At 39.4% G+C, this 55,996-nt stretch overlaps 1 protein-coding gene across 2 annotated transcripts; it reads right to left on the bottom strand.

Moving 5' to 3' along the window:
* Positions 1 to 24,155: 24,155 nt before the first annotated feature.
* LOC108695833 (layilin-like) lies at positions 24,156 to 54,935 on the bottom strand. 2 transcript variants are annotated; one of them, XM_041569288.1, is made up of 8 exons: positions 53,295 to 54,935; positions 46,862 to 46,882; positions 44,140 to 44,437; positions 31,932 to 32,089; positions 30,895 to 30,933; positions 30,456 to 30,524; positions 27,831 to 27,927; positions 24,156 to 24,720 (listed from the first exon to the last, which is right to left on the bottom strand). In XM_041569288.1, exons 1-8 carry the CDS (start codon positions 53,368 to 53,370, stop codon positions 24,357 to 24,359), a joined length of 1,122 nt encoding a protein of 373 aa, XP_041425222.1. In that variant the 5' UTR covers positions 53,371 to 54,935; the 3' UTR covers positions 24,156 to 24,356. The 2 variants fall into 2 exon arrangements, with proteins under 2 accessions (XP_041425222.1, XP_018080279.2); XM_018224790.2 differs by lacking the exon at positions 46,862 to 46,882 and having other exon boundaries at positions 24,157 to 24,720; positions 53,295 to 54,930.
* Between the last annotated feature and the right edge of the window lie 1,061 nt (positions 54,936 to 55,996).

Genomic DNA, 55,996 nt, shown 5'->3' with positions numbered 1-55,996 from the left:
ATCAAATGTAGGGGGGAAGGAGGGTACCCCAAAAAAAAATTTTGATCTTTTTCAGCCTATCACCCTGTAAAAAGGAAAAGACGCCAGCGTTTTTTGGGATTTTCAACTTTTTTGAGGAACTCCTATCTACTCTATTGCACTTCGCCTGTGGCGAAGGCAGGTCTGGCTATAGAGGTAACGGTCAGTAAAATCATAAACCTAGTGAATTTGCGTAGTAATGCTCTTTCGCCAGAGCGAAAATTCGCCTGGCGTTGGAGTGCGAAGTTTCTCCAGAATCTCCTTGGCAAAATTTTTGCCAGTGTTAGCCACTTCGCCTTTTAGTAAATTTCCCCCTAAGAGTTACCATACCTCCCATACAGTTTATATGGAGAAGGCAGTGAGGTTGAGGAACGCCCTGCCGAGTTATGATGTGATGGCTGATTCTATCAAAGCATGTAAGAGTGGCTTGGATGACTTCTTGAACAAGCATAATAACAAATACTACTATGATCTCAGGATCTACAGTTATTTTAATTATTTTCTTTTTCATCCCATACTGACTGTAACTATATTATGTATATGAGAATGTAGTATTTCCACAGAATATTTGCATAATCTATACCATATGTCCTTCCATAAACCAAACACAGGAATAGGACCTGTTATCCAGAATGCTAGGGGCCTGAGGTTTTCCAAATAACAGATTTTTCTGAATTTTGGATCTTCATACCCTAAGTCTAATGGTCTAATTTTTAAGCCATATTCATTTTCAGGGTTTAGTTCTCCTTTGACATGCTAGCCCAGTGTACTTTCTTACTGAGTGCAGTCTCAAGCTCATTTTCCCGTCAAGTACCAGTTACAGTATCACTTATTCAAGCTAAGTATACGGGCAGTTAGGTACCAAGAAAGTAGACTGAGTGAATCAAAAAATAAAACTGTTGAATTTAAATCGAAATACTGGAAGTTACACAATTTTAAGTGAAATGCTGTAGAAAACATAAGGAATTAATGATTAATATAGGAGTTTACCGTAACAAGAAACAATGGCATCAATGCGGCTCCTTTCTTCCTTAAAATCCTCCAGGGCACAGAACAGCGGCTGTAAGTTAAAGGAAAGAGCATTAGAGACACAAATGTAAATTCATATACATGCTGCTCAGTCAGTCTGACTTTGAGGTGAATAGTGCCAGAAAAAGGAATTTATATGGCATGTACATGGCAGGCATAATGACACATTTTGTTTTCCACTGGAATCCAGCAGATAAAAGGACCCTCTCCACCTGTGACTGCTCCTAATGACAAGGGCCCAGGGTGACACATGGATCAGAGCTAGGTGGAACTATATCTACTTTATTGCAAGCGCAACTTGAAAATGGAGTAGTATATGAGTGCAGCACGCTGTTAGTTTTTATCCCACCTATGGGTGGCCCCACTACTAACAGATAGTAATAATACACACACAGTTTTTAGTGAACTGAATAACTGTTTATCTGAATTTAATGGGCAACTAGTACAAACAGCACTCATAACTAAGTGGAAATAGGGGCCTCACTATCTAACTAAGCAGGCACAAATTGTCTGGCTCACAGGATGTAAAGTATTTACAGTATTTCCAAACACACACAGTCTGTGTAATCTTCAGCGCTCTCTTAGGATACCATCCCTTTAAATAGTAATACTCAATCCATAATCTCTTGGGAAGATTCATACAGATCCTTCAGGCGAGTCCAGCACTTGGAGTGCGACCAGGGCCGCCATCAGAAATTGCAGTGCCCCACACAACAAAATTTCCTGGGCCTGGCCCCCAATAAAAAAACATTTGTGGCCAGGGCCCCCCATTAAAAAAAACATTTGTGGTCAGGGCCCCCCCATTGAAAAAAAACATTTTGTGGTCAGGGCCCCCCATTAAAAAAACATTTGTGGTCAGGGCCCCCCATTAAAAAATATTGGTGGCTAGGACCCCACATGGTAAAAAAAGGAAAAAAAATTGGTGGCCACGGCCCCCTCCCCATGTTATAGGAAAATTGGTGGCCAGGGCCCTCCTTAAACGTCCATGTAAAAAAACATGACCCCCCCAGAAGTTTAAAAAAATATTGGTGCCCAGGGCCCCATCACTCAACAGGGATCAGAAAGGGTTACATTTAGGGTGGCCCTGCCATGTTACACTTACTTCATTGAGCTGCCAACTACAGAAGGGAGGAGGGGAGCACAGATGGCTGCATCTTCTTCCAGTGTCAGTATTTTCTTTCCTTATTGGTTACAGAATTTCAAGTAAAGCTGCATGGTGATTGGATGAGCTGGAGGGGAAGTTCAAACCTCAGCTATCCAATCCCTGAGCAGCACAACCGGGAACTCTATGACCAATAAGGAAAAGTAATGGACAGAAGATACCTCCCCCTGTGCGCCTACCCGAAGTCGGCAGCTCTCAGAAAACAGGGGGGCCCGGCTAATCAAGTAAGTGCGGCGTGGCTGGCCCCCCCCTACCCTCGGGGCCCCCTACAACTCTCTCCCCTGTCCTCCCCTGATGGAGGCCCTGAGTGCGACTACCAGCCCCTTTGGATATTCAGATGGAAATCCCTTGCTGATGTTGGTTTCTCCAATCTGCATTTCTTTAACAATCTCTGTCACTTCAAGCACAGTATCTGGTGTCCCTGTGCCAGCCTGATCAGAATGTTTGCTTTTGGTGGGCCTTCCAGCTCTCTGGGCCCACAGCAGTATCTCTCTCTTTCTCTCTCTCTCTCTCTCTCTCTCTCTCTCTCTCTCTCTCTCTCTCTCTCTCTCTCCCTCTCCACCGTGTGGTTCTCTCCGCCAGTTCTTTTCCAGGCTTTCTCTTGCCAGGCTCTGCTATTTCCTCTTCCTGCCGGCCCCTCACTGACTGCTGTGTAACTTCCTATAGCCCTGAGATGGCAGGTTGCCAGGCAACACTTTACAGCACACAGACACAGGCTTTGTGTCGGGCCGGATCCATTACAGGGAACTGCTGCAGAGGGGTAAATGCAAGGATTTTGCACTACCTCCCTACACAAATGGAAGTGATCTTTTTATTGTACTAACTGCTAGATGAATACATGATGGGGCACTGGTGCAAGATAGAAAAAAAACTATAATAATAATAGGGACCACCACCTCCACTTTGCATTTCTCTGTTGGATTTTAGAGGTGTTAACAGAATTGGATCTGAAATTTATATATTCTGGCAATAGCCACAGGGGCTGCTGTTAACCTCCACAGACTTTTTATTCTGCCTGTTTAGGCTTCTGTGTACTGAATTCAATTCAGGGCATGGTGTCTGGAAGACTCGTGTTGAGTGACGCCCAGTATAGTTTTAATCCAACGTTGGAACAGAGAGGTCACGTTCAGACTGGAGAAGCTCATTATGAGAATCAGATCAAGAAACAGCAGATACAGTAATAAGTCAGATTAGAACAGCCTAGAAGAAGCCTCCTTTAAATTAGTTCTCCTTTTCTATTGGTTAAAGGGGTGGTTCACCTTGAAGTTAGCTTTCGTTATGCTATAGAATGGACAATTCTAACTTTTCAATGAGTCTTCATTATTCATTTTTTATAGTTTTTTAATTATTTGCCTTTTCCTTCTGACTCTTTCCAGCTTTCAAATGAGGGTCACTGACCCCATCTAAATATCAAATGCTCTGGAAGGCTACACATTGATTGTTATTGTTACTTTTTATTACTCTTCTTTCTATTCAGGCCCTCTCCTATTCATATTCCAGTCTCTTATTCAGATCTTTGGATAATTTGGACCCTAGCAACCAGACTGCTGAAACTGCAGCGTAGAGAGCTGCAGAATAAAAAGCGAAATAACTCAAAAACTTCAAATAATAAAAAATGTAAAACAATTGCAAATTGTCTCAGAATATCACTCTACATCATATTAAACATTAATTTAAAGGTGAACAATCCCTTTTACGGAATAAATGAGGATTTTAATTTTTAAGCAAATTGTATGCATTTGTTTAATTATCCTTAATTTTATAGCAGCAACATGTTTTACTGCTATTTACAGAGATTATATATCATTCACAAAAATCCCTGCCCCAATGAAGCTTACACTTTAAGGTTCTTATCACATTCACTCAACACAATCTAAGGTCACTAGCCAATAAACCTGCTTTTATGTTTTTGGACAGTGGGAGGAAACTGAAGACCCTGGGGAAAACCCACAGAGGCAGAACATACACACTCCTTGTAAATACTATTTTAACTTGCCGAGTTAAGTCAAACCCCAGCTGTATGTGTTTGTGTACATGTATACCTCCAAACTGTCCTGTTTTTCGAGCTTTCATAACCTGGCACATTTTGTAAAATGAACATGGTAATTAGGGGTGCGTGGCCACAAAAATAGGCATGGTCAAAATATTTGCCGTTGGGAAGTATGGTATATGTGTGTGTATGAGTGTATTATGTTTGTATTTCTTGGCTTTGCACAGATTCTGTTTTCTGTGAATTACTACTTGTCTTGACTCTTTAAAGGGGATGATTGCCAAAATGACTGCAGAACCAAAATCAAATTATATTTACTGGAGAGCATTTGAATACAGTGGAAAGAATGTATGCCCATAGTCTCCTCCTCTCAGAATGGGTGGTTTGATTCATATATAAACATAAGCATGTCATGTCATAATAAAAAATGAAAGGAATTGTGCCTTGCCTTCAGGCAAACCACTTAATCTCCCCTTTTCACTGGCTCCTAACGTGTGACCTCTAGGAGAGAAGCCAGTTGTCACTACTTGTGTGTGCCACAGACAAAGTTTTCCCATGCTGTTTTTAGGTGACAAGTGGCAACAGACAGTTAAGGGCAATTTGGCCCCACAGTTGTGTAACAGTCATTGTGTGCCATAGTCTGAGAAGGGCTGGTAAACTAAAGGGGAAAAAATGCTTACCCTAAATTCAAATTTAATGGCTTACATTGCACATAAAGTTTAATTGACTTGTTATATTTCGGTGTTGTTGACTGCTCAGAAAACTAACCTTGCTGGATTATGATATAAGACCATTTCAGCTTTTACAGCCAATCCTATCACTAACCATGTTCACTGGCTGCCACAGAGCATCTGGTACTCAGCCCTTGAAGTAACGCTAATCACTAATGAGAACCTTGGAATTTCTAGTTTTTACTGACAACATAAACAGGTTGCATATATTACACGCAGCATTTTCTCCATCAACATCACTGCCTGTGGTATCTGCCACAGACTTGAATGGGAACTGCCTGTCACAATTGGTGGAGAAAACACCTGGTGCTGTAACTATCACTAGTACTGATGCACATAACACAATAAATCATCTGCTTATAGTTATAATGGATAGTTAACATCCCCTGGGAATGTCTAGCATACATCCTGTCTTTCTTGTCAGGTTGGGTGGGGGTTGATTCTGACACCTATAATTTCAGCCCAACCCCTCAACCTGAGCCTCCATTTCATTATCACATCTAGCAAACTGGAAGAGTAGATACAATCTCCTGACAGATCTTCAGATTAGGTTTTCCAAAATATCTAGGGTGTCCAATTGTATACTCTTTGGTCTTAGGGGTAATGTCACATGGCATTCTGCAGGGGGCAACAACACCAATCTGTTTTTCTTCAAAGACACACGTTCACATTTTTGGGCCAAAATTCACTGACAAGTGTTATTGCTCTGGCATACTTATAATGTGCTTCAAATGCTAGAAAAATTTGACTCATTGAGCATCAGAAATGTATTTTCATGTGCCAAATTACTTTGATTAACTTTTACATACTGAAATCCACAACCTTATCTCCCGAGTACAGTAGTTTATTTGCTCAACAGCGGCAGTGAAAATACTGGTAATGGCCTGTCACCCCTCACCAGGGCAAGGGGTGGCAAACATGCAAGGCAATTTTGGGGGTTTTGACCAATGCTGTTTTCTGCCTGAGCAGAGTGCCAGTCAAAATCCCCCATGGCATAAGCTTTACAGTAGCATTTCGTTTTTAAAGGTTGTAGCCCCCCTTTTAATGGCCGACATTTTGTTAGGGTCCTTGTTATCTCATAACACTGTTACAGATATATGTAAAACATTAATCCGTTCAGCCATAGTTCCACATATATCTAGGGCAGCAAATACGTGTTATTCCCAATCCCAAATGTCATTCTAACTGACCTTCAATATGGACTTCCAAGACTATTGATATGGGCAAATAAGTATTCACCCCAAATTTTACTTTAATTGCCTTCAGATTAAATCACATAAGTAGTGCCTGTATTGAAAACATGCAGTGTCGGACTGGGACACCAGGGGCCCACCCAAAAACATTCAGACCAGGGGCCCACACTCAGTACGATTATTCTTCCTCTCCTCACTCAACCTCTATTCTCCTAGTCTCTTTTATTTATAAATACTTTACCTATTATTCCATCTATTTAGCCCCTTTGTTCTCATAGGAACAGGGAATGGCCATGAAAAAGGCCAAATGTTTAGCAGCACAAGGGCCCACTGACACCTGGGCCCACCGGGACTTTTCCTGGTATCCCAGTGGGTCAGTCCGACACTGAAAACATGATCTGCCTATACCATACCTCCCAACATTTAGGTAACAGAAAGAGGAACATAAAGATTTGGCGCACTGAAATTTCTTTGACCACACCCATTTTGGTGGCCACACCCCCTAATTACCATGTTCATTTTACATAATTTGGCAGGTTATGAAAGTTTAAACACATTTCTGTGGTTTTTATATGTTATTATAGTTTTGCAAATGAAGGTGAATTGCCCTTTAAGCTGTGAGTCTAAGTTCTTATCTTATCAAACTGTCACAAAAGTATGTCAAATATCCATTCCGGGCTGTCTGCCAAGACGCAATTAAGTTAGAAACTTTTTATCTGTTTCTGGTTGTTCAGTGCAGCAGATCAAAGAGAAACCCGGGAATTATCAGTAGAAATCCGTGACAGCGGGTTGAGCTGTCGAAAGCGGGAATGTCCCGCTCAAAACGGGACAGTTGGGAGGTATGCTATACTTAATATAATAATAATAATAATAAAAATAAATATATTTTCTAAAACACAAGCTATTCAAACAGGTATCTGGACGTCGTTGAGCTATAACAGGAAATTGTAGTTCAGAACCATCTATAGGTGTGTAGATTGACCCACCCAGTCTTAAAACGATTAACCGGATTTTAGGTTTAATACAGGACAGAAGATACACATATGAAAAGAGAAAACATGTACCCATAATAAATAACAGATTCTACATAGTGATGGAAACTAAAAAAATATACACAACTAGAAGTTTTTGCTACACATTTTCTATGTGCTGTAAAAAGCAAGGGGAAAGGAGGTATGATCTCCCTGCCCTGTTGAAAAATAGAATGAAGATGTTCTTTCTTTTATTTGCTTGTGTCACATCTGCACAAATGCCAAGTCCTGCATTCAGAATCCTTCCTGTAAAGACATTCTTCTTCCCATATTCCTCAGGGGGGTTGCCGATGCCACCAGCTGCAAAATACAAGTTTTGTTATAGCACTTCTTCTCAAGGAAAACAACTTACATTTGTGTACTTTCCTCCAGTCCTCGGAAAGGCTTTCTTTATGAAAAAGGCTATTATTATCCTTTATTTATATACCACCAACATGTTCTGCAGCACTTTCCAGAGACTGTTTTTTACAGTTTTTTGGTACTTATTACAGTCTAAGGTCAAGATATATTGTGCTAAGAGAACAGATATGATACTCTTGCTAGAAACACTGGAGGGATATATATATATATATATATATATATATATATATATAATAATACTACAATAATAATACAACCTATGTCTTGTTCCTAGTAGATTACACCATGACTTACAGGTTTTTATGAATAGACCCAGCATATATAAAACACAGTCTCCTTTTAACACATTATGCCCGAGGATATTTCCGAGACCCATTAACTATTAGATAGTTCCCTTCCCCTATAGAGCAAAATTAGATTAGGTGTGTTATTACAGTGACACTCAATTGTTTAACCGATGGTATTTTGGCATATAGCGAGCTCTCAAAAAATGGGGAAACACAGAACTTTTAAAACATTATTAAATTAACTATGGATGCAACAGTCCCTTGCAGTCAGGTAGATTGATACATTGTGCCAATTATACTCTAAATTTAGGACATAATTGTAACATTATTATTCTAATCTGTTTTATGTTCAAGTAACTAATTAGATAACATCTGTGGTTACAAAATGTCTTGTTTTTAACTGTAAGTGTAATGAACTAGGAGATATATTGTCTAGTTTTTTATTTTTAAGTGTGGATTTTGGATAATATAAGTATTTAAAGTAATAGTACTATTAGTGATTGCATTACTGATCATGTGACATTTACCAGCTGTTTGATTGCAGACCGCTCTGCAGCACATTTAGCAGTCTATTTTAGGTTGTGGCATTGTGGGTTTGTATGGGATCTCTTGAGAAAGGTCCTCTTGCTGGGACCGAAAAGTTGATAACCACCAAGTCCTATAGTGCTATAATTTTTATTGTATGGATTCACATTTCCCTGAATGCACCTGTGCTATTGTTTTTTGTATGGGAGTGCTACTACACCAGCTATATATATGGTCACCATCAGGCAGTACAGGGGTGACTTGTTACGGGTCTGGTCAAATTTTGGGGTGCCTGGCCTGAGTGTTACATAAGTAATTTGCGTAACTAACATAGAAACATATGGAAATAACATAGAAACTTAAGTGACTTGGGATACTGTCATGGGAATTTTTTTTTTTCTCGAAATTTCAGTTAATAGTGCAGCTCCATCAATGTCAACGCATTGTCAACGCAGAGCAGGTGGATGGACAGTTGGGTGTGTAGGGTTTAAACACCATTGCCCACCACTGATCACCAATGAATTAAAAAATTGTCCCCCAATGAACTGACTGACCTTTATCTTTGCAAAACATACCTAATCTTTGGGGTGTGGTCAAAAATGTTGGTACTATTGGCTTGGTTTGCATTAGGGTGATGGCACACATGAAGATTAGTTGACTGCAATAAATCCTCTCCTGCAAATGCCTTCCCATTGGCAATAATGTAAATCCTCATTGGGAAAATATATGTGTTGCTTTATTTTTCTGAAGTAGCCCAAAGTTGCCCTCTAGGTGACTAATCATCAATGTATACTGTAGCCCTTAGTGGTTTGCATTATGCAAATGGATTTTGTGTGCATTTTCAAAGGAATGTTATCAAAAGACTGAAGATTTCAGCATGATCTGCGTAGTGTCAGACTGGGCTGCTGGGATACCAGGAAGAAACCAGGTGGGCCCTGGCTACCAAGCCTGCTCCTCTGCCCTTGGGTAATTTAAAATATGATTGTATCTCCAGCGCATCACCTGTGTTTTTGAACCAATGTGGGTGTGGTTGGGCAGCATGCCGCCCCCCTAAAATCCTGCCGCCCTAGGCCCGGGCCTAGGTGGCCTTTCCACAAATCCGGGCCTGCTGCCCGGAATGTATAGTGACAAAGGAGGAGAGGGTAAATGGTGTATGTGTGTGTGTGGGGGGGGCTAGGATGGACGCCAGGGGGCAAATTCACTAAGCGCCGAAGCGCCGAACGCTAGCGTTACTTCGCTAGCCTTTGGCATTTTCGTTACTGCGCAAATTCACTAACGAACGCTGGCGTAGTTTCGCTAGTGTTACTTCGCACCCTTACGCCTGGCGAAGTTTCGCTAGTGACGTAACTACGCAAATTCACTAACGCGCGCAGTGTACTGAACGATACCTTTTACGCTAGACTTCCTTCGCCACCTCAGACCAGGCGGAACGCAATAGAGTAGATAGGGATTGCTTCAAAAAAAGTCAACATTTTTTCTAAGTCCCAAAAAACGCTGGCGTGTTTTCTACATTATGGGTGATAGGCTGAAAAAGATCGAAAAATTTTTAGGGCTCCCCTCCTTCCCCCCTACATTTCCTGACTCATGGCAACTTACCTAGGCAGTGGGCACATGTGTAGGGCAAAATAAAATTTTTATTTGATGTTTTGAAGGTTTTCTAGACATTTGTAGTGCTGATACGTATTCCTCCATTGAAATTTGAATTTGGCGCCGTATGCAAATGAACCATCGTTAGCGAAACTTCGCTTCGCTTGTCGAATCAATGCTAGCGCAACTTCGCAAATTTACTCTACCCCTGTGCGCAACTTCGGATTTTAGTGAATTTGCGGAGCGCTGGCGAAACCACGCCTGGCGAAGCGCTGCGATGTTGCGCCTGGCGCAACTTCGAATCTTAGTGAATTTGCCCCATAGTGTCCCAGAGAGAAATGGCAACATCCCATTTCCTTGTAGTGCTCAAGAAACACTCACATTTTTATTAAAAACCTTGATGTTTAGTAGAAGCATATAAATTTGAGAAAGGCACTCATCCATGAGATTAAACTTAAAAATTATGGTATAGAAATAAAGATTGCAACTCTGAAGTCCATCCTGTCCTGGATCACCCAGATAAATCACATGGATGTATAACATTCTGTTACTTCAAACAACTGGTCATATTAGTCATGTTAATAATATGAAAATCAAGAAAAAAAACATGATTTCTTTCCTAGCTTATACAGAGTTACATTATTGTGTTGTAAATGACCCCTCTTGTCATAACACACATGTCAGACAACTCCGTTCTCTGATAGTGGGGTTTAATGCTCAGGAATAATTTCCAGCAACTGTTTGCTTGACTCGGTCAGATGTGGCTGCATATAAACACAGGCCCGAGAATCAGCCAATCCACTGGCTTCTGCTCACTCCTGTGTCTGCTCTGAAAGACACTGCATGGAAGACTGCAGACACAAGGGGGCAAAATCACTAAAGGGCGAATTTTCGCCAGTGACCACTTCACCACACTACTACTACGCTAATTCACTAATATGCAAAGTTGCGTCTCAGCTGCCGAATGCTGGCGGATTTTCACTAGCGTTACTTTGGCTGGGTGAGCATTTCATAGCGAATTTTCACTAGTGTTCATTTCTGCCTAGTGAAACTTTGCTAGCACTCTTAAGGTTAGGTTAATTTGAATAGGACTGGTACCTAAAAGTCTTATGGATGTCTTTATTAGTAGTTTTGATGCAAATGCTTGAAGTGGCCACTTTTTAAACACGTCCTATGAGCCATAATAAAGACAGAAGAGGTCCTCTTATGCTCTAGACATGAGCCGACCCTTAAACAAATGTGACATGCTCCTCAAATTAATTTTAAAAAATTCCTCACACATAAATCTTTAATAGTTTGGACTTTTGAAGGCAATCCCGAAAAATCGGCAGCATTTTTTACAACTTTAATGCATACCTGGCGTATTAAGTAAGATGTAGCTTCATTTTATCAGTCTGCCGGGTCTGATGTGGTGAAGTAAACTCTGGTGAAAGAGGTAACGTTCAGTAAAATTTGCATCTTAGTGAATTTGCAGAGTAACAACCGTTCAACAGAGCGAAAAGTCACCTGGCGATAGGGTGCGAACGAACGCTAGCAACGGTCTTGTTCGCTAGCGAATTGTTCTCTACGCCTGTTAATGAATTGCCGATGTCCCTGCTGATAGGATTTCTGGTGAAATGTCGTTGAAGTCAGCCACTTCGTCCTTTAGTGAATCTGCCCCACAGAGTTGGATTTTTGTCATGCATGAAATGCATGGGTAGGCATTTTCGCAACAACATCTGCTCAGTATGTAAGCACCAAAGCCATTGCAGTGCCGCTCTGTGCAGATTCTCGGCCTGTGTTTATATGCTGCATTTTATGCTACTAGCCTAAAGATCTCTCTGGGTTCTGCCTTTCCATGGTCGCTTTAGTCTCAGAACCTCTGCTGGAAGGTATCAGTGTGACTATTATACCGCCTTAAAATGGCACTTTTGAATTTTGCCTATCATTCTCATTCCTAAGTTTGCTTTATGCTTGCTGTGTTTTGCTGATCAGAAAGGGTGCCAAATGAATGACCCGCTGATTCTCTGGCCATTTACTTGCTTGAGCCCCTTTGTCAAATACTGTCAAATATGCTTCTGCCTCTGCTAGTTTAGTGAGTATTAAGCTAGGAACAGGAGGAATGTTGTATATTGTGCAGCAAAGCTTTATTCAGTGCACTCCATTTGCTACAGGAGCACACTGCTCTAATACATATCCTGAGAAATCCTTTAAACTTCAGCTTTGATACTCCTCTCCACAGAAACCATTCTCTCGCTACTTTACATCTCTGTCCATCTGGGATTTCCTCAATCCTCATGTGCCATTCCCCCTTATATGTGTCCTTTTATTAACATTTCTGCTGCACTAGGGCAAGATCTCTTTGCTTATACTGTATGTACCACTGAAGCAACATTTGATCTCAGAAAGGGAGCTGGGAAGAGATTGTTTCTCATGCTAGTGCTCATGCTCATGTTATTGGCATCACAGCCAGTATGAGAACTGTGCCCTACCATAGGAAACAAGCTCACCCCAGTTCTGTGTATTGTTCAAGTGACACATTTCTTATGTATCAACAATGTGTGGAAGATCATAGCTTGTTTCTTCTTAGTGTTGAAAGACTACATTAAATAGGAAGAGAGTGGGGGGGGACATACAAATAGGTAAAACCCATATTTGAATATGAATGTTAAAGTAAAATTAGACTTGTCAAACCTTTCTCTGCAAAATCCTCAGGTAGGGTCCATTCCAGATTGTGTCTCCTCCCTCTATGATTCAAATGGTTAGAGGAGGACAAGGTGCTCCAGAATTAGTTGTAAAGTAACTCACCAAACAGTGAAAGTGGTCCGGGTGCACCAGCCCCAGACCCCCAGCTTCAGGGAGCGGTACAGCAGAAGATAAAGAAGCAGGGCTGACCGGCACTCAAATGGATCCACAAGACCAGAGATATTAGTTAAAAAATACATTTATTGGTAGAAAAATTAAAATTATAGCATCTCCATCCACCCTACGCGTTTCACACCCTTCAGGGTGCTTAGTCATGGGCTCCTTCCTCCCTCTATGATGTCAGTCAACACCGGCGTGTTTCGCCTATCTACATCTTCAATAGCACTCTTAATATTACTTTTCAATGAGGCCTATGAATACTAAGCAGGAACAAGCTTTGATCTTACACATGATGGAAATACGTTTGAAGATTGTTAAATGTCTGTAAAAAGATTGGGTGAACTTTATAGATACTTATTTTATAAATGTATATAAGATATATTGCACAAAAGGTTTTGTTCTTTGTAATTGTATTGATAGCACAGGCACTGTTTTTTTTCCATGTATGAATACGATTTGTATGTACATGGTTAAATACATTTTGGATTTGTGAGTGGGTTTGCACTATGATTACTGGCATACACTAAAACAAATAAAAAAACAAACAAATACAAAAAGTATTGTAGAAGTGACACCTATATTGGCTAACAATAAAAATACATTGCAAGCTTTCAGAGCACCAAGGCCAAATACAAATGAAAGCTAGAAAGGCACAGCATATATTCGGTTAGATCAGTGAAAGGTATTCATGGGCAATATATTAGGAAGTTACAGATAGATAGAGATCAATTGTAGAGATAATACAATGAATTAGGGTGGGTTGTAAATAGTCCAGGAGTCTGGATTCAGTCAGGTCACATAGTGTGACATGAAACCCTACCCTAAATTAAGGCCCTGTCTTACTGTGTTAAATAATTCCATACATTTACATTCAGAAATCTTCCTTTCCTGTTCAGTTTTTAAGTTCACCTTTCACTGATCTAACAGAATATATGCTGTGTCTTTTTAGCTTTCATTTGTATTTTGCCTGACGAAGGGGCCTTGGTGCTCTGAAAGCTTGCAATGTATTTTTATTGTTAAATATTCGAAGTCGAAGGATTTTATTTCGATGGTCGAATATCGAGGGTTAATTAACCCTCGATATTCGACCCTTAGTAATGTGCACCATAGCATTCAGAGGCTCCAGGAGAGTGTTTGCAAATACACGTGATGTCACTTCCAGCAGCACACACAACACCATGACGTCACTTCCGGCTACCAGCGAGAAATTTTGCTTTGCATTCTCACAGTTTTCCAAAGTTTTCCAACTCAATGTTAACTTACTTTTCTTAGAGTAGAATCTTTTCTCCTTTTTTTTTTTTTTAGAAATATGTGTGTAAAATTTCACAATTGTAATAAATTATAATTTGTTTGAAGGCACAAATGACTCTCCACGAATCAAAACAGACCTTTGGTTATGTGTCAGAACCTAAGATTGAAAAAAACTTTTTATTTTTTCCTTTTTTTATGTTTTGTTCTAACTTTCTTTATGCTAACGCACTTAAATTGCATTGTATTGTATTGTATTATATTATAATGCTCTTAGAATTGTATTCTTCATTAGAATGTGCCTATATGTCCTTTAGATTGTTTTTCCTCAATTCCACCTCTATCTAAATTGGATATGGGTCGCTTCTGCTTTAAAAGCATGTCCAACTCGAACACACTCTCCTGGTCCCTTGGGGCTTGTCAATCAGGACTTGCAAGGTGAAACTTATTTGCTTGACTGACAGGTTATACTGATGCTCCCATGTGATCACACAGGGTCAGAGTTCACAGCATGTTTATTACAGTGCTGCTCCTTCCCCATTGGACTACAAAACTTCTCTCCTGTACTGCTCTGTGTTGCCCTTTTCGTATTTTTAAATCTAAGGAAAGGCAAGCAGATAGACAGGCAAAGGACAGGCATAAATCAGATACGGGGGAGTGAGTTAAAAACTTCATTAACAAAAAAGTACAGGAGAGATTTTCTATCTGTTCATAACTAGCTCAAATCAAATCAGCTAGTGCAGATAGGTTGAAAAAGTCAGATGACTGGGAAGTCAAAATTAGTGATATACACCCGACCCTAACCCCTATTTATATACCTGCGCTCGCCCCGTCATGTTGTGATATCACACAAGGGGGCAGGGCACGTCCGCATGAGTATATAAAAAGGTGCACATGGAAGCAGAAGTGGGGCACTAGGTCCCCTGATGCCCAATTTCATTGTGCGGAAGTCAACTCAAACCTGCCCGACGTGCAGGTCCTGCGGCCTTCGGGCAGGGCCGCACATCACTAGTCAAACTGTCAGCAAGAATAAAGCAGTAATACGCACCCCCTGCAGAAAGTAATATCTCCATATGAGGAAGTGTTATGAAGTGTTTTTCTACAACAATATATGTGGTGGGTGTCAGTAATTTTGGTGATTAATGTATTATTGCTATTAAAGAAAACATTATAAATCCAAAAGGTGTTACTATGGCTTTAACTCCTCCACCTTTCTTAATCCAGCAAACCAGTTGGGATGTGCCAATTTACCCTCCTCTTTCATTTTGTATTTCTTATGTTTGTGATTGAGTTTCTGTGGTTTCTTGGGGTATTGCCATTTGGTATCTCTTCTTTTTTCCTGTTCCCTATTCTTTTCCTTGCAACCTATTCCAGTCCTCATCTATTTTTTATATACTTTTCTATCTCCCCACCAACCCAAAAAATCCCTATTTGAATTTCCACCATTATTATTTCCAACTGTGGCTATTGCATTCTGTTCTTAGATGGTCCCCTTTCTACTCTCTTGACAACCTCTTTTCACATTCTTTCTTTCTCACAGAATGTCTCTCTGGCCTTTGGGTCTATATACCTTGGAATTTATTTTCTTATTTTTAGTAATGCTATTTTTTTCATTCTATAATTTTTCTTTCTAGCTCTTTTGTATTCCATATGTTCTTTAGAAGGACTGAAATCCACACCATTTTATACCCTCATTAATTACCTCTAAATCTTGTGCTCCCATTAGTACTATTAACTAGGGACAATTTAGAGGGGTTGAACATTATCAACTATTGTCTCAAACCAAATGTAACTATGGAACCTGTCTGTATGTTTTTGGACTGTAGGAGAAAACCCATGCAGAAACAGGGTATGCAGACAGGTCCAAATTTGGATTTTACTATGTACCCAGGTTTGACAAGTAACTCCTACACTATAATTAGTATTACTAAAGGTGCACTGTCTGCGGATCTTTATGTTAAACCTACAGACAAAAATACACTAGTACATTTTAATTAATTTTACCCGATTCAGTTGATAAAAGTCCTTGCCGAAGCAGTAGGAAAAAGCCAGTGCAGGGCCACTTCCACCTACCCCTAGTTCTCGCCCTGGATAAAGCATATTGTAACTGAGGACACTGCACTACATAAACATATGGATCAAATTGAACTGAAATTTGAAGAGAGGGCATATCCTGCTGCATTACTAGAATGCAAAAGTTGAGAAAGTGTGACTAAAAAACGAAGGAGTAAATCACAGCGAACACACAGCCAAATTCCTTTTGTCTCTAAGTATATCACAGTTAGCACACAGGTTGCAGAAGCGATTAGGAGGCACTGGTCCCCCTTGTGTGATGGCATTCTGTAAATTGAGGCACTTAAAGGTTGCCCTGTAATGTTATACAGAAAGTAAAATCTGATACAGGAAGCATATCACCCATACAAGAGCTGTTGCATTCCAGAAAAACTGGGACATTCCCTTGCCTGGGAAGCAATTTCTGTTCCAATTCCCAGAAAGGGGATGTGATGTATCACCCTAGGAAGGGTACATCAATAAAGATTAAAGGCTATTTTACGTGTGCAAATTCCTAATTCTGTTAAATTAATAATTGTCCCTGTGGACAAATATATGTCGGACATACCTCTCAAAGTATTAGAGATAGAATCCAACAACATACAGTAAATCTGCTATTAATACTAAAAATGGATCAATCTCGTTCCGGTCAGTTCTTTGAAAAGGCCTTTGGGTGCAACTAAAATTTATTGATGGGGACATTATTGTTAGAAAAATATGTTAGATAGATCCACTGGCTGGAAACTTTAGCTCCCCGCGACCTCAACAGAGAATATGACATTAGTACTTTTTTTTCTGGTTAATTAATATATATATATTAATAATATATATTTATTCTTCTGCAGGAGGTGCACTTTAGGGGGAGAATATAGACTTTGCTATAGTTTCTGATCAGTGGTGAGAGGAATTATAACATTAGGATTGTCAGAAGAGTGATATGTTTATGTATTTATTTTGTAACAATGTAACATTGTTAAGATTTTTGGGTTTAGCAACAATGTGAGCCACTAATAGATGGCCCCATCACATTAAACTACACATTGTTGCATGTAGACTGGGTTGGTAGCTTCATAAAAGACCAATTGGTCTTTGCTGCTATCTGTGTAATAGCCAATGCCTTAAAAAAGGCTTTTTAAGAAGATACATCTGGAGTGCTGCCTATTAGAGAAGAAATACTTGTGAATCATCTTGTGGACACTGCTGACAAACCAAAAAGTCCAGATTGGCTTTTAAGGGCCTTTACTTTTAATTTTGCTGCATTCCATGGCAGGGGAGAGCAGGACGAAATGCAGCATAGTGTTACTTATGGCCTTTTATTGACACAGTCGCATCACTAAATGCAGGTGGAACGCAACTTATGGGTTCGGCGCTTGGATATACCTTTGTTAGTACAGAACTATAAGGAAGAACAGGCTGTGTTTCGTCCTGCACTTCACTACAGTGGAACACAGGAAAATGAAAAGCAGGGTAACGCAGAACAAAACACCTTTGTGTAATTCAGACTCCAGCTCTTCTGATGACAAACACATGAATGAAGAATCAGGAGCTAGGTATACGCAAGACAGGCAGGATTCCTGTTGGAGGCTCTTTTGGTTACATTTGGTCAAATTGAGAAAAAAACCCAAACAACTAATTTCGAGTGTCTGTGATTTGAAATACAAATATGACACATAACAACATTTCAACATAGCATTTGCTATGCTATTCAGTAAAATTAGAAAACTGGTCCAGGGTGATAAAACTCTACCAGGGTCCTATGTATGACCAAAATGATTTCACATATTGTCTTGGCCTGGAAATGACGTCTTTAATTTTTTAATATTGGCTACACGATGGAGATTTACTGCTTTAGATTGTGTCTCCTCTCTAGCTTCCCATTGTTCTGTTGTTAGGCTGCTGGGGAGGGGGTGATATCACTCCAACTTGGAGTTTATAAGAGCACAAGTCACATGATGGGGGGCAGCTGGGAAACTGACGATATGTCTAGCCCTATGTCTAAAAAAATCTGTTTGCTCTTTTGAGAAATGGATTTCAGTGCAGAATTCTTCTGGAGCAGCACTATTAACTGATGCATTTTGGAAAAAAAAAATTCCCATGAAAGTATCCCTTTAAGTCTACTAGGTACTGTTTTATTGTTACTGAGAAAAAGGAAATCGTTTTTAAAAATTTGTTTTATTTGAATAAAATGGAATCAATGGGAGATGGCCTTTCCGTAATTCAGAGCTTTCTGGATAATGGGTTTCTGGATAACGGATCCCATTCCTGTGTATCTTGAACATGAACTGTTCACTAAAGGTTTTTGGGTCAAGCAGACATCTGTGTAGTGCAGAGTGCCTTGTTAATGCCAAGATTACTGCTAATGATAAACATGATAATGATTTGCTTGGGATAAGCAGGGTTGGCAAACTCATTGCTAATTGCTAATCCTAAGTACATTACAGCTCTACATGTCCATGTGCCTAATGCAGAAGTGTGTGTTGAAGGAAGAATATATCAATGGCAGCTGTATGGATGGATCTGATCTGGGGTATAAATTCCTTTGCCAGCCCCATGTATACAGTGTGACTCTTCTTGACCCTAGAACTTTTCTATAGTAGGCTCCCTTTTTACTGATACATGTGTAGGGAAGTGTTATTTGCCCTTTCCGTTAATGCATAACTGTGTGACTTTAGATCTGGGACAACCAAAAACATGGCCGCTACTTGTACTGCAGTGGGACAATTTTCAGTCACAGCCTGGCCAATCACTTGTACTGCAGTGAGACAATTTTCAGTCATAGCCTGGCCCATCAGTAAGAAGTATTTGCTTCTGACCTTGTGGCCTCTCTGAAGAAGCTTTGGAGCCAAAATGAAAGTGAGGCAGAGCTTTACCAGGAAGAAGAGAAATAAGAAAAGCATTGACTCTGCACATTAACAATGAGAGACCGCCTGGGATTCCTCCTTCTCTCCTGCGAGTGTTCCTGCTGATCTATTTGAGTTGGGAGCAGTGGTGTAACTCGATGTTACTGGGCCCCACAGCAAATTAATTTTAGGGCCCAAATGTAACCAAAGAGTTTGTCTTTTTTTTACCAGTATATGTTGAAATTGCTCATTATTAACAGTTTCAGATTGGGTTTCCTATGGCCCACCAGGGAACCAAGGATCAAGGGCTAACTCTGAACAATTGGATATAGTGCTGAATATAATAGCTATACTGTATATAGGAAAGGACTGATGGGAACTGTCCTTGGCTGGGGCCTTCTAGGAGATCCTCTGCTACTCTGGCAGGCTAGTCTGGCCCTGTGTTCAAATGTCACTTTATATTAAACTGCCTAAAAGTTGTTGTTCTCTCTGGAGTCAGCACCCCCGCATGACCCTGCTGATAATCACCCCCAGCACCAAATAATTCTTATTGGAGTCTTATTCTTATTGCATAAAGTAGCGTTGCCAGTCATGTTCCTCATTGTGCCTTACAGCTGAGATGTACTTAGTAGCTGAGATGTACTTTCCAGAAGAGCACATTAAATGTAAATGTATCCTTAAATCATGTGAATAACCACAATTTGACACAGTCAGAGACCAATTAACTCAGTGTGGGATCTCCAAGGTGACTGATTGCACCTTAGCTAATTAAGGAGTCCTATTATTAGAGGGGGTGGCCTCATCCAAGCGAATTCATATTTCCAGACATTTTCTGATATTTCTTGTGAACTTGGGAGTATCAGGGTATGGGGTGTCATGTATGGGGAAAGAAAACAAAACAGAAAGCCTGTTACCATCTTGAATACACTGTGAGGGTTTGCATTACTGATACTACACACAATCCATTAGGATGGGGTTGTGACTGGGGCTTGCTGGAATAGAAAGCTATAGGCAGCCTTTGAAACTGGGATTTAGTATGCAGAAAAATAGTAATGAGGCACCTTCCTTCTTCCTCCTACATTAGCAGCACAAAGTTCCAAAAGCCTCCAGGTAATGTAGCAACAACAAGGAAGCTGACCACAACAGACCTAGGGACCACAGACAAGGGCGAATGATAAAGATTACCCTCATCTCCAAGCACCCCCTTTGCTTCACTAGAAATAGTACTGTCCACTAGCAGAAAATTAATTAAGAGGCTGTGTCATGATGATAATGCATTAGGGTAGCAACCTGACTTTCTATGTGCTTTGTGTAACTCAGACCTGGAAAGATGTCTGTACCACCCAAAAATCCTCAGTGTTAATTAAACAAAAAAATTCATAATAAGGATTTAGGATCCGGGGGTTATGCCTTTTTTCCTTTTTAGTTGTTTGTTCCAGAGCTAACTATCAATATAAATAAAGTGGCTCCATATGATCTCTATAAGACAAATTCGTGATTAGTGATTTCTAAGAGCAATCAACATTTCAACCAGAGAATCAGAAAGCAGATGTCTCCTCTGTAAACATCTCTGCAAAAGTGCTCCCTGCTGCATTTTGTATGAATCCTTATGAAAAAGATTATAAGAGGAGCAATACTATACAGGGTACCATGTAGTTGTAGTGCATTTGTTGTGGGATTAGTGACATCTTGTGGTCTACTTATAAATTACAGCAGTGTGTTGTGCAAAAAAATAATGGAGCAAGTGCTCCCTCTGTTGGACAAAGCAAATAATTGGCACCACCTACAAACAAACTGCAGCTCCCTGCGGCATTGCAAATAAACTCACTACAAATAGTTATGTGGCAGAAGCAGGTTTGCTTTAACTCTCCTTTATTGGTAAATGCCGATTCTATGCTGCAGATTCCCTCATGGATGTGAGTATTTTTGAATGTGGTTATTAATAAATGTGATTTTATGGGACGGCGCCATTGTGAACTCAAGTATATATGTTTTCTGAATGCTATGCCTTAATGGCTGTCTACAGTCTTACAATTGAATCTAAGCTTCTTGTGTGCCATATAACTCCTTCCATTACTTTAGGAGTGATATGCTGTCAGCCCCCACAGATTTTAGTCATTGAAATTTAAAAATATAGTCACACATTAAGTACTGACCTGGGTGTATGCGATGGAGGGTTGAACATGATGCTGCCATGGTCCTTTGCCAATGTTGTATTACCTAAGATATTAAATAAAATGTATGTTTCATAGGGATTATCATGTATATATTACTATAATGGTGGTCAGTCAATATAAACTTCCAAATGCCTCCATAGCTGTTCTTGAGATTGTATATAGACAATGACATAACTAGATATTACAGGGGCCCCACACCAAATTATTTTTCAGGTCCCCAAAATTTCTAGAGGTTGACCTGTACTGACCAATATGTATTGAAATTGTATATGAATTATCTCTATACGTATATCTCCTGGGCCCCCTGTAGCCACAGGGTCTGTTTCCTTAGTTACGCCCCTGTATACAGTGTGTGGCATTTGTAGATTTAATATGAGCCAGCAATCTATGGAAGGTCAGTGAAAACAAACAAGCACTACCTAATACTCAAATACCTAATACTGCATCCCATGTTACTTTTGGCATAATGAGATGCCTTGTAAGATTACTGTATTTATACATCTATTAAACAATATATGTAGCCTTGGTGAATTGCTTGGTGCTTTTTCCACCCAGAATAAACTACGCTGAGGGCCAGGGCCGGACTGGGAGGAATAAAGCAGCCCTGGCAAAAGTATCAAAGCAGCCCATTTATTCACGCGAATGCAAAGCATGATATATATTTCCAACCCCAAGGTTAACTAGAACTAGTGGTTTTTGATATTTTAAGAGTCCATTACCATATAATCCCCAGCAATATTATACACCCTTTGTGCTAGAACTGGCCCTTGCAACAAATATCTCACCTTAGTTTCTGTCATAACTTTTTTATCAGATGGATTAGTGGCCCTATACTTACAGTATATTCTAAATTTTCTTTGTTTGCCCCCAGCTAGACCATGCACCCTGTCAGATAAGAGGACTTTAATAAATAAGTGGAAAATAAATGGGAGAGATGGACGATATACGAGAGATAGATGGGAGAGATGGACGAGATACAGGAGAGAAAAGGGTGAAATACAGGTGATAAATGGGAGAGATGGACGATAAAAGGGAGATAAATTGGAGAGATGGGCGATATACGGGAGATAAATGCGAGAGATGGATGTTATACAGGAGATAAATTGGAGAGATGGGTGATATACAGGAAATAAATGGGAGAGATGGACAATAAATGGAGATAAATTGGAGAGATGGGCGATATACAAGAGATAAATAGGAGAGATGGACAGTGTCGGACTGGCCCACAGGGATACCAGGAAAACTCCCGGTGGGCCCAGGTGCAAGAGGGCCATCATGCTGCTAAACATTTGGCCTATTATTTCATGGCCATTCCTTATTTCTATGAGAACAAAGAGACTTAATAGATGGAATAATAGATTACAGTATGTAAAGAAAAGAGACTAGGGGAAGGAAGGAGTGAGGAGAGGAAGAAAATAGTACTGAGAGTGGACCCCTAGTCTGCAGTTTTTTGGTGGGCCTTGGTCTAAGGTTTTTTGGTGGGCCCCTGGTGTTGCAGTCCGACACTAGAGATGGACGATATAAGGGAGATAAATGGAAGAGATGGACGATATACGGGAGATAAATGGGAGAGATGGACGATATAAGAGAGATAAATGGGAGAGATGGACTGTGTTATATATACAGATGAACTTTTCAGTTTCATTGCAATGCTGAACACTGGTTGTTGCACTGATGCAAATTGGACTTGTAAGTGTTTGGCCTGTTGTCAGAGTTGAACATTGGGCCCAAAATGTTTCTTATTCTGCCACATACAGTACGATTAATAAAGATTCCATCCCTGAATGTATTTAACTCTATTAACTCTTAATTTCTCTCTCTCTCTCTATATACAGTATATATATATTAAGAGGAGCATTGGCTGCCCATCTAGTTTATGCTGGTAATATACCAGGCTGCAGTGCCCTCTGTATATGGAGATACAACCTAATTCTTTGGTGGGAAGTTGCGAATGTCTGAGTTCCAATAAAAAGTACCTACAGTGAAACCTCAATTTTAAATACCCTGATTTTAAGCATTTTACATTTTTTATTTGTGCTCCCACCAATTTATAATGCATTTCAATGGGTGCATTTCGCTGATTTTGAGTAATGTTTTCCCTGAAATGTTGTCCTGATGTACTCTAAAACTGCTTTTTTCCCTCTATGAATATTATTATTAGTGAAATAAAGAGGTTTAAAATACTAACAGATGTATAATTTGCCATGGTTCTGCCTGTAAATAGTCAATTCCAATGAGTCTGCCCCTTATACAGTCCTGCACCAATCACTTATTGCTTTAGATTGTGTATGTGACTGACAGAGAGACCTTGCACATGACCCCCCAATAGTGTAAAATTAGTGTTGCAATGTTTAACCGTTAAATATTGTATTTCAAAGTAAAACAGACTCCTGTGCTTATTTCCTTTCAGTACTTGAAGAAAAAGTTACTTTAACACATTTCCCTAATTTTACATTTTCCCGGAATTTTACATTATTTCTTCCCGGTCCCCTGAAAAACATAAAATGGGGGTTCTACTGTATATCACAAATAAACAGAACTATTTCAGCATGTAAGAACTGCATTTGTGTAATTGAACAAAATATCTTGCTTTAATCCAATATATTATAGGGGCACTGAATTCTAACTTGTTTTCTCCATATTCTCTTTAAAGGAGAAGGAAAGGTTAAAACTAAGTAAGCCTTATCAGAAAGGTCCATCTAAATATACCAGTAACCCCCCAAAGTAGTGCTGCTATGAGTCCCCTGTCAAAAGAAACACTGCATTTCTTTCCTTCTATTGTGTACACATGGGCTTCTGTATCAGACTTCCTGCCTTCAGCTTAAACCTCATTGCCCTGGGCAAGAGCATGCTCAGTTTTCTCCTCTTCCCCTCCCCCTCCCTTCTCTACTGTAATCTGAGCCCAGAGCAGGGAGAGACTCAGGCAGGAAGTGATGTCACACCACATTAATACTGCAGCTCCTATCCTAAACAAACCGAGAGTTTCTAGAGCTTTTTACTCAGGTATGGTAAAACATTCTACAGAATAAATATAGCATTCTAGCTTGCACTATTGCAGCTAATCTATTGGCAATAAAATGCCTCCGTAGCTTTCCTTCTCCTTTAACACAAACCCATGGAATCTTAGAAGGGATAGGATAGTAAATATTGCAGTCCAGAATGATTAGCATTTATTCCATTCAGAAATAGCAGAATCAAATTTAAGATAATATTTTGATGAAAAAATAGTTAGCATGTCCACTGAACATCTGCTCATTTTCAATATAGTTTTTTCTTTTAATTTTAATATCCATAGATTTCATTTTCAACCCAGCCAGACTCTGTGCTCCTGCCGAATCTTTCACTAGACAGTTCATACAGTTCATTAGTAACAAATCCACTCTCTGTGCTGGCCAGTGTCACAAAGCCGCTCTCTGAGTGGTTCCTTTCCAAATTATCATAGTCCCCAGAGAGGTTGTCTGGTGGAGAGTTTTCCCCTGATTGTACTCGGAATGAAGAATTGCGGATATCCGGCCTGGTCCCGGTCAAGTCTGCCTCGTTTTGCCTCTTTATGACGCTGTAAACCTCTAGATTTGGACTGTTCCTACGGTTTGGAGACATCCAGAAGCTTGGTTCTTTAACAGCTGTTTCACTGTTTCTCTCTTTCCTGAAGTAAAGTTTAGATAAAGATGAAAGTATATTCATGTAGATCTAACAGTACAGGCTATCTAGACAGTTCCAGGCACCAGGAATAAGTCTAGATAAGTGGTCAGAGCAATGGAACTTTCTTAAAGGAGACCTGACAACCTAAAAAATAATTCCAAATCCTGTTTCATGATGTCAAGTCAAGCAAAATAAACTTCACTTACACTAAATAAATTATTTAAATCTTGTTTCTTTTAGTCTTGGAATTCACAATCACTTGAAACAGGCAGCAGCCATTTTGTGGACACAGTTATTAAGACAAGCTTTAGATCATACAGAAAATTCAAAAAGCGGGGAGGCACTACTCCGGAACACCAAAGTGAATCAATCAGTAGAATCCAGGAGCCTAAGGCATAGAGGAGGGGCAGGCACGTTTCAGGGGCTGCTGCCGCCTAAGGCAGCAGGCTCAATGCCGCCCCTCCTCCTGCTCCGTTCTTCTAACTTCCAGCGTCGGAGCGGGTGGAGGAGGGGCCACATCACTGATGCGCTCGCTGCACTAGAAGAGCCAGTTAAAGTTACCAGAGGCGGCTTTTTGCCACCCTTGGTAACTGGCCGCTCCGTGCCGCCTGAGGCAAGATTCTCACCTTGCCTCATGGTCGGAGCGGCCCTGAGGAGGGGCATGCAACATATGATTGACAGCTGAGAGTTTTAAATAAGTTTCTAACCAGTATGGTTGTTTTAATACAACATGGAATTTGGGTTTCGTGATTAATTTTAAAAGGACTTTTATTATACAGATTTTCAGGTGTGGGTGACGGGTCCCCTTTAATTGTGGGTTATAAGTTAAAATGGATATTACTCCAGAACTTCAAAAGGAAATTGCAGTAATCTTTTAAGATGGCTTCTCATTTATAGATTATCAAAAGGAAAAGCTGCCATCATTTTTGACATGAGCTCATTCAGTTGTAAAAAGAAGCTGCATGAACACACATCTGAACTTGCAAAAATAAATATATTTTTTTTTACACAGACATACCTGATGCCAGAGGAAACCATGTTAGTCTGTCTGCTTATTGGGTCCACCTGTCTTGGGTTCATATTTCATGCAACCTTCCCTACCCTGTTCCACTGTAAAGTGGTGGATTCTGCTTTCCAGAGAATTTGTGCACCATCCATCATTCTGCAATAGAACAAGGTGAAGGTGGGGTTGCATTACACTGTGAGCCTATGTGGGTGGGGAGCTGCCACTGTGAGCACAGACAAGGCTTTCATGGTTTTCTTTCAATCTGTGGAATCAGGTATGTCTGTGTATAATAAAATACATTTATATTTATTTCTGTAATTTCAGATAGTGTTTATGCACCTTTTCTATATAAACCTAGATGAATGAGCTCAAGTCCAAAAAAGGGGGTATATTTTCCCTTAAAGTAACCCAAATGTGCTGTCCAACACCAACTTACCAGATTGCTTCATTTCTTTTTACCAGGTTGCCTACAAGTGTATGGGCGTCATTTCCACCACAAAACAAGGCAAAATCCCTAGTCCTGGGTGGAAAGATCATTTGATGGAAGAGTTCAGGCTATTATTATTTAGGTCATATGATGGCCTTAAGCTGGCCATAGACGCAAAGGTTTGATCGTATGAATCTCAGTTTCATACGATTTTCGGCTGTGTGTGGAGTGGCCCGTCATTATTCGTGAGCTGGTGATCGGTTGTCAGTTGATCAGACAGGTTAGAAATTTCCTGTAGGCTGCTGATAATATCTCTGCGTTTATTGCCGATCTGACGATATCAGTTGGAGACTGTCACCAGCTTTTGTCGAACATAACTTTTGTACGATTGCTGTCAGGGGCAGAACATCGTCTGATCTGTTCTTTTAGGACTTTATTTGATTGGAATGGTTAGTGGCAGGTCGGGAGATGGCATGTCTATGGCCACCTTTAGACATACTAGGCAGGACCCAATTGGCACCCCATGTGGTCAAATTAACCAAATGGACCAATTACCTCATACAGTGTGTACAGGCTAAAATTGCCATGGAATGCCTGATGTTGAACAAAATTAAGCAGAACAGCCATCATATATATATATATATATATTGTAGAAGGATTCAAAATTTATTATTCATGGTGTAACACATTACAATCTGATGTTTTGGTCCCACCTAGGGAACTTTTTCAAGTGGGACCAAAACGTCCGATTGGAATGTGTTTCACCACGAATATGAAAATTCTGAATATCTGAATATATATGTATATATGGGATCCGTTATACAGAAACCCATTATCCAGAAAGCTCCGAATTATAGAAAGGCCATCTCCCATAGGCTCCATTATAATCAATTAATCCGAATTTTTAAAAATGATTTCCTTTTTCTCTGTAATACTAAAACAGTACCTTGTACTTGATCCAAACTAAGACATAATTAATCCTTATTGGAAGTAGAACCAGTCTATTGGGTTTATCTAATATTTACATGAGTTTCTAGTAGACAAAAGTTATAAAGTTCCAAATTACAGAAAGATTCATTATCTGGAAAACCCCAGGTCCCAAGCATTCTTAATAACAGGTCCCACACCTGTATGTATGTATATATATAAATATTTGCACTTGGTTACAAAGTCATAAAGCATTCATCTTTAAACTTTAGTTCTCCTGTTGTAGAAGTTCTTCAGCTCTCAGTATTCTACAATTGGTTTTGCTGTCTATTATGTCTGTCCATAGCTCTATGAACATGAAAGATCAGCAAAGGTCTCCCCTACATTAGATTTGTAACCTTATCTAAAATAAATCTACCTATAACCGTAATAGAAATTGCTGGGATACTCGAGTGCTGGAGGTGGGAAAGAGAGACAGTTCTGTCTTGGACAAATTTAATGTAAAGTAGCACTGGGACATCGAAGCAGATGTATCTGATAGATAAGAAGAAACCTGGGTTACAAAGATCTGTGTGAGATTAGGAGACAAGTGAAATTCTGAGCCTCATCAGCATAGAGGTGATGCAGGAAACCATATGAATTGATTCATTGACCACGGGAGGAAGAATACACAGACAAATAGGATAATGTATTTTACAGGATATTCATAGCTCCTGTGTATTATAAATAGTTGATAACATAATAAGATACTTGCCTCTTTTCTGCAATACAGCAACAAAGAACTCCAATGAATATCACAAATAATGTGAGTAGAGGGATTGCAGCGATAAGGATGTAATGGACAACATTCTCTGAAATGCCATAAAAGAATGAACAATGAATAATTGTATCACTTACCACAAGATATTGCATATAATATTGCACTAAATGTTCTTTTGACAAATGACTCTGAAATCTGACTTTTTATGTATCATGATTGTTGAACATCATTCATTTGCCTTCCTATGATTGCCATAGTGCTGCTTTTGTTCTATTTATCCATTGTCCCTTGTGCTTATCCATATTATACGGCTCAATCAATACTGGAAGGGCACCTATTCACACAGGGGAACCCTGGAGCTGGAGGAGGTAATTCATACTAGAGATTTATAGCAGACACTCACAGATCCATGAATGGGAATTTTAATAAATGGAAAATCACTTTATTACAAAGACATATTGTGTCCAGGTTCCAGCTGTGGGCTATGTTAATAGGCAAAGTAGTCTAATGTCTAAAGGATCAGTCAGCAGCAGAAACCTCACAAACAGATCTTTAAAAGATGCGTATAGCAAATATAGTTGTTCTCTGTGTGTCATTTTGCTGATGCATTTCCATTTCTCAAGATATCAGTGTAAATTGGCATTATGTCTCATTGTTTCAAAGGGTTCATTCTTGCCCAGTCAGACCCAGTGGTGAGGGTCACACAAACTGCCCTGCATACAGCATCTGATTGGAGGGGTAGGGCCCCCTTCCTCTCCCAACACCCCACTAGTACAGCCCCCTCCCCAGCTGCCACCAATACCTCCCAACTTTTCTGAAACAAAAAGATTTGAAAACTCTGACCATGCACATGTTTGTGGCCACACCTCCTAATGACCATACACAAAATTACCATTTACAAAATTTGGCAGGTTATGAAAGCCTGAACACATTTCTGTGTTTTTTATGTGTTATTACAGCTTTGCTAATGAAGGTGAATTGCCCTTTAAGCTGCTAGTCTCAGTTTCCCCAAGAGACCTGCTTCTCTTAAATTGTTACAACTACTTATTTGCTTATCTTAAATTGTTACAAAAGTATCTAAGTGCACCTGGTTGGCAGTTATGGGCTCTCTGCCAAAATACAATCAAGTTAGAAACTATGTATATGTTTCTGGCTGTTCAGTGCAGAGATCAAAGTGAAATTTGGGACATTTCATGACAAAATCGGGACTGTCTCGATCAAAACGGGACAGTTGGGAAGTATGTAACACCCCTCCGCTGCCTACCCCCGCCAACATGTACCTCTTCTCTCTGTTTGTCGTGATCAGGCAGATCGGAAGACGGGGGTCAGGGAGTGAACTTTCTTAGTCCCCTAGAACAGCTCCAGTTGCTCCAGGCTCTGAGAGAAAGGTCAGCAACTGGAGCTGTTTGTATTATTTATTTTAACTACTAGTAGGTGTTTCAAACTGTGCTACTATATAAGAAACAAGATTAAACACTAAACCTGTATGATACGCTTATACAACTTTTATAATTTGTATATCAATTGCTACAATCACCGTAGAAGTGACATGGGGGGTCCCTATCCTAAACTTTTGTGGTCACCACAATAATCACTAATTTCACTCTGCTCTGATGTGAGTTTGGTGATGTCAGTAACATAGTGTTCTGTTGAAAAAAGACACAGATCCATCAAGTTGGACCTGTTATGTCAATATACTGTATAACCTGCCTAACTGTTAGTTGATCCAGAGGAAGGCAAAAAACCCCATCGGAAGCCTCTCCAATTTGCCTCAGAGAGGGAAAAAATTCCTTCCAGACTCCAAGATGGCAATCAGACTAGTCAACTTGTACTATGAGCTATCTCCCATAACCCTGTATTCCCTCCCTTGCTAAAAGCCATCCAACCCCTTCTTAAAGCTATCTAATATATCAGCCAGTACAACTGATTCAGGGAGAGAATTCCACATCTTCACAGCTCTCACTGTAAAAAACCTTTACAAATTGTTAATAACGAAAATCGCAAGTGGGTGATACAAATGTTTTATAACTTTTGGTGAGGCGTGCTACTGTATATCTTTTTCTTGATCTTTACAATTCTATGGATGTGATTACTCTAATAGAGCGCACACTAGACTTGTTTCTGTCCCTGCCCACTTTTGATGATGCCACTTCCGGTTTGCAGCAACTTCACTTCCTGTTTGATGGTGGTTGGTGGGTTGCGGGTTGGTTTGCAGATAAGGCATTTGCGGGTCTGGGTCGGGTAGTGGATCAAAGTGGGTAAATATGCGGGTTGCAGTTCGGGTCGTGGGCTGCGTGTTTGGGTCGGGTCCAGGTCTTAGAAATTGGTTCTGCGCAGGACTCTAGCGCACACACATACAATTGTAAAGGCCAGAAGTCTTCTATTGTACATAATGCAAAGATCTGCTTTAAAATCAAGACTCACACTGTGAGACAATCATGAACAGAGCTAACATATATCGAATAAGAATGATAAAAGAGTGTTTCAGAATGGACAGGTAATGTTCATGTTATTAAGTTGCTCTTTCATTTTTAAATACATATAAAATGTAGAGTTCTAGCTAGCCTGTATCATACAAAATACATTCACTGTATAACTTGATATGAATTGGTAGAGTACCGTCAATCTTCTGGGCTGTTCCATTTATTTTTTTAACTGAGTCCTCTGGATCTTCAGTGTTCATTGTGTCTGTTTCAGAGTTGAGAAAACAGAAAAGCAATAAAAAAAAAACATCATTAATAGCTAAAACCCAGTGAAAGAGCGGTAAAGGTTTAATTTACAAAATCACAAAGCCATTCTCTAAAGAATAATTCTGAATATCTCTACTATGGTCAAATGTAATGCATATTGCATTGTTCTAATAAAGACACTGTATCTTAAATCCATACAAATTAGTGACTCTCTTTCTGACGTCAGTTCTCTTACTGTTTTAGTGTCACTACGCATAGCCTAAAGCTTTATTCAGTTCTTCACCAGACACAGTTTTATTTATTATGTCCCCTTCATTCACACTGTTTCCATAAATAATTACATATTTAATTGCAGTTCCCATACTCACCTATTTTGGGAGTTTTGGTAGTGGAATGATCTGTTTTTTCTAGAATAAAAAAATACATACTTGAACTTTCAAATTATGTAAATTAAAACACTAAAAATTAGGGATGTGCCGAATCCACTATTTGGGATTCGGCCGAATCCAACAATTCTTTGTGAAAGATTTGGCTGAATACCGAACCAAATCCTAATTTGCATAGGCAAATTAGGGGTGGGAAAGGAATAAGTGGGGACATTTTTTTTAGTGCCTTGTTTTGTGACAAAAACTCGTGTGATTTCCCTTCCCACCCTTAAATGACATATGTAAAGTTGAATTTGGAATACGTTCGGTCAGGCAGAACGATTTGGCCGAATCCGAATCCTGCTGGAAAAGGCCGAATCCAGAACCAAATCCTGGATTCGGTGCATCCCTAATAAAAATGTTAAAATGCAACCAGTCTAGTAGGAATTAAAATACACTTGTTCATAGGTAGTGTACATTTGCCACCTAACACTATGTCTACCCAATTGTAGACATGTCTTCAGTGCATCCCAATAGCTTGCCACACACAGGCCAGTTTAGCTGGAGAGCAGAGAGCTGATCTGAACTGCATGTGCAGCTTCTATGTAAGTGAGGACAGACACACCAACTTCTGTATGAACAGTAACTCGGTTGCTTTATAGAACTCAGCATAACATGTCTGCAACAGGAACTTTTCATAGAGAGCATACACAGGAAGAGGAAGAAGAAAATCACACAGGGTTACAGGTCAAACATGACATCACATTGCTAAGCAACAATAGACCCTCCCTACATTAAGTAACATCCACTGGAACATCCAACAGCTGAGTTGTGGTTCAACATACTAATTTAAATTGGCCATGCATTGTACAGTATATGGGCCTAAAACGAACAAAATCTGCCAAACAATACAATTTAGATTCATTGTACACCTTTGTTATCAGCCATTGAATAAATCCACATTTGCGTGGTGCCTTCAGCTGACCAGAACTTTCCATAATGGAACTCAGACAGATTTACTCATGTAATAAAGAACTAACCTAATGAATATTTGCATATGAAGTTGTTGCGCATGTTGCACCGATCATCGTTCCACTGGAACTTGTAGAGTCCACCAACACCAGGGAGAGCAGAAGGCTGGTGGTACATCACTACACATGCCTCGCTGCCACAGGACGGCTCATCTGCATACCAGTTCCTGAGGGTATAGTAGCCAATATCAGTGGCCATTTCAAAAGAAGATCAGCATGCATGTCAAACATGCCAAAAGCTAATGCCTGGCATAAAGGTATTGGCTGGCATTTAGTGTTTCGGTGCAAAATATGGTGAAGGTCTTTATACAAATTATCCCTAAAACACCTATGACTTCAGTAACCACAGCATTTCTACTCTAAGCCCCTTCATATACCATTATCCCCTAAAAGGGATGTTACTGGACATTTTACACTAATGCTTTTCTTTCTTCCTTGACAATTGGCTTAAACAGCTCAGTTACTAATTAAGCTGCTAGATTTTACAATTGTAGTAATAAGTATGGGACCTGTTATCCAGAATGTTTGGGTTTTCCGGATAATGGATCTTTCTGTAATTTGGATCTTCATGCCGTTACGTATACTAGAAAATCATGTAAACGTTAAATAAACCAAATAGGGTTGTTTTGTTTCCAATAAAGATTCATCATATCTTGAGTTTAGATCAAGTACAAGGTACTGTTTTATTTTTACAGAGAAAAAGGAAATCATTTTTAAAAATCAGTCCTATTTGGATAAAAAGGAGTCTATGAGAAATTATGTCAATGATTTATTTGGTATGGTAAATAATTACTGTACAGGTACAGTTTGTGCCCAATCTTCCTTTGCACCTGTCACTTTATAAAAAATACTATATAAATACTATTTATTGTTCTCTTGCTATAGAGTGGGCTGACATCACCATCCTTCAAGGACTAGAACTTGCTCAGGTGAAGCTGAGACTATGGGAGTGATTTATGAAAGGGGATCTAAATCCAACCATAATGGCCTATCTCCCCTAGTTCTGTTGAAAAAAACCCATTTGGTTCAGGTGTGCTTCAAAAGCGGACTATGCTCTTTGCAGCCCCAGGTGGAAGCTGTACCCCCTGCCAGGGCAAACTTTACATGTATCCAATGAAAACAGCAGCACTCCGGTATTATTGAAAAGGGTGAAAAACTTTATTTAAAATGCCTTAGGCAATGTTTCGGGCTACGCAGGCCATTTGTCAATGGCTTGACTTGAAGAAAACACAATTACACATGCCAAAGAAATTCACCAAAATGCATTCTATTGATTAATTCTTCAACGAGAATGCTGATTACAAGATCTATGTCAGGCATTTTGCTGTTATCTTACATGCATGTGATTTATGTATGATATTTATTATGGTTCTGGGTCTTTTACTAGGCTATTAGTTCCAGGGATGCACCAAATCTAGGAATCGGTTCGGGATTCAGACAGGATTCAGCCGAACCAAATAAGAATTTGCATATGCAAATTAGGGGTGGGGAGCTAACTCCGGTGACTTTTTGTCACAAAACAAGGAAGTATTGGGTCCACTTTTATTTAACTTGTTCATTAATGACTTAGGGGAGGGTATTATAAGTAATGTATCAATGTTTGCAGATGACACAAAACTATCCAGCCCAATAAATTCCATCCAGGATGTGGCATCCTTGCAACATGATCTTGACAAACTGGCAATCTGGGCAGCTAAGTGGCAAATGAGATTCAATGTTGATACATGTAAAGTCATGCACCTGGGATGTATATTCAAGATACTTATACCCTTAATGGGACTGCACTAGGCAAATCCATTATGGAAAAGGACCTTGGAGTCCTTGTAGATGATAAACTTGGCTGTAACAAACAATGCCAGTCAGCAGCATCAAGGGCAAATAAGGTTTTGAGCTGTATTAAAGGGGGCATGGATTCACGGGAGGAGGGGGTCATTCTTCCACTGTATAGAGCACTGGTAAGGCCCCATCTAGAAACAGTTTTGATCTCCATCTCTCAAACAGGACATTATTGTATTAGAGAAGGTCCAGAAAAGGGCAACTAAGCTGGTAAAAGGTATGGAGAAGCTATGAGGAAAGACTGGCCAAATTGGGGATGTTCACGCTGGAGAAGAGGCGCTTAAGGGGAGATATGATAACAATGTATAAATATATAAGGGGATCATATAATAATCTCTCTAATGCTTTATTTACCAGTAGGTCTTTCCAGCTGACACGAGGTCACCCATTCCGATTAGAAGTAAAGAGTTTCAGCCTAAATATTCGGAAAGGGTTTTTTACAGTGAGAGCTGTGAAGATGTGGAATTCTCTCCCTGAATCAGTTGTACAGGCTGATACATTAGATAGCATTAAGAAGGGGTTGGATGGTGTTTAGCAAGTGAGGGAATACAGGGTGATGGAAGATAGCTCATAGTACAAGTTGATCCTGGGACTAGTCTGATTACCATTTTGGAGTCAGGAAGGAATTTTTCCCCCTCTGAGGCAATATTGGCATTCATTATGGAGGAGAGGATTGCAGATCAGTGTGGTTTATATATATAACACATATCATTTCTACTGGGGAAAAGCCAAAAAAAATCAAAGCATAAAGAACTTGAGAGAACTTGTAAGTCTGCAGTGGGACTGTGTGATTTGCAATAATTACTTCTCTTGTCATCTGAAAAGTAAGACTGCAAAATAATTCGGGGAAATCTTCCCTAATACCATAATGGGCTTCTCCTGTCTGCCTCCAGATATATTGGTTTTATGGAGAGACTAATGAATATGAGGTATGCTAATGCATATGCTTTCAGACTGCAGGGAATCATTAGACAACTCTCAATATTGACATTTGACTACATTAGATCTGTAATTTAAGAACTAACTTCATTTATGGATTTATGGGGTGCAAGAAAACATGGTAATTATAATGATAATCAATGTGAATAGTCGTACATGCTCAGTTATTGTCTGAAAATGTGCTTTTCCATTTTTCTTGGCATTATTCACCCCTACTGCACACTGGCTGCAGTTACTATTGCCTCTTATTGGAAACCATACTCAATATTTCCTTGGCATTTGCTGTCCTTTGCTTCATAAGGTTTCAGCTCAGCACAACGGACACGGCACAATTGTTGGGCAGACTCATATCTGTGGGAGATCATTAGGCCTAAACCCCGTGCATGGCTGTAAGTGATAGAGAACAATGGAAGGTATGTGTAGTACCCCCACCCCAATCATTGCTTTGGTTACTTTTACTCATTATGTGCTTGTACCATGCTACCTACGTTTCAAGTGCTTCAGCCAACTATCCTTGTATCCATGAATATTTTTACAGGCTTGTTCATTAGAACATTAAGCTTTAGTGTTTTTATATGATTAAGTGCAGAGCCATCTTGAGGACAAAATCTAAAATAAGAACAGTTTTGAAATGTATGCAATCTTTAGTGTATGAGGACTTTTATACTATTGCCAGGGGCTCCTTGAGCTGGAGTGAAACTCTGATATAGGACATAGAAGCAAGAATGATGTGTGCCAGGGAATTGTAGGCATGTAGGACTCTCCAGCAGCACATTCATAGCCTTCTCACATACTGTCCCTCCAATATGCAGCACTGGGAGTGCAGGTAATGCAGAAATTGGGGGTGCAAGGTGCATTGTGGGTAAAAATAAACATGTTTTTCATCTGTTTTTGTCACTCCTTCTAGCTTCTTGATTTTATCTAATGTGGAATTTTGTGTTTTATTGAGTTTTATCACAGAACAGTTAACCCTCTATTAAAGATTCAGGGGCATAATAGCCAAGGTTTCACAGACACTGTCACATCAAAAGGGAACTCCGCACAAACACAACTTAAGCTTTTTTGAAAAGTAAACATAATTTCAAGCAACTTTGCAATATACATCAATTAAAAAAATGTTGACTTTTCGTGATTCTTAATCGATTGGAACAGTTCCCTAGGCCTAGCCCCCTGCTCTCCTGCTGATCTGTCTGACTACTTTGCTGAGCTGGCTGACTACTGTTACTTTGTATCAGCAGCCATTTGTCCTCAGCCGGTATCTTCCAAACCCCACAATTCCCTGAACACACAATTTCAATTAGTAATGGAACGTCACAGTGCAATGCTTTGTGGGTTATGTAGCATGCTGTATGCTGTCTGTGCATGCTGTCTGTAAGCTGTGGAGAAGTTGTTACAATTTGTAACATCAGTGTTTAGTCCCTCCTTCCCTGCCAGGATTTCAAATGATGCAGAAAGAGAAGAACTGTTAGCTGAATTTCAGCATAGAAAATAGCATTTATTCATACTTTCTGAAGAAACAGGTAACTGTGATGGGTTTAAGGGGTTTCTGTGTTATGTGGGCCTCTTTATCAAATTTTGGTTTGGAAGCCTGAGTACCCCTTTAAGTATAAATAATAACAGATGAAATCATGGGGCATAAGGGCAGTTTAGAGAGGACATTTATCCAGGGCTCACAGCAGCAGAAGGAATGCAAAATAAAAGAAAGGGAACATGTTATAGCCTGTAACAATTTTCAGACAGTTTCATTCTGCACCCTTCAGCTATTGTACCATATATAAGGACAAACCTTACAGATTTATTATGTTTTTTACAGATATGGGATCTGTTATCGGGAACCCATTATCCAGAAAGCTCTTAATTAAGGAAAGGCAATCTCCCATCGATTCAATTTTATTCAAATAATCCAAAATTTTAAAAATTATTTCCTTTTTATCTATAATAATACAACAGTAGCTTGTACTTAATCCCAACTAAGACATAATTAATCCTTATTGGAGGCAAACCCAATGGGTTTATTTAATGTTTATATGATCTTTTAGTAGTCCTAAGGTAATATCCCTTATCTGGAAAATCCCAAGTCCCGGGCATTCTGGATAACAGGTTCCATACCTGTACAATATGACCAAGTTCCTACACTTGCTGATAATATTCTATCCACAAGATGGCACCATATTTTAACAGATAAAATTACTGTGCATATTCAATGTTTTTAACTGCTGTCTAACTGGCGGCCTGCTACCCCTCCTTGTGTGGCCTTTCACATGAAAGTTTGCCTGCTGTGACTTCTTACCTTGTGTAAGCTTTAAATGGTATCAGTACTAATATTTAATGACCCCTGCTGTTTAAGCTCAAATTCATACTGTAAAATCCTGCTTTGCTCACACCTGTAACACATCTACTGTTCACATCCCTAAAGCCCTGTACTGTTCACACCTCAGAACCAGACTGAAAGTGCCCACATTGTTCACCTGTTCACCCTCATACAAAGTGCTGGAGGGGCACCAGCATTTTATCAATGTATGTAGTACATCTTAGAGTCCTGATAATTTTCCCTTCTCCTGTTGTTTTCTGCCTGCCCTATGCTCCCTGCGTGTGCCATACTCTGTCTGACCTATGCTCCTTGTGTGTGCCATACTCTGCCTGCCCTCTGCTCCCTGTGTGTGCCATTCTTTGCCTGCACTGTACAGTCTATGTGAGCCATAATCTTCCATCCCTGTGCTCTCTGTGTGTGCTATACTCTGCTTGCCCTATGGTTCCTGTGTGTGCAATACTCTGCCTGCCCTATGCTCCCTGTGTGTATCATACTCTGCCTGCCCTGTGCAGTCTGTGTGTGCCATACTCTGCCTTCCCTGTGCTCTCTGTGTGTGCAATACTCTGCCTGCCCTATGCTCCCTGTGTGTGCCATACTCTGCCTGTCCTATGTAGTCTGTGTGTGCCATACTCTGCCTGCCCTATGCTCCCTGTGTGTGCCATACTCTGCCTGCCCTCATAGGCGGAGGGTGACTTTTTTATATGGGGAGGCTAAAGTTGGCCATACACAGACTAACGTACAAGGGAATTTGTATAATAATTATCAACCCAATAACTACTCACAGTTCCCACTGACTTCAGTGGAAAGTGCTTAATCCAATAAATACTAGGGATGCACGGAATCCAAGATTCTGCCTTTTTTCTGAACCAAATCATAATTTGCATATGCAAATTAGGGACGGGGAGGGAAATCGTGTGACGTTTTGTCACAAAACAAAACGAAAAATGTTTTCCCCTTCCCACCTCTAATTTGCTTATACAAATTAGGATTCAGATTCAGTTTCGTATTCGGGCGAATCTTTCCCAAAATAGTGGATTCGGTGCATCCCTAATAAATACCCTCTGATTTACTAGTACCTGTGCTGGAATAACTGTATTATGGGCAATAAGAAAATATTTTGTGGTGTTTTGTTGCCCAGCGTGCATATAAAGTGGCAGCACTCACTGAAGGGAAGATAATAAGGGGGTTATTTATTAAAATCCAAATTTTACGACTTTTTAAATAAAAAAAAGTCTGACTAAACTAGAATGCATGATTAACCTTATTTATCAATAATAAACCATGAAAAAATGAGATCAACAAAAACCGTTACTTTTTTGGATTGTCGCATGAAAACAGCATCTTTTTTGGATTGTCATGTGAAAAATCTATATTTTTGGCTTCTATATTGAGTAGCCAATATCACATTTAAAATGCCAACTGAACACTGGGTAACAAAAATGCTGTGCAAATTGTATTTATCATGCCACCAGAAAACAATGAAGGATACATCCAATGCTAATGCCATCTGTATGAACTACCTCAGTAAAATCATAGGTTAATGCAGGGCAGTTTCTTGTAGAAGAGACTCAATACATGTATAAGGTAATTTCATGTATAATCTCCACAGATCAGGATGAATGAATACTGCATTCAGCATTAACCCTTATCTTGCCCATACATGTTAATCTGCTGTACATACATATCACTACATATGCTGTACATACATATTACCCTTTTAGCAGCTCTCTTGTATTTATAGCTTTTAACATGTATTTAAACCAATGTTTAATCCACAAGGGGAGGGTTTTAGTAAAAAAAATATTGAATAGAAGGGTTAATGCTGGTATGGTGGGAAAAGTTAGAAAGCCGCAAACACATATAAAGATTTTAAACAAGATTATCAAAGCATTTGCCTCCTTAAAGAAATACTGTCATGGGGAAAAAAATTTTTTCAAAATGAATCAGTTAATAGTGCTGCTCCAGCAGAATTCTGCACTGAAATCCATTTCTCAAAAGAGCAAACAGATTTTTTTATATTCAATTTTGAAATCTGACATGGGGCTAGACATATTGTCAATTTCCCAGCTGCCCCCAGTCATGTGACTTGTGCTCTGATAAACTTCAATCACTCTTTACTGCTGTACTGCAAGTTGGAGTGATATCACCCCCTCCCTTTCCCCCCCAGCAGCCACACAAAAGAACAATGGGAAGGTAACCAGATAGCAGCTCCCTAACACAAGATAACAGCTGCCTGGTAGATCTAAGAACAGCACTCAATTGTAAAAACCCATGTCCCACTGAGACACATTCAGTTACATTGAGAAGGAAAAACAGCAGCCTGCCAGAAAGCATTTCTCTCCTGAAGTGCAGGCACAAGTCACATGACATGGGGCAGCTGGGAAATTGACAAAATGTCTAGCCCCATGTCAGATTTCAAAATTGAATATAAAAAAATCTGTTTGCTCTTTTGAGAAATGGATTTCAGTTCAGAATTCTGCTGGAGCAGCACTATTAACTGATTCATTCTGAAATTTTTTTTTTTTTCCCATGACAGTATCCCTTTAAGGTCTAAAACTGGCATTATTTATAGAACTAACAGTGGAGTGGGGTCACTGGGGTGGAGGGCTGATTACCTCTGTGTCAGCAGCAGAAATGTAATAAACAGAAATTCCAGATCTCTGTGACATCTCCACTCCATGCTGCTGGTTTTGCCCTTAAAGTCTAAGTCCCGGTGCAGGAATTGGATTGGTTGGAGAGAGGTTCAAAGCTAACCTTCAAGCCAATCGAATTGCTCAGAAGTAGTACCGGGACTTAAACTCTCAGGGCAAATCAGCATGCAAGCTTGCCTAAATGAAGGAAGATGACTGATTGCACTGCAGTGACACGGGCCAGAAAATACAGGGGGCCCTGCAAACTCCTCCCATGCTTCTCACCACACAGTCAGCAAAGGTCAGGGAAAAGGGTTTTATATGTTGTTTTCCTCCGGTTTTTTTTTAGTTTTTTTTTTATTACTTTACTTTACACTTATAAAAGTGTCAGACAGGTTTGGGGAGGCTTAGCCTTCCCTAGCCTTATAGAAAATCCGCCTATGCCTGCCCTATGCTCCCTGTGTGTGACATACTCTGCCTGCCCTATGCTCCAGAGATTTGTGGGTCGGCCCGATACCCGTGGAACCCGTGGGTTTACCTACTTTCTTTTAGTTTATACGTTAAGGGCAGATTATTATTCAAATGTCTCTTTAAAAAAAATTTGCCTACATACTTCGGCAGTTTAAACCTACCGAGGTACAATGTTAGCCTATGGGGACCTTCCCCATCACTTTTCTAAGCTTTTTTTGATCAGAGAAAAATCCTTCGATCGATCGATTAAAATCCTTTGAATCGTTCGATCGACCGATTTTTACTTTGAACGTTCGATCGTAGCATTTGCGCTAAATCCTTCGAATTCGATATTCGAATTTAATAAACCCTCGATATTCGACCCTTAGTAAATGTGCCCCTAAGTCTACTTGAAAATCATGTAAAGATTAAATAAACCCAATAGGCTGGTTTTGCTTCTGAAAAAGAATTATATCTTAGTTTGGATTAAGTACAAGGTACTCTTATTATTACAGAGAAAACTGAAATAATTTTTAAAAATTTGGATTATTTGATTATAATGGAGTCTATGGGAGACAGTATTTCCATAATTTGGAGCTTTCTGGAGAATGGGTTTCCAGATAACAGATGCCATACCTGTAGTTCTTTCCATGGGAGCCTTGTGTGTTGTAGGCTTTAGCTTGATGTGTATACAGTATTTATGCCATACTGCATGTGTTGTTGGCCATTCTAACACTACAGTACTTGCAAGTTTCAGTAATGTCACAGGTTAACACTTTATATAAAAGCATAGTGCCCCTCTTGGTAAGGAGTTTTGGCTACTGAAAGCTGCTTACAATTCTAAATCATAATGATCTAAATACACTCATATTGAATTGATCAAATTTAAGCTTTCCCTACCAGCCAGCCATTTTGCATTTCTAAACAGTGTAAGTTGCTGGGACAGTCATTTATTTTGCAGCTCCAGAATGACAAATTAGAATGACTTATTGTGTGCCAGTTCAGCTAAATTGTGTTTGTATAAGATTTTAGGCATACTGCTGAAAAAGCACAATACATATTGCACTGCTCATCATGCATATTTAAGTGCCTGGGCTTTGAAAGGCTTGGAAATAGTTATACAAAATAATTGCCCACTAGTATATCATCTTTCATTATTATTTGAGCTTTGGGAATTTGTAAATACATCAGGTAATCAAAACCTTAGCAAACAATTTATGCTCAGCCAAGTGTTTAGTAAAATTTCTACAGGTATGGGACCTGTTATCCAGAATGATCGGGAACCTGGGGTTTTCTGGATAACATCTTTCCGTAATTTGCATCTTCATAGTTTAGGGGCAGATTTATCAAGGGTCAAATTGAAAATTCGAGTTTTGACCATTTTTTTATGGCCAAAACTGTCAAATTCGACAAGGGAGTTATCCAAATTAGATTTTTTTTTAAAAAAATTCCAATTGAATTTTTGAGATTTATCATAATCTGGCACTTTAAGAATTCAAATTCGACTGCTCGCCACCTAAAACCTGCCGAATTGCTTTTGAAGTCAATGGGAGAGGTCCAGGGATCAATTTGGAGATGTTTGCAGTGATATTCAAGTTTTTTTTCAGTGAAAAAACTCGAATCAAGTTTGATTTGAGTTTTCGTGTCGTTTCAATTCTTCCAAGCTGAAAAAATGCGATTTCATTAATAAATTTAGATCAAATTAGGTCAAATTTTTAATTTATGGGAGTTTATGGGAGTTTTAAAAAACTCACATGAATTTGAAATTCGACCCTTGATAAATGTGCCTCTATGTCTACTAGGAATTCATGTAATTATTAAATATCTCCTGGCTGGTTTTGCTTCCAATAAGGATGAATTATTATATCTTAGTTTGGATCAAATACAAGGTACTATTTTATTATTACAGTAAAAAAGGAAATCATTTTAAAAAAAAAATTGGATTATTTGTATGAAATGGAGTCTATGGGAGATGGCCTTTCTGTAATTCAGGACTTTCTGGATAATGGGTTTCAGGGTAACGGATCCCACACCTGTACTAGGTAAATGCTTTGTTTATTTCTTCTCTAATTTATAATTTAAACTAACTAACATATAGTAACATATATAGAGCAACATTTCTTTAGGTCTCAGGTTGTTTTCTTCTACTAATTTATCATTTAAATAACTTAACTAACAAACAGCAAGGGACCTTCAAGAAAAGGTGACCGGGAGTTGTTGATGACCTATGATGCAAGTGAACTGCGATTCTGCGTATGTCACAGGTCACCAGCGATTTTGTGAAGGGGGGAATGAAGAAACAAATTGTTGCAGGAAGCCCCAGGCCCCCATGTTACACCCCTGCAAAAAACATTTCTATGATGTTCTGTAATATTATAGACTACTAAGCAAGTGCAGATAGTGTGTAGTGTCAGTGGGTAGTGAGTGAGAGCATAGCTAAGCTGCTGCCAGTGTTAGTAAATGAAGCACTACTGTTGTGGGGAGAAACTGCTAGTGACTCATTGGCTGCCTATGACAGTTTTCCAAATGTGGCAGTGATGATTTGTCTGCATTTGAAATTCCCTGGGATAAAGTATTAGGGAAAGTTCCCTTATGAAAGTATCCAGATGCTGAATACTGGCCTAGCCCCTTCTGTGGTTTCCAGCACAGTTGTGTATAGATGCATTTGGTGTTGGCATTTGGTTCCAGTACACAGAACAACTTCCATTTATTGATTAGGAACCATTACGGTAATCAATATGAGCATGAGAGGCTCTTAAAGTGTATAGAGGTACTGGAAATGAAGGCAAACAGCATAAAAACACTGCCTCCCTGAATGTAGTGGTCGTTCAAGGGTTACAACAGTGCAGTGTTTCAATATGTGGACCAAAAGAATCACCCGCTAATCTGACACTGGTTACTCTGACAATGTAACTTACAACTACTTTGCACATGATGTTCCATTTGTTTTGACACATATGATGCAATTGCAGTGAACATATTTAAGTTCACAGCACTAATGATGAAATTCTTGGAACAAATGCTGCATTGTGGGTACAAAACATGGTCATTTTCATCTGATAACTTTGCATACTGCATTTGGTGAGTAAACATCCATTATAGACTTAAAGTACCTGTGAATGATAAAATTAATACTCTCTATAAAAATCTTTGTTAATGAAAAGGGAATCTCATATCTCACTGTTTTATCCACATTTTCCTGACGTGCCGTTTCCATGTTTACTTGTCTATATAATTATAATAATTCCTTAAATAGGATTTAGGAACAATACAGTAACTTTAAGGGGCCGATTCACTAAATTCGAGTGAAGGAATCGAAGTAAAAAAACGTCGAACTTCGAAGTGTTTTTTGGGCTACTTCGACCATCGAATGGGCTACTTCGACCTTCGACTACGACTACGACTTCTAATCGAACTATCCGAATGAAAAATCGTTCGACTAATCGACCATTCGATAGTTGAAGTACTGTCTCTTTAAGAAAAAACTTCGACCCCCTAGTTCACCATCTAAAAGCTACCGAAGTCAATGTTAGCCTATGGGGAAGGTCCCCATAGGCTTTCCAAAGTTTTTTTGGTCGAAGGATAATCCTTCGATCGTTGGATTAAAATCCTTCGAAATCGTTCGATTGGAAGGATTTTATTGTTCGATCGAAGGAATAATCCTTCGATCGTTCGATCGCACTATTTGCGCTAAAATCCTTCGACTTCGATATTCGAAGTCGAAGGATTTTAATTCCCAGTCGAATATCGAGGGTTAATTAACCCTCGATATTCGACCCTTTGTGAATCGGCCCCTTCATGTAACAGTTCTGTCATATTAACAGAAGAGGAGATCTCGTTTTGTAACTAATTCCCATCACAAAGTTTAATATGGAGTGTAACTATTTTTAATGGTGGAACTACTTTTGCAGCTTAAACTTCTGTACTTTGTCTATAACTCTATAAGTAGCACTGTTTTTTACTCTGCCCATTTCACTGCCCAGTTGTTTATTGCCCTCTTTGCATTCTGTACACGGTATCATACATGAAATTATCTATAAGATGTACTCACCAAAACGTAGGTTTACTGCCATCAACCCAATTATACAGACTATTGCAGTCACTGGAGTTCTGGGTTTCATCATCTGTTCTCAAGAGCCCTAACCAGAAGTCTCCTTCAGGCACACGCATGCTTTGGATGAGACTCTCTATGAAACTCTGTTCTGCTTCAGAGAGTATTGTCATAAGGTGACCTCCATCTTGTTTGCACTGTTCCTGGGCTTCTGCAAAATTTACCCTCCGAGAAGTATCGTGGAAATAGATAACTTTGTAGCATGGCTTCTCTCTTCCATTTTTACAGACAATTTGTCCTAAAAAGAGGGCAACCAAGATTAAAACTTCACCAACTTCACAAACATCATCAGTACTAATACTGGTGATAATAAGAAAATATTAAGCTTGGTGTCTTTTTCCTTACTGACTACCACAAACTAATGAGAGAGGCATATGGCTTTGTGACACTGGAGCATAGAGTCCTGCGCAGGTTCATTTTTTGGAACCCGTACCCGACCCATACCCGCAACCTGCAATCTGCAACCCGGACCCACAACCCACATTCTTACCCGATTGGACCCGCTACCCGACCCGCAAGTGCCTTATCCGCAACCACGACCCGCTGACTATCAAGAATCAGGAAGTGCTGTCATTGTAAATCGGAAGTGGCATCATCGGAAGTAGGCATGATCAGGGGTGCTTCGCCAGTAAGACGAGTTGAAGCTGTCGCCTCAGGCGGCAGCACCCCACTAGGTACCAGAGCAGCAAAAATGCTGCTCCTGATACTTTAAGTGCTGAATTTTCAGTTTTCAAACCAGAAATTCGGTTCTTCTAGCGCAGAAAGCAGTTAGGCTCTCTGCGCTAGCGTACTGGCTCTCTCTTCCGCCCTTGTGGACCCCCCTGGATCCCCTCAAAAAGGTAAGATCACTTTGGGGGGGGGAGGCGGCAGCAACTGCTGCTGCTTCAGGCAGCGGAGGGGCCAGGATCGCCCCTGGGCATGATCAGAAAAAAAAGGAGTAAAACAGGAAGTGCTGTCATTGTAAATCGGAAGTGGCATCATCGGAAGTAGGCATGATCAGAAAAAAGGACTATTGAAAAAACCCGCGGCCTGACCCGCGACCCGCAAACCCGCAGAACCGCCGTCCTGCGTCTATACCCACACCCGGAGATTCCACACGCAACCCGCAAGGTACTGCAGGTTTTTGCGGGTAACCAGCGGGTAACCAGCAGGTACCCGACCCGCTGCAGGACTCTAAGCAGAGGGGTAGTTTCATGGCTTAACTTTCAACCTTGTCTAGGTAAAATGATGAGCTCCAGATAGAATGATTGTATTAGTTGGATCAGAAGGTTAGTCATTGAACTTGAGATAAACAGAAGAGGGATAGGGCAGGATGTAAAGAAAAGAAAGAGAAATGGAGAAAAGGAACAGCCAAAATGAGGAAGGCTTTAGAAAATTGAATGAAGTAAGGGCAGGAAAAAAGTACAAAAGAGAGAAGTACAGATGATGGGGCAATGTGCACAAACAATTATTACAAATTATTTTAGTGATTGATTTAATATCGATGATGTATTTATCTCAGAATTATCTTCAAAACTTTATTTTCATTTTGTTATTTATAAATGTGCTCTGTACTGGCAGGTCTTAGAAAGTGAGGCTATTTTTTTTATTATTCTCAACTGCTCCCTGTCCTGTTTGCTCCACAGCTCACTGAGCTCATAGCATATGTCTATATGTATTAAAATCACAGGTGGGGTGTGGTATCCATGCAGTCTGACAACTAGTAGCTCAGTCAGTGTAATGGTATGGCACAAATTCCTATATGATTTCAATATATTATTTTTATACAGGTATGGGACCTGTAGAATGCTCGGGACCTGGGGTTTTCCGGATAACGGATCTTTCTGTAATTTGGATCTTCATGCCTTAAGTCTTCTAGAAAATCATGTAAACATTAAAGGGATTGTTCACCTTCAAACAACTAGTTGGTTTTATATAGATCACCAGAAATAATGACTTTTTCCAATAACTTTCTATTTTCTATTTGTGACTGTTTTTCTAATATTGAAGTGTAAAGTGTCATTTTTCACCTTCTAAAGCGGCTCTGGGAGGGGGGTCGCCGACCCCCCCAAAACTGTTCTAAATTGATACATTTAATGGATACATTTCTTATCTTTGTCCCTGCTGAGCAGGGGGCTGTTAGAATTGATACAATAGTTGCTAATATTCCAGAGATGCTGCTGAGAAATGTATCAACTCAATGTTGCAAAATTGTAACAGTTTAGAGTCTGCACCTGAATTACTGAGCTGCCAGACTCAAACACCGGACACAAACATTTAACTTTAAACTTAGATTTTGGAAAAACAGTAACATAAATAAATAAATAATGGAGAGTAATTGAAAAAAAGTCTTTATTTCTGGGGAACAATCTGAAAACAACTGAACTGAAAAAGTGTTTGGAAGGTAAACAACCTCTTTAAATAAACCCAATAGGCTGTTTTTTCTTCAAATAAGGATTCATTATATCTTAGTTTGGATCAAGTACAGGGTGTTGTTTTATTATTGCAGAGAAAAAGGAAATAATTTTTAAAAATTTGGATTATTTGGCTAAAATGAGTCAATGGGAGACAACCTTTCTGGATAACGGGTTTCCAGATAACGGATCCCATACCTGTATTTGAAACCCAACACTATCACACATATGTAAAACTGAAACTGTTAACATGACAAAAAATGACATACCTGCCCGAGGGATCGCATCCACTAAGAAAGCAATGGAGTAGAGAAATACAAAAGAATCATTTATGAAATCATTAAATCATTGGCTGCCACTTTATACTTTGGCAAGGCAATAGTAGGTGGGGATGTCAGAATGAAACCGTCATGTTGGATATAAATCATGGCACAATTAACCAAACAGACACCACTGAAAGGCATATTGATATTTAACATAATATTGAATCAAATGCATTGAAGTTTTAGCATTATCTGCAATAGAGGAGCACCCATGTTATTTAATATATTGTATATTTTTTATTGTACTTTCAATTCTATTTGTTCAATACACCTTCAATATAAAATGGTCAGTTCAGTGTTGTTCTGCTTTTTATATTGCTATAGGGATATTGTGATAATGTCAGGTAAGTGGTCAGCTGTAACAGTTATATTCCATTTAAATTGGCATCTTTGTGGTGCTCCTGATTCACTGCTCTACAGCTGTAATTACATTTCCTTTATATTATAATGAAATGGATACATTTAATTATTTATTTTACTGAAAGAAGCTGAAAGAAGCTGCTTGTAAAAATAAACATTACACAACAAAATCCCTGGTCCACAAAATGAACTGTAATGTTCCAATCCTCACAATCCCCTTACCCCAAATTTATGTGCTTTGGGTTGCGGAATAAAACTAAAACTGGGGCAGTGAAGCATGTCTGCAAAAGTCCTTGTGCAAGAATACACATAGACTACAATAATGTTTTTATGTGATATATACAGCGAGATAAGTTTTTCTCATTGAATTGCATCTGATTGTATGAGAAAAATGTATGAGAAAATCTGGAATTGAATTAAGAGATATGCTTTTCTCATCAAATTGAGTAGGATAATTTTGACATACAGTAATAAAGACTTTTCCATTGCTACTATACTCTTCCCGTTTAATAATCCTAATAACTCCAAGGCATAATCGACCACTAGCATATTGGAGTGTGTATATGCTTAACTACTGTAAGGCATGCATCCCTCCTTTCACTCTACCTCTTAAATTGTGGGTCATAAATTAAATATATTAAGGGCGAAGCGACTAGCGAAAATTCGCCAGCGTGACGTCATTTCGGTACTTTGCCAATTCCCTAACGGGTGCAGGCGTAACTTTGCTAGCAAAATAGACACAAGCTGGCGTATTTTCGCTCTGGCGAAGGGACGTAACTATGCAAATTCACTAAGATGCGGATTTTACTGAACGTTACTTCTTGCACCAGACTTGCCTTCGCCACCTCAGACCAGGTGAAGTGCAATAGAGTAGATAGGAGTTCGGCAATTTTTGGTTGAAAATTTTTCCAAGTCCAAAAAAACACTGGTGTCTTTTACTTTTGTCAGGATGAAAAAAAGCGTAATTGTTTTTGGGTAACCGGCTTCCCCCCCTACATTTCCTAACATATGGCACATAAACTATACACTGGGCTCATGTGTAGGGCATTATAGCAACTCTATTTTATTTTATTAAGGTTTCCCTAGGCTTGTGTATTTGCAATGTATTTGCTACAACATGTAACTTTACCATTTCCCACCATATGCAAATTAGCCAACGCTAGTGCAACTTCGCCATCGTTCGGCGCCCTGGACAAAACTTCGCATTTTAGGGAATTAGTGTTGTCCTGGTGATTTTACTCCTGGCGAAGTGTTGCAATGGCTGTGAATTTTCGCTGCTTAGGGAATTTGCCCATTTGTCTCTATTGAACTACCAAAAACACCCCTTTACCTTCTTTACTCACACAATGTAAAGGCTGGAAGGCTACAGTTAAAACATTCAGCATTAATTACAGGACTATCACAGGGCTTATTTACAAATACAAGTGGACACAAAATTGAGTATGTATTTACACTGTTCACAAAGGTACCTGTGCCCATACACTCACATATATAAATGGAATTCTGGAACTAATGAGAATCTGGACCTAGTGGCAATTTCCCTAGTTGGTTGTGTCCATGAAAACAACTGACTTTTGCTAACCAATCTGTTTGATAATGCTATTATTGAAGTTACGGACATTGGTGAGCCAATAGTGATGCTAACTAGTGATGGGAGAATCTGTGCCGTTTCGCTTCCCTGAAAAATTCACATATTTATTGGAAAATTTGTGAAACGCATTGAAGTCAATGGTCGTCATACGCAGTAGCTCCGTACCGGCAAATGCCTCTAACTGCGCATGTGCCCGAAATTCACAAATTTTCCGATTTCTTTTTTCGGAAATGTTGTGATTTTCGGCGCATGCGTAGTAGGTCCCTACCGGTAAATGGCTCCAACTGCACATGCGCCACCAAACGCCGCTGAATCCAAGAAGAAAGGCGCTCGGGAGAAGATGGCTGCCGTGAACTCCGCTGAAGAGGACCTAGAAGGAGGGGTAGGTAACAAATCTTTTCAAATATTATGGTGATCCCTCACTCACTGTGTTTAGGGTGTCTCCGACAGAGTAGCAGCCCCGTCCAGCCGCAAATCATCTTTATAATAAACTCTGGAGAATCACAGCAAATTCAGTGTGTCTTTATTTTGTACACAACATGTTTCGGATATAAATATCCTCCATCAGGTGCTTGTTGAGCATAAGCAAGCACCTGATGAAGGATATTTATTTCCGAAACATGTTGTGTACAAAATAAAGACACACGGAATTTGCTGGGGTAGGTAACAAGTTAGGGGCATTTGCCCGGGATGGAGATAGGCGGGGGGGGGAGGGAGGGGGGCCTACGCAAGTTCGGGAAGGGATTTTTGCGGCTAGGGGGTTGAATTCTCCTTTAAAGTTAATGAAAATCCAAATAATTTTGACGCGTGACAATTTTATGACAATTGTTTTGTCGCTCAAATTTTCACCACGGTTTCGCAAATGTATCTGCTGCGAGCAAAATGTGGAAATTTGACGCAAATTTGTGCCTGTCGAATTTATTCGCCCATCACTAATGTTAACCCACTTTGCCATTGTCTGTCCCTCTAGTTACACTGGCATTTAAAAATATGCAGATTTGCACTTTGTACACCAACATTAATTAATTCATTAAGATCAGGGCAACGGCCCTTGGTCCAGTGATGTAACTACTGGGGGTGTGATCGCATCTGGCCCCTGTCTTGTGGTGTGATAAGTGATATAGCAGGCAGAAGGGCAGAGGGAATTTTTTTGGTGTGCAGAACGGGGGAAGGTGTTGGGGGGTGTACATCCTGCAACTGGGCCCACACATTGCTACTTACATCACTGCCTTGGTCCTCTTATTTTTTTTAGGAATTGGGGTTAACTCGAAAAAAAAAATAATCAGAATTTCATCCCAATTTACAGACTGACAGCTCCTAAACCTGCCCTCCTCCAGTCATGATATGACTGAAACTTTTCTGAAGCTTTATAAATAAGCATTTTAACACTGATGTAACAACTGTAATACAATACGCATATTACTAATAAGACCCCCAAGGGCTTTTTTTATTATCACTTTTTCAATTTTTTTCATTTTTTTTATCGAATAGCATATAGACAAAAAAGATTTTTTTTGACACACCTATTTTGTCGCCACAACCCCTAATTTACCATGTTCATTTTACAAAATTTGGCAGGTTATGAAAGTTTGAACAAATTGTTGTGGTTTTTACAGTTTTGCTAATTATGGTGAATTGCCATATAAACGGCAAGTCTCAGTTTCCGCAAGGGACCAGCTTATCTTAAATTGTTACAATTGTTTCTTTACTTATCTAAAATTGTTCCAAAAGTATCTAAATGCACCTGCCAATTAAGTTTTAGAAACATTGTATCTTTTTCTGGCTGTTCAGTGCAGGAGATCAAAGAAAAAATCGGGTCATTTTTGTAACAATCCAGGACTGCGGGTTGAGCTGTCAAAATAGGGACTGTCCTGTGAAAAACAGGACAGTTAGGAGGTATGTAGAATGAATCCTCCAAATTCTTCCTCATCGCGTAATATGTATCAGGTAGTAAAAATTCAGACAGGTGGTAGACCTGCGGCTTCACATTGCTGAACATTACAACCTCAACAAACAAAATTTTGTTTGACAGCTCAAGGCCGGCGAACACACTAACAAATTTACATAGGCATCACCCTTGATAAATATGTTGATTACATATGTTGGTCACAAAACGGATTGAACTGCTAGAATGCTTTTGGAGTTCGTAGTTCAATCTATAATATATCTGCTCCAGTTGCTGACCAAGTTGTAGACAGAATTCTGGATATGAAACAGCTCTGTGTTAAAGGAGCAGTAACACCAAAAAATAAAAGTATTTTAAAGTAATTAAAATAGAATGTACTGTTTCTCTGCACTGATCAAATTGGTGTGTTTGCTTCAGAAACTCAACTCTCTAGTTGATATAAACAAGTTGGTGTGTAGCAATCAATGGGGGCAGCCATTCAAAGCTAAAAAAGGAGAAAAGGCACAGGATACACAGCAGATAACAGATAAGCTCTGTAGTATACAATGGGATTTTACACAGCCTATCTGTTATGCACTATGTTTCCTGTGCTTGAAAGGCTGCCTCTTTGCATAAACAGCAGCTTGTTTGCATAAACTATAGTTGTGCTTCTGAAGCAAACAGACCAGTTTTATGACTGCAGGACAACACTACACTATTTATTGAGTACTTAAAAACACTTTCATTTTTTGATGTTACGGTTCCTTTAATAAAGATTTTATCCCCATTATGAGACATGATATAGAAATACAGTATGTGGCACTCTTAATTTTCTAGTGTCTATTTTTCACTCTTTTTTCCCTTCGTTATAAAAACAAAACAAAAAAGTAAATAATCCAATACAGCCAAATCAGACTGAAATTAAATGGTATAGACCTGAATTTCTGCTGCAAATGATGTTCTTCCAAGGATGAACAATCCTTGTGTCTTTTTTGGTTGCTTTTTCTGCAGGTTTTTTGGGCATATTAACAGGTGAAAACTCACTCCCCTTAGAATCCTTTACATTATGAGCCCAACTTATCTGTCTAACTTGGGTGGCTTAATACAGGAGAAGAGTAGTGAGCAGGAGGGGGATGTCTGCGTGCCTCCCTATACCTGCCCCTCATGAATACAGCCCGGCCAAATACAGGCAGCACTCTATTCATGACGTAGAAACAGGTGTTTGCTTTACATGTTGGTGTACAAGACTTTCCGTTTTTCTGAAAAGAGCAGGGCAGGTGGTTAGCCACCATTTTTTTCACTTTCACCTCTGTAAATGAGGTCTTATATGATTGAATAAAGTGTTAGAACTTAAAAAAGCTACCTTTAGATATAGACAGAGTGGTTTTGGAGTGGGGTAAGTGCATTAACAGTTGAAGGCCACCTTGCTAATGTTTAAAAATACAATACTGGTGGGTACTTTCTCTTCTGAGGGCAAAGTGGCATCAACAGTATTTGGTATGGAACATATAACTTTTTTTTTTTCTTCTTAACTACATGTGCATTTATTCTATACAAATTGTTTTTATAGACTCACATACAGTACTTGATATGATACATATAGCTCTATACACAAACACCATCATATACAGTATAGGCCAATACAGGCTTATACTAGCACATACATGTACACAGCAAAGATGTTCCTACATACATACATACATTGGTACCTACATACACCTAGCCACATGTACCAATCTGCTTACAATAGAATGCTCCACATACACTGATATTCAGTTATCCGTTTGAGCGTACTTATCTGGATTATTTAACAGTACATTGCTTGCATTCCCATGCACACATTGTGAGTATGCTGCTAGCACATGTTTATCTGTGCCAAGTTAGGCTAAAGCTGGGTGCCCACCATCTACTACAATACTCATGTAGCATTACTATATGCAGGTGATTTTCAAATTTACTACACAATATGCTTTCTGGTATAATCATGGTACCCCCCCCCCGTTTAGAGAAGTTTTTATTAAGATTGTTATTATTTTAATCTGTACCAGTAATCACAAATTCGAATATACTTTATATAACGAGTACAGGTATATGATCAATCAATAACCACATCCACATAATAATTTATTCAGATTATTATGCATAGTTTTAAATACACATCTAATTGATACTTTAGTTCATAATTTAAATCCCAGAGGTTTTCCTAATGGAACATATTGTACATATACATTCCTCAGGAGGGCAGAGATTAGAGCATTTAGGAGCTGTCATTTAATTTTAATGCAGAATAACTCATGGCAATAGTGTGAAGAGATTAAGAACAGTCAGTCAAGTAAAAAAAGGCACGGTCTGAATTAAAACAAATTCAAGGAAGTACCAATTTTGTTTAACAAAATCATTTTTATATGCTTATTACTGCTTATGCTGCAAAAGAAGAACACTCTTCCAAAGTAATTGTCACATTATGCCTTTGTCTAGCGTATGTCTGATTGCACACTACTGCATAGATGTTGGTATAAAGATCATAGTAATATGGCACTTACCACTTTCAAGACTGGTTCCTTTGCAGCAATTAAGAACGACAACCATAATAGTTGAAAATGCAGCAATGAGATCCATGATGTTGCTTTTGGCTTAATTATAGAAACACGTCGGAGCTGGTTACAGTCCAGATGTGAACAGAAGCATCATCCAGCAATACCTTCACTATAGGAGCAATATGATCGCAGCGTATGGGAGTGCAGAGAGCAATAGCACAGCTCTCTGCTGAATACAGACAATTCTGAAGCCTTCAGGCTGCGCTGATCAATACAAATCTATCAGAGGCATTCTGGAGGCGAAGGATCTGCCTCAGCCAAACCAATAGCAGTAGCTGTTCTCTTAATGCTTCATTAAAGTAAGGACTTGTAGAGAGTCCCAAAGCAGTGCACTGTCAGTTTAATTACTTGAAAGCAGGGACTTCTTAAAACCTTCCTGATAAATTGTCCTGGCTGTTAGGGAAGCATCCACGAGTAGCTGACGTATAATTTAAACCCACATCTATCAAGTTTTCTTTACTGCCAGTGATTTGTGCTGGATGTTTAAAGAAGAATCCGTACAAGCCTCCAGTAGCAATACTGCAGGGATACTTTGCTCCCAGAAAAGAATTCATAGGTTATCATGGTAGTTCTCGGTTGCTGTTAATTCTTTTCTGCAAGAGATGAACCCACTGACTTATACTTACTTTAATACTAAACTAAACAAATGAAGGGAAAAATAACATGTAAAGACACTACTCTCTCTCACATTTTAAACAACAGCTACTGTGCAGGAGAAAACAAAAACCTCAATATGTTGCTTACACAACCAACTAATGGCTGATCCTAAAACTATACAAATAATATATACATGCCTGTTAAATGGCACTATACCCCTAGCACCACAAATGGCTATATATTAAGGCATGCTGCTTTGGTTGCCAGGATCAGTATACAAACCTATTTTAAATAAGCACATATAGTGAAACATATATTGCACATCAGTAATTATAAGTATTTATGAGTGTATATGTATATATGTATACTGCAGACTGGCTGGTATCTGAGGCTATAAAGAATATCACTTAAAAACAAAAGTTCCATACACTGAGTCAGCTGAAAGCAAAAAATGGTAATCAAAGTACTAAAGAAAAAAGTGAAAATCCCCAACAACTGATATGATTATCTATATTTCCTCTTTGGCCTGTATCTTGGCTTGTAGCTGTGTCAGCAGGTCTGCATAGAAATCCAGAGTATGAGAAGGGAGAAGTGCTGCAGAAGATTGTCGTCAGAAAAGTTTCCCAGCAGAAAATATTCAGTTGATTCAGCTGCTACACTGAAGTGTCTGGGCCTCTGTTCAAATGCACTGACAGGTTTCGTGAGTATCAGTCAGCGAGCTGAGGTTTATTAGCCACCAAGGCTTGTCACGAGACTCCCCATTGCTTTTGTTTGCTTTGTAAATCAGCTCTTCTTCGTCCCATTCCCTGAACTCCACAACAAGGTGCATTAAAAGTGAATACACTCTGCTTCCTTTTCCTCTGCTGAAGCGTCAGTGAGTGACATGATTTCGCTTGAACTCCAGCAAGCAGATCCTGCTGTTTATAAATGGAAGGGAGGAGAGCAGGAATTTTCCATGGATGGCATTCAAGCCTTCTTTAAAAGTCATTTACTATTCCATGAATTCCCTGAAGCGGTAGAAAAATATTCTTTGCAGAATAAAACAGCATCAGAGGTGTGTGAGATTTCGTACATGCTCATGCTATTGATTCTAAAAAAACGATTCTATTTATACTGTTCTTACTGAAAGGGGGGACAAATGTTGCAATATTAAAATCGAATATAAAGCATTAGAGCTGGTGCAAGTTTGCTACAACCCAGAGCAACCAATGAGCAACTAGTATTTACTAACAACTATTTGAAAACAAACATCTCATTGGTTTGTAGATATTATCCACAAGATATTTTTATTATTTCCTAGGGAAAAAAATTATTCCCCCACCCATTTAAACACAGTTCATTCCATTGCTGTTTTACAAGTAATGCAGGTTTAATATTACAAACAAGAGGGAGATCCTTACCCAGGAGTCTAGACCAGGGGTCCCACATTTTTATTATTTGTGAGGAACATTCAGAAATTAGGTGGTGCCAAATAAGGGTTGTGATTAGTTATTTGGTAGCACCTATATGGGCAGGCAGCCTAAAGGAGACTCTGTTGGGCAGCACATCTGTTTTTATGCAAACAGAACTTGCCTCAGAGCCAGGAATTCAAAAATAAGCAGCTGCTTTGAGGCCACTGGGAGCAACATCCAAGGGGTTGGTGTTGCTCGCAAGCTACTAGTTGGGGTTCACTGGTCTAGACCATGTTTTTACTCCCAGTGCAGCATTTCTCCCCAGAGTTCAAGCATCATTGCCACCAGAAAATCACCTTGCCTAAATGTTTACGAGTCAAAGCATTGTTGTAGTAGTGATGGCATCACTTGCATCATGTGGCATTAAATGGTATTAGCATGTAAAATTAGCTGCTGGTGCAGTTATTGATTCTTCGGAAGGGGCATGATGAACTAATGGATACTCAGCACAACTATGTGGAAGTGTAAGGGGTGGCTTTACATGCAAATACCTCTAATGAGTTTATGCAATCACTACAGCCATTTTGCACGACCACAATTGTATTTGCTCTTTATACATGAGCGTTATAAATTCAATTACATTGCACATGTACTGTATAC

The sequence above is a fragment of the Xenopus laevis genome, chromosome 7L (assembly GCF_017654675.1).
Source record: "Xenopus laevis strain J_2021 chromosome 7L, Xenopus_laevis_v10.1, whole genome shotgun sequence".
Taxonomy (NCBI): Eukaryota; Metazoa; Chordata; class Amphibia; order Anura; family Pipidae; genus Xenopus; species Xenopus laevis.
The sequence above is the reverse complement of the archived record's forward strand: the minus strand, read 5'-3'. Positions and strand labels throughout refer to the sequence as shown.

Coding starts and splice junctions, on each gene's coding strand:
- LOC108695833 (XM_041569288.1), bottom strand. CDS start 53,370: ATGGATCTCATTGCTGCATTTTCAACTATTATGGTTGTCGTTCTTAAT. Junction 44,438..46,861: donor GGATGCGATCCCTCGGGCAG/GTATGTCATTTT, acceptor CCCTCTTTTTAG/GACAAATTGTCTGTAAAAAT. Junction 30,934..31,931: donor CATATGCAAATATTCATTAG/GTTAGTTCTTTA, acceptor TTTTTATTCTAG/AAAAAACAGATCATTCCACT.